Source organism: Bicyclus anynana, chromosome 16 (assembly GCF_947172395.1).
Source record: "Bicyclus anynana chromosome 16, ilBicAnyn1.1, whole genome shotgun sequence".
Lineage (NCBI taxonomy): Eukaryota > Metazoa > Arthropoda > Insecta > Lepidoptera > Nymphalidae > Bicyclus > Bicyclus anynana.
Window position 1 is genome coordinate 1,749,974 of NC_069098.1, and position 72,089 is coordinate 1,822,062.

General features: G+C 35.2%; 1 protein-coding gene across 2 annotated transcripts; it reads left to right on the forward strand.

Annotated features, from left to right (window-relative positions):
• The first annotated feature begins 28,535 nt into the window (after positions 1–28,535).
• On the forward strand, positions 28,536–51,401 carry LOC112054352 (uncharacterized). Of its 2 annotated transcripts, none has more exons than XM_024094122.2 (3): positions 28,536–29,219; positions 44,162–44,334; positions 47,640–51,401. In XM_024094122.2, the coding sequence occupies exons 2-3, from the start codon at positions 44,183–44,185 to the stop codon at positions 50,380–50,382; spliced, it is 2,895 nt and encodes a 964-aa protein (XP_023949890.2). In that variant the 5' UTR covers positions 28,536–29,219; positions 44,162–44,182; the 3' UTR covers positions 50,383–51,401. The 2 variants fall into 2 exon arrangements, with proteins under 2 accessions (XP_023949890.2, XP_023949888.2); XM_024094120.2 differs by lacking the exon at positions 28,536–29,219 and adding an exon at positions 30,943–31,081.
• Positions 51,402–72,089: the final 20,688 nt, after the last annotated feature.

Consider the following 72,089-nt stretch of genomic DNA (forward strand, 5'->3'; position numbering starts at 1 on the left):
AAAAAGTGATACTTCAAGTGAGTTTTAAATGAAAGTGTCTGCCTCTCAATTGGCTGTTTAACGTGTTTAAAATTATGTTTTATTGGGATTATTGTCAAGTTGTGTGGATGCAAATTAGTTTTTTTTTAAATTATGTATTAAAAAATATTTTTAATCATTTTATGTTATTGCCGTACGGATTTATCTGGTGTTTGCGGTAGCGATATAAATTTATATATTTTTTTACATAATATAACAAACTAACGGCAAAGTAATTTGTCCTCTAATGCGGATGTGACTCATCTAAACTACCTTTGACACTATGTTTAATAAAATTACAAAGTATATGACTGAGTGTAGACCAAAAATCAAAACTATTACTTATAATGCTTATCACAGATAATAGATATTTTTAAAATCCCATATTTTCTTTTATGGACACTGGGCATTATATTTCTGACCGTCAATTTCAATATTATTTTTGGTTCAAAAAATTGGCAGAAAGTTTATGTTATTACATAAAATAACTTACAAGCAATAATTCTGAATACACGCCACAGCTCTTTATATTTTTTCGTAATGCACAGGAAAGTCATAGGTGATTGTCATAGGTGATAGTAGCGTTAATTGAACTATGTAGGCGATATATGATGGATATAGGTATGTTTATAAATGCTACATATGTATTTATATGTTTTGTGATTGCTATAGTCATTGGCTCAGTGAAATCTATTATCTTGCTAGCTGCGGTTTCACCAAAATGTATGCCAGCTATTTCAATTCGACTCGACTACAAATAGCTTGCCACTTTGCATCACTAGTTCAGATATTTTCAATTAGGTAGGACGCATCGCGCATCGCCTCAGCTCAGTCATGCGAGGGCTTGTTAGATATTAAACTTACGTCTTACTTTCAAGGGAACTAGATACTTTACAAATTTGCGTTAGTCCCGTCCTTTTACGGAATATTTTCCTCATTTTACATTAGTTTTATTTATTACTAGCAGACGTCAGTAACTCGGTCCGCGAAAATTATTTTTTTCACAAATCCTGCGGGAAAAGTGTATTTATCTAGCTCTGTTATGTTCTGCTCTAATAACTGATTGCTCTATTGTAATATTCATCAAAATCGGTTCAGTGGTCTAGCCGTGAAAAGATAACTGCCAGACAGAACTTTTGGCCAGTGGGAGGCTTCCGCCGTGGCTTGTTACCACTCTACCGGCAAAGACGTACCGCCAAGCGATTTAGCGTACCGGTACGATGTTGTGTAGAAACCGAAAGGAGTATGGATTTTCATCCTCCTTCTAACAAGTTAGCCCGCTTCCATCTTAGATTGCATCATCACTTACCATCAGGTGAGATTATAGTCAAGGGCTAACTTGTAAAGAATAAAAAAAAACAGAAAGAGCGGATCTATGGTATTGGTATCGATGCTTCTATCTTATACGCCCGCGACTTTGTTTGCATTAAAATTGTGTTGAGTTTTAACTCCATACTAGGGCATCAAGAATCAAGAATTTTCGTAAATAAAGTTGAGCGTCTCATCAAGATGGAGCTACTCTAATTGAATAGTATGTAACAATGAAATCGTGGGCTACTAGTCACAATAAAAAATAAAACGAACACAAATACAAAATTAAAGAAACATGCATATTCTTAGAAAGTAGCATTCTCAGCATTTACTTATCTTGCATCGGATTTCAATTTAAATTACTATTGGCATATAACAGCGTTTTTAAACTGTTTTTCAAATACATATTAAATAGGTACTCCATTATTTTATGAGCGCGGAGATAGCAAAAGATTTTTGCAATGGAAAGTAGCGGAATAATCAAATCAATTTATATTTTTTGCCCGAATGAACTACAAGGGAACTCACGTTAACTGAGATGCGAGTACAGTCGCCGACAGATGTGGTTAAATGCAACCTTAAGAAAATATAATATAAGAATATAATTACCCGAGTTTTCGGGAAAAGGTGTTTAAGGTTTTTAATTGAATAGATAAATATTTAGGAAGACACTGACACTTATGACACAGGCTTACCTAGTTTAAAGGCTAAGCAACCTTTGTAAGATCAAATATTAGGTATAATCAATATAAATATTATAATCTACTAGCAAAAAATATAAACAAAATAAATGTTTCTTATTTCTCTACACACACTGTAGACTGTAGAGAATCAGTCCAACGTTAGCTACATGAATTATTGTTATTTTGTTGAACAATATAAAGTTATTTTGACTGATTTAGAAGCGAGATGTGGTATGTACTGTTTCAGCGCTAAGCGCATAGTATATTATTACGCACTCTGAAACTTTTAATTATTTAATTTTTACATTTAAACAATTTCAAACTGTGTAGAAAGATTGCTTTATCAAATTGTTTTAGTTTTATAAACTCGTAACTTTATTACTATTGTATACAACATAATTATACATTAACCATAGAGACTAAGGTTCTCATATTTCTTAAGAGAGTGAAATAAATGATTGACTATTATTACATTTTGATAATAATTATTTATATAAGACATTATTAAGATTTATAGTAGGTTGAATATTTCTGATGTTGAAACTTATTTTAGTAACTTAGTATAGTAGTAGTAAATAGACAGTTTAGTATATCTAATAAATAAATAAGTTCCTAAAAATCTGTAACGATTAACCTTACTCATCTATTCTGGGTTTCTATTTTAAGAATTGATTTAAATTTTGATATTACAAATTGTTCTCGAGTCATTGACTAATAGGTATCATAAATACATACAAATTGCTAAAATAATACCTGTGTATAAGAAATACAGTTTTGTCATCAACTGTACCGTGGGGGGAGGCCAGACGTCAGGTATCGATTATTCGAGAGCGAATACAGACTCATTCGAGACGCGGCAATGCGTTTCCTTCCTTCAAAATTATACATCTTAACTTCTCCACGTTAAAGTCCAATTTGGCATATCAGATTCATAAATCACTCACGCTTCCCTATCTTATTCACTCCAATGGAAATTACACTTTAACAGTAATGATATAAAGTTGAAATTTAATTGTACAGTCCGCGTATGTCACAGTGAATCGATGAATAGTTGTGTAGTTTTCAAAGGCTTTCAGTAAATGCAGTTTCCAAAGTTGTATTATGATGGTTTGTGCAAATATGCAGGGGCTTTATGTTAAAAGGTTCCGCATATAGATATGATGTTACAAAGGCCTTACAATTAAGTAGGAGGGGTAATTAATATGAAGACAATAACACAGAGTATATTTTATCTGAGAGACAGCCCAGAGGATATGACTTCTGCCTTTGATTCGAAGGGTGTAGGTTCGAATCCGGTCGGGGCATTGAACCTCCAACTTTTCAGATAAGTAAATATTACATACCTTAGAATTTTCTTAATTCTCTACGTGTGTGAGGTCTGCCAAACCGCATTTTGACTGCGTGGTGGACTAAGGCCTAACCCCTACCATTCTGAGAGGAGACTTGTGCTCAACAGTGAGTCAAATATGGGTTGTTATTTATGATGATGATGATATTATAACTGTGATTTACAAAGAAAATCACTACTGTAACTGTACTAAAGTACAAAGAAAGTACGTACACTGCTTTATCGAGTGATCTAAAAATTACTTTTAGGTGATCTTGAAAAGTGTGCCTAGTGGGAGTTTTCAATATTTCATATGTGTATTCATACGGTTACTATCGCGTTAACGTAAACGTGTATTTATACGGAATTGAAACAGTTGTGCAGTAGTGCCACTAGATGACGCTGATTCAATTCCTTAGAAATTCGCGTTTACGTTAACGCGATAGTAACAGCATCAAACTGCCACTAGGGCCTCGAAGGCCCTAAGGTGGTTTATTTACCTACTAGCTAAAAAGTATCCATTTCGAAAAAAAAACATACATACAGCCGAATGTAGAACCTCCTCCTTTTTGACTTCCAAAAAGGAGGAGGTTCTACATTAGGCTGTATGGTATGGTTAAAAACTGACGACTCGGTTCACCCGTAATGTAAGTGAATGGGAAGGTCACAAAGTTGCTCAAAAAACTCTTTGTCTTGGCAGTCTTGAGCCGCGTCGGTCAACATGCAGTGGCGTGCATAAGTCTGTTGATCAGGATATGCACGGGTAAAATAATTTAACCATACTGGGAAAATGTATTGGACAAGCATTACAAAAAACATTTGTTAGGGTATGCAGTGATTTAATGCATGTATGAAGTGCACGCCACTGACGATATGGTTTTATTTTGAAGTTCTTAATAACATTACGAAAGAATTATACTCTGCGACTTCTGCAAGCCGAAGTCATAAACATTGTATCGAAAATTTGTAAACACTTTTCTCAACACTGAAGAAAGTAAAAAAAACATTACTTATAACCATTTATTCTTCCTCTCATTTATTCTACCAAATGTCAAACGATTGAGTAAATCCCCATTTAGCACCATATTTTAATCACTATTTTTATTGAAAAAGAATACAATAAGTTAATAAGTAATGTTAAGCTAACTTATCCTAATAGCTATACAAATGAAACCACTGGCATGTCTCTCAATAAGTTCAAAGTTTTTATTAAACGTAAGCTTATAGAAAAGTCGTATTATAGTGTCAATGACATCAATGTCAAAATTTCATGAAAATGAAATGTATTACATGACAGGCTACTTATATACCTATTGTTAAATGGTGATAAACTAAAAAAGGATAAACCTGGCTGAGTTTGTTGTGGGCTCTTCTCGGACCAAGGCGCTTGGAACCCTCGTAACTTTAATTTTAAGTTTTCGAATAATTATTATCACCATTATCTTAAGTTTAATATTATTACCTGACGTTTCGAAAGAGTTTGTAAACTAAGCCTATTTGAAATAAATGAATTTTGACTTTGACTTTGACTTGAATCATGCCCACGTGGAATGGTGGCAAGAATACTGGCTGCATTTCCGCGCTGGACAGCCAGGCTGATCCTTTGCGCAAAAATTGAGCCAGCCCTTCTGTCACCAGTCGAGGCAACTATCCCTACATTATTAAATTATGCTTCTCATTAGTTCTACTTCATTTATATAACTTCCCAACTCGGGGTTAAGAATTTAAAAAAATAAAAAAGTTTTGTTTTACATAACTCGACCCAGGACTCGAATCCCGGATCTTGTGATCCCAAACCACACGCTAATCACTGGACAGATGAGCTTCTTTCCTACTTGTAGATTAACAAAATGAATACAACATTATATGCTTGTAAATAGATCAAAGGCGTAATCCAGCTGAAGGTAAGCCTTCATTACTTCTACGTTGCGTTATCACAACAGTTCAAAGGGCTTTTCTGAGGCGTTTTGATATCTTCATGTAGTGTACACTCTGCAGCATAAATCTCAGCAGTATAATTGTTTTACACAGCCTTATACAGAGTGTCCCATAAATTGTTGGACATACTTTGCAGGGTGAAAGCTGACATCAAGGCCTACTAAAATAACGCAATATATGTTAGCCGATGTCTTACGGTTTTTAAGTTATATTAATTTATTTACAAAATACAAAAATCCCTACACTCAGTGTAATTTACTCGGACTATGTGCTGAAAAATTACTTAAACGTTGATTTTTCACTTGATAATGATTTTTGAATAGTTATATCAACTAATGAAAATTATTTTTTTATTGAATTTTAAAGACGGAAGTTAGCTATCTAGGGTTAAAAGCCTCCTTGAAATGAATCAATTAGACGTGTAGGTCCCATTTCTGTGGCAACATATTGTACTATTTCAGACTATAATCTATCCAATCTATATCAGACTATAATCGATCCAATTCTACTGCAGCTTCATATCAAGATGTAAAGAAGCCTATAATAATATGTTAAACCAAATTTTCATATATCTGTATATGTTTTAGTTGAACAAGCAAGAAGATTGCCTACCTGAACTTAAGCAAAGCTTAAAAAGCTTTGAACCATATCTTACTGTATTTGACCCATTGGTCAAATACAGTAAGATATGGTTGGTTGTTTGACTCATCTACACAAATATAAAAAAAAATATTTGCCATACCTATATATTATGATGGCCAATAATGGCGGTTACTTTTCTAAATGAGCTCACATACCAATTATAGCTCATTTACCCTCAATAATGTGTAAAAATAAGAATCCTCTGTTTTTTTTTCTTTTTCTTAATAACGACTAAACCATGCCATGCCTTTGCTAGAAGCAAAGGCATGGCTATAAATCATGTATATAGCAGGTATTAACGGGGATTGAACCTAGAATCACTCAGATCTGAGTACCACCCTTCAATCGTGGTGCTTTTGAGGCTTAAAATATTAAAAAGCCCCCAGGCCCCATTAACTGTCAATCAACACTAACTGATATCTGATGAAAACGTCATCAAATAATTGGTCTTATCACTCCACGGGTAGATGCGTTGTTGCTGATATTCTGGCTTTTAGTATTCAATACCCTTAGTACGAGATCGCTTACGTTTCGCAAGCGATTACGGTTTATTTAATGTCCGACAGAGTTTAGCGACAGAGTTTAGCGAGTGGTACATATAAAACCTCTAGCTGACGCCGCGCGGTTTCACTAGCGTGGTTCCCGTTCCCGTAGGAATACAGGGATAATATATGCCTATAGCTTTCCTCGATCAATGGGCTATCTAACACTGAAATAATTTTTAAAATCGGACCAGTAGTTCCTGAGATTAACGCTTTCAATCAAACAAACAAACAAAGTCTTCAGCTTTATTATATTAGTATAGATAGTAAATTCTCATTATAGTCTGTTTACGAAAGATGTGATGTTGCACTTAAGAGTGCGCAGCGTGTCGGTACGACATGGATAAAACTCGAAGCACAAACGAGACGCCGAATTATGATTTTCACGTGAGTGAAAAGCACGGAGCGATTGACGCGCGACGCAAATTTTATGACGTGAGCGACAAAACCATTTTTTCCTAATTGCAAGTAAATTAAACAACATAACGAAAAACAAAATGGCCATGTTCAAGATATATACCTAATTTTCTATACAAAACAAAAATTTAAGAAAATAAGTTTGCTTTTCCTGAGATTGAAAGCAAAATGTGAGCAAAACATGTATTTATCAAAAAAATAAACTATCGAGAAAAGTTTTACAAATTGTGTATTTTGTATAGTCATAACGAAGCTAACACTTTGAAATATCATTTACCCAAATATCAGGCTCCTAACTTTTCCAGAACCATTTGTAACCACCAAATTACATATTGCACACTCTTAAAAGAAACTGAGAATAACATCCTGCGTTTTCATAAACTGTATACCAGCATATTGTGTAAGTACGTAAGTGCTCAAAATATTACTTAAATATAAATTAATAGTAGTTATAGGGTTTTGCGCTTCTTTCAGTTAAGCAGTAGCAGTTTTCACACAGTAGTTCAAAGTTTTAGAAATTCATACTTAACACATCACACAGTACTCAGCCAAGCTCAACTACATAACAGAAATAGCTGTGTCTCTGCCGTAAAATTATACATAAGGTGTACTTGCAATAGGTACTTATGTAATTCTGTGAAAATGTTTTTACATTACATTAATAATTTGAACATTATTATAAAAGAGATTGTTACTGTGTGTGACACATGGTCTTGAGCAGCCTGTATCAAATAAGTCTAACAAAACTGCTTTGTCTGATACTTTGTCGCCTTTCCAGTACTTAAAACACCTAACGTATCTTGGTATCTACGTGCGTTCTTGGAAATATTTACAGTTACCTAGCGATATGGTGTCCAACAACCGCTAACGAGCTCGTACCTCGTACTAGGGCGCGGTACAATGAAGAGTTGACAGCCAATTCCGCTAATTGAGCGCTCGCTGAAATTCGCGCTATCAACTTTTTCCATCAAAACTGGCTTTTAACAAAATTAATATTGATCAACAAATTCATCAAAAGTTAAACTGTATGTAGCTACTACTTCAATTTTACTGTAACATGGAACGTGAATTGTGGGTGGAAATGTGGGTACAATATGTATCACTAGCTGACGCCGCGCGGTTTCACCCGCGTGGTTCCTGTTCCCGTAGGAGTGTGGGGATAATATATAGCCTAATAAATAGGCTATCTAACATTCAAAGAATTTTTCAAATCAGACCAGTAGTTCCTGAGATTAGCGCGTTCAAACGAACAAACAAACTCTTCAGCTTTATAATATTAGTATAGATTATATCTCAACAACTCATGTTGTTCTAAGTCGCATTATTTATTTTTTGTACACGGTCTTTCTTTTAGTAGTGGATACAAATCTGGAGAGAAAAAAATATTTTTAAGGAGAAGTCAACATAAATGTTTTCTTAACATCGGAGTAGCTACCTAAAATATTTTTGTTAAAATAAACTACAAAACGATTTCAGATTGTTTTGATAAGTTGTACACATTTGATGCCTATAAAATGTTTAGGAGACAAAACTGCCCTTAAATGGTTTAATTGTCATTTGTTCTCTAGGATTTGGCAAACGCTCTCCTCGCGTCTCGATCTTATGGGATTTAATTTTTTATCAAATTCAAAGCTGTAATATTAATCCAAGCAATGTTTCTTATTTTGTGTTGTAAGTGTTGGAAAATCTGTTACTTACGTATAGTTTCTGAGATTACCGTGATCAAATCAGTGTCTAAAAATGCATTAACGATTTCGAATAATTTCGCATACAGAAAACGTAGCTTGACACACGACCCTTAGGTTGCTGTTCCACCAGAGATGTGCTATGGAAGCGTCTTATAACGACCAGTCATATTCATTAGTGCACAATTGAACATACTCATAGCTTAGCACTGGTGTAAATGGATTCAACTAAGCCCCGTCAAACAAAAGAAACCGAACCTCCTGATGCAGAGGTAAAATGTTTGCTCGAGATCTCAGAAAAGATCTTTTTAGTTAAGAAAACATTCAAGTTAGGGTGCTTTTCCTCCAGAGATATATTACAGCCATCTAGTTACAGCTATGATGCGTAGATATGAAATCTGCGCTACGAAAATACGTGACCTTTTCCACCAATACTAAGCTATGTACCTAGCGAGAAAGATGCGCTGTGAAGATGCATCGCCGCAAAGTAGCTGCGCGAGAAAGATGCGCAACACGAGCTACGAGTATGCGATGTATCGCTAGTAAGAAACATAGCTACCCACTCGCAACGGCCCATAGCAGGCATCCATAGCAGGCATCCTACATAGCCTACTCGTAGCTCGTGCTGCGCATCTTTCTCGCGCAGCTACTTTGCGGCAGCGCATCTTCCTCGCTACATAGCTTAGTATTGGTGGAAACGGTCACATATTTTCGTAGCGTAGATTTCACATCTTCGCAGCATAGTTGCATATCACAGATCTGGTGGAAAAGCACCCTAACTTGAATGTTTTCTTAACTAAAGAGATCTTTTCTGAGATCTCGAACAAACATTTTACCTCTGCATCATGAGGTTCGGTTTCTTTTTGTATGCATGGATTTATGATCAAATGTACACGGTGTGGGCAAAGAAGTGGGAGAGGAGATCTCGACATGATAGGACACGCACCGTAAGCGAATGTCCTCAAGGGGAACTATCAATAGATATTTAGGTCGAGTGTTTAACTTGATCAATGAGGGACTCTTTGTTTTGAGTGCCTACTTGCCAACTTAGTGCTCTTTTGGTTCGTTTTTCCTGCCACCTATGATTTAAGCACCATTGAGGAAGTGAACAAATAAACAAACTCCTCTTGATTAATTCATAATTTCTTATTATTCACGCATTAGTCGAGCATCTTCTAGTATATTAAAATCTTCTTAGCTATAGAAATATAAGTTTGAAAAAATTCATTTGTTTTCTTATTTAGATTATATTTGTTTCGTCTGGTTTTATACCTATAGGTATTTCACCTCAGGTAGGTAGGTACCTTCGTGATATTCAAAACATAAATGGACTGTTCTTAAGCTTGAGCTTGGCTTGGCTACCTGTAGGTACTTTGACTATTCGTTAGCGGAAAATCAATGAAGCATGAATGAAGCGCGATTAAGTATATTATATTAATTTATTATACCTGTACTACTAAATAGAAAATTTACATTTTCCAATAATTTCTGTGACTTCATAGTTTCATACCCGTAACCCGATTGCATTCGACGATCGACGTACCTACCTATAACGAGAATGTACATTTGCGCTGTTTGATAAAAATTAATAGCGCCATCTATATTTCATTTGCTGAACTGTGTTGTGATTGAAGTAATGTTTACCGAGGCAAAATGCTTCAACTCAATGCGTAAACTAGATGGCGCTTACACATCATATATTTGTGTGTTCTACAGTCATTATTATTTTTCAATGTCTTTTATTTTAGTTCCATAAACACACCGTAATTTTCAAATGTTTTAATATTTATACATTTATTTTTTTTAATTACAACGCTAATTATTATTTTATATACAATCAAAATTTTGTAAAATGATGTCTCGTAATTTAGTTCGCACAATTTTAACTAGATGTCTATAATAAATTATCTTGTATTTGAATATTTATTGTGAATAATTTAATTTTATTCAAATTATTTAACAATTACTAACTAGTTGAAGTTTAAATTGAAGGTTTCTTGAAACGAACCGTGATTTAGTTAATCTAGTATTTAAAAAAATTGTGTTTGAATTCCTGGGAGAGTTGTTCATTGCAAACGAATAATTACATTCGTGCTACATAGTCTAGATGGCGCTTTTATATATTTTTTTAACACAATTAGCGCGCTAAACTCGCGGTCGCGACGCTTTTTTTAAATTTTAACAATGTTGATTAAATACAAAATAAAAAAACACTGTTAAAATTTATAAAAGATAATTCAACCCGCCCGCTGCGGGACATTTGAATGCCCAAGCAACCGATGGTCACGGTTCCAGAGTGAGGAACCTCCTCACAATACGCGCCGTCTCAAGAATAACTGCTTTCTGTATCCGAACCTTGATCCAACAGTTTAGCGAAAGTTTCTTGAGATGTTGGTCGAAGCTTTTTGCTATAATGCTAGAAACTGTTATTATAATAAACATATTAACTACTAATTTATGTAAAAATACGATCCTATCATCCTATCAATGCCGACCAGAGACATTTCGATTGTTCCTAACAAATACCTAAACAATCCCTAAGGTCGAAAGTTTACCGAAGATAACCATCAAATAAGTACCAGGTAGGTAATTGCGTTTGCACGAAAACGAAAATGTCCATAATGATCAAATCTAGAAAGTTGAGCGGAAAACATTCTTGGTCGTGTCGACTGTCGAACTCTCATGTCGATTTGTGGAATAAATAGACAACGAATTGTATAAGATCTATGGTAGGTACCTACCAATGGAGGAACGTGACGGTCTGTCAATTCACTATCAGGTGGTAAATCAATATGGCCTGTAATAGCCAGCCATTTTAGGAAGACTGAATGTTTGTAAGCCTTTGTGCTCCTACCGTTAGTGCCATAGCCATTTATGGAGTTTGAATCGTGGTGGTTTTGGATGGTAGCAGGTTTCGAGGGCCCAGACCATCAACCGTCAAAGCAAAAAGCTTTTTTTTTTTTTTTTAGATTGTATTTGTGTAAATGCTGCGACAGTCACTGGTGGACCAAATAAATAAATAAATAAATATTTTCCTCGGAATAATATGAGAAATCATAGTCCCCGGTCACTAGCGACAAATCTTGAAAAATACTGTTAAAATTAACACAGGGGCGCAGTGACGCAGCGTGCCTTGGAGGGGCCATGTACCTATCAAAATTAGTTGGGAAGCCCAAATGAAGGGTATAGATTTCTCACAAAAAAAAACAAAAATGTGACTTAACCTATTTTATAGAATGTTAACAACTTATGTGCGCACGCTTAGCGCGAGGAGAATACAGGCTTTTCCTTACTTTTGTCATTTCCGAAGTGAAAACCAGGGGCATAGCTATCGCCGTATCAGTCGTATCAACTACAAGGCCCCCATAAGTGTAAAAGCAAATATTACTGAAATTTAAACCACAAACTCACTTAATTTGGTACTTCCCACAAACGCTTGATCAGATCATGCGTCATCTGATCAGGCGTTTGTGGTTAACCGGTCACCACAGGACCAACACGGCAGCGTCACCCACGAACAGCTAGCTACCATCACCATTAACAGACTATTTTAAAGGCCTTCTTATATGAAGAGGTGTATATTTCAACCCGCCAAGATGAGGAAAGCCTTTCCAGCTTCCGTTTACGCCTTCCACCTTCAATATGGGTATCTTGAAATAAAAAGTGAATAGGCATTTTCTGACAATCATGTTCCACCATAGGTTTTATTGCATGAGTGACTGCAGCTAAACGCTTGCTTAAACCTATTACATATAAAAAAAACCTCGAATTAGAATACCGTGGCGAGTTTAAGCCCCAACTTTGTTGTAGTCAATATAGACCACTTTCGTTACTCAGATAACGTACGGCGATTAGAAGAGGTATTATTTGCATAGCGCGAGCAATAAAATTAGCACACAATTAATAATTTTCGCACGACCCAGCCAATACTTTCTCACCAGCAGGCAGACTCCGACAATGGTACTAGTTTAGTGTTAGGGTTCATTCACATAGAATGCTTTTAAGGCCGAAGGCATATGAACTTTTCAAAGACAACACCTTTATCTTTATTACCTAGCGAACTGGACGCCTATGTCGCTCAAATCACGGCATCCAATGAAATGGCTATACCGATAATGATAATAAATAAATAATTAATAAATAATAAAAAAGCCCGATTGCATATATGTAATATAAAAACTGAAAAGAAAAAAAAAGTTGTAACCAGAAGTATAAAAAAAAAAACAAATTGCAAACAGTCGGGACCAAGGGATAGAATGATATTCGTCGTCATCAACCTATATTCGTCTCACTGCTGAGCTCGAGTCTCCTCTCAGAATGAGAGGGGTAAGGCCTATAGTCCTCCACGCAGGCCTAATGCGGATTGGCAAACTTCACACACGCAGAGAATTAAGATAATTCTCTGGTATGCAGGTTTCCTCACGATGTTTTCCTTCACCGATTGAGACACGTGATATTAAAATTCTTAAAATGCACACAACTGAAAAGTTGGAGATGCATGCCCCAGACCGGATTCGAACCCACACCCTCCGGAATCGGAGGTAGAGGTCATATCCACTGAGCTATCACGGCTTTTAGAATTTTCAAATCCAAAAATAATTCCAAATTCGACAAGCCTACTTACATAAGTGGGAATCAAACCTATTATCTGCAATGTCAGAGTTATGACCACTCTACCTTATTGGAATATAACTCTTTAATAAAACAAAAGATGTCTTTTTTAATACCGGTAGTTAGTCTTCGAAATGCGTAACCACCATAAAATTGTACCACCAAAACAAGTAATGATTCGAAACGGCCACTTTTACCATCAACCATAACCAACGTCTGTATTACAAGGGAATAGAGTTCAATTTCATATAACATTTGATGCAACTTTTAAGTATTTACTTACTACGTAATTGGGCATACCTTATTGTAAGTGAATAAAGTTCAATTTCGTTTAAATTTCAATGTGCAATGCAAATGATGTTCAGTTGAAAGAAAAATACAACCTTATTTGTAATGCAATAAAGTTTTTATTTGTATACAGTTAAAATTTGATGTAACTTTACTTACTGTTGTGTTTACTGATACTGTGCTGCTGTAAGCGTCAGGAAGAGGACGTTTGGTGACAGTTGGTTTTTTTTAATATTTTTGAAAAATTGTGCAAGTGATCGGTGGTTAGAAAGAGTGAATAGTGCGTTTTCGATTTTAAAACTTTTTGTAAGTATATATTTTTAACAGTTTTATACAAGATCAAAATTTGATTTTTCAAAAGAAAAATATTTATACATAATAGGTATTTTATTTATTTGTGATTTAGCCTTATATTGTAAGTCCACGACATTAATATGAATATTACGTTCAAAATCGATACAGCCAAAATAATTATTCTTTGTTTTTGATGATAATTAACTTGATCATAAAAACAAATCACTTAGGCTTGTTACAAAATATCAACCTGAAACTTTCAAAAGCTATTGCAATATTTCCACCCGACCAGGCCCTGAACCCAGGACGTGATCCGAAGCTACATAAAGCTAACCACTGGACCAACGAGAAAATATTTTAATAGCAGTTGTGAAAAATCACCAGGGAAAACAACATAATCCCAATTCACAATCGCAGGCTCGGAGATTTTTTCTTTACGATGAACCTGCCCCCTAGCCAAGTGGCGTGTCGATTCTCTTTCTACGATCGCTAACGCTTCGAAAACTAGATATGTATATGAATGACAGACCTTGATCACGTGACCTGTCGATAGCAAATGTCATTCCCATACATCTTTCTAGTTTTCGAAGCGTTAGCGATCGTAGAAAGAGAATCGACGTGCCACTAGGTTCGTCTTTTCCTTATGGTTTTTAACATCAGACTTGAGCCCAGCTGTGGATTTAATTAAACATATGAGTATCATTATCATCATCATTATCAGCCGATGGACGTCCACTGCGGGACATAGGCCTCATGGTCTTATATAGATTTCCAAACACCACGGCTTCGAGCCAGCAGGGTCCCACTGCAACCTGCTTTATGTTTTCGGTCCACCTAGGCTCAATCAGTTCTTCTAACAATACCCCGTCTATTGTCAGTTTAGCTTTGCGACTCGTTGAGCTATGTCGGTAACTTTTGATCTTCTTCGGATCTCCTCATTACAAATTTGATCATCATTATCAACCCATATTCGTCTCACTGCTGAGCTCGAGTCTCCTCTCAGAATGAGATAGGTTAGGCCAAATAGCCCACGCTCTCCCAATGCGGATTGGCAGACTTCACACATGCAGATAATTAAAAAAATTCTCTGGTGCAGGTTTCCTCACGATGTTTTCCTTCAACGTTTAAGACACGTGATATTTAATTTCTTAAAATGCACACAACTGAAAAGTTGGAGGTGCATGCCCCGGGCCGGATTCGAACCTACGCCCGGAATCGGAGCCAGAAGTCATATCCACTGAGCTATCACGACTTATCTAATTTGATCGTCCCCAATAAATTAAATTAAAAACGAGATCTCCTAATTTCTGATTCGATCACCCACAGTAAATTATACAAAACGACAGTTATACATATGTTTTCTCTGGATATACTATTTACAGAATAAATGCAGGAGGAAAATAAATTAAAGCCCAGTTCCGACCCAGCGCCATAGATTCTAATCATAATGACTGCAATCGAGATCGTGCACATGACAATACGACCCGGTTTACATTGACGCTAAGAACAACGTCGATGCTACCACCCACATTGTTTTAAATATTGTAAACACTTCTTTTTAATCCTCATTGAGTCTTTTTAATCCTCTAGATACATTGCTAACCATTTCTCCTTCGTGACTAGTATTAGTAGGTACTGAAATTCCTCACTTCAATCTGGGTATCAAATCTAAAAGGATACACAGTCCAAAAACATTAGTCACAGTAACATGTCGGCAGTGGTATGCGCTGTGGATTTAAAAGACGGAGGTCCTAGGTTCGATCTCCGGTTGGGCTGATTGAGGTTTCCTTAATTGGTCCAGGTCTGTCTGGTGTGAAGCTTCGGCCATGGTTAGTTACCACCCTACTGACAAAGACGTTCTTCCAGCGATTAAACGTTCCGGTATGATGTCGTGTAGAAAAAGGGGTGTGGATTTCATCCTACTCCTAACAAGTTAGCCCGCTCCAAATCCACCGCGCATACCAATGCTCCACGGTTGTAATAGGTACCTATCACTAGCGCGACGAGTTTAATTCAACGAGCCGATAATGTTTTTGGACCGTGTATCCTTTTAGTTTTGATACCCAGATTGAAGTGGGGATTTAAGTACCTTTTTTTATCCTCTACAAGTTAGCCCTTGACTACAATCTCACCTGATGGTAAGTGATGATGCAGTCTAAGATGGAATCGGGCTAACTTGTTAGGAAGAGATTAAATCCACACCCCTTTCGGTTTCTACACGACGTCGTACCGGAACGCTAAATCGCTTGGCGGTACGTCTTTGTCGGTAGGGTAGTAACTAGCCACGGCCAAAGCCAGCTAGACCTGGACCAATTAAGAAAACCTCAATCGAAGAACAGAGAAAATAGAAGAACACCCTAATATGCGCGAGTGATATTATAAAGGTTCCGTATTTGTACCTACGTTCGTTAGGAACCCTAAAATTATCAAAAAAAATATTGTATTGTTTTTTTCGTTTAGAAAGCTACACAATATCTATCAGAGACAGATACAGAAGTACCAATTATTTTTTTATCAAGTTACAGCTTCTGATAATAAAACGAATGTAACTAGCCGTAATTTAACGCCAATATGATCGATTAAGTTTATATTTAGGGTTCCGCATTCATATTGGGCACCTACATAAAATGGAAGAACCAATGGTTCTTAGGACATATTTTTAAGCTGACTTTAGGGTTCATAACACTATTATAACACATAATATTTTTAACAACTTTTTTTAAACATTTTTTTAACAATTTCACATAACATATTTTTAACATTAAATACAATACACAGGATAACGAACTAATGAAGAAATCCACATTTCCACTTTTTTCCACATTTATTTTATTTTATTGTAAAGTAACTAATTACTAATAACTATTAATTTGAACACTTACAATTACATCTTGAGATTTCAAAAGCACTCTCATCCAATTAGAAAAATCCTAACATAACGAGTATTCGTTAATCCAAATATTCGTTTTGAAGTCGAAACAAGTAGAAGTTGCAATTAACCTATCGATAATAATTAGTATACGGAACTCTCTTGACATAATCTAAACTCACATTTGACCGGATATATTTCATTAATTAGCAAAGAATTTCAGAGAAAATGGGAAGTGGCAGAGAGTTGCAACAAATGGACGACAAAGTGACAGGGGTTTCACTTACTGTGCCTTTTTTGGTTCAAATCTCGTTTTATTTCCGTATTTCTGCTGATGGGATCAAAGATAAAGAGTAACATACCTAAAATAAAAATTAACTTGATTTTAAACCGACTTCAAAAAAAGAAGAGGTTATCAAATCGTCGTACCTAATCTTTTTTTTTTTATGTATGTTCACCGATTACTCGAAGACGCCTGAATTTTTTTTTTCATTTTTGAGGGTATGCTTACCATGTGGTCCCATAGTAAACATGTCAGGATCTTGTGACGGGTTCCTGGAGAAATCGAGGTGAACTTTCGAATATTATAGGGACAACTAGTGCCTTTTTTTATTAAGTATTTTAGAGAACCAGAATTCATTGAAGGTCTGGTGTCAATTTGATGATTCAGTTTGATCACAGCACTACCTTGGTACCGTCTTCAAACTGAGCAAACGAGAAGGTAGCACATACGATGTTATTTTTCGCTTTTTAGTTTAGTACAAACATTTTTATAATTTTGAAGTTGGTTGTATTTTTTATAAATATTTTTAGTCGACTATCTCAGATAAGCAGGTTTCCTCACGATGTTTTTCCTTTACCGTTTGAGACACGTGATATGTAATTTCCTAAAATGCACATAACTGCAAAGTTGGAGGTGTATGCCCCACACCGGGTTCAAACCTATCCCTCCGGAATTGGAAGCAGAGGTCATATCCACTGGGCTATCACCGCTCAAAATATTAGTAAGGTTTAATCAATTATAGTTGTATTTAAAGTTTACATTCGGCACATACTCGTAACTTTTCATTGATAAATACATCGAGTAAACACGGCGTAGTAAAGAAAGTAAACTTATAATATCGCCATTATAATGCACTGGCTGAGAACAGATGACAGACAAGAAATGCTTAAGTGGCTCCAGTACGCTGCGCCGCATGCAAATTGCGGTGGACTTTCGTTTGGTTTTACTTTTTACTGCTATCATGGTGACATCGGTTAGTTTAAATTGTTTATACAGACATAATTATAATAGTTTTTTGGAAGAAAGAAGGAAGAAAATTAATTTGAAAATTACACATCATAGGGAAAATCTAAATTGAAGTATCACTGTACCGTTTACTTAATAATAGTGACAAGTACAGACGAAACAAAACTTTAGTTACTAATTTAATATAATTAATTATATTTATACTAGGGTGCCAAAGGCACCTTGGTCTGAGTAGAGCCCTTAAACAAACACAGCCAGGGTTTCTTTTCTTTATATTACCTCCTTTGCTGCAATGTGAGATTTCGTAGTATTTTAACCCAACATTATTAATTGACTTCAATAAAGGAGATTAAATAATATTTTCTCCAAATGTTTGAACCTAACTATGAGTCCCTACCTATACCTATTACGAGTATGTTAGTCCGCGGTAGTCTCAAAAACTACCGATAAGTCTTTCGTTATTCAACTCAATGAAAATTTTCTTTTCTTCGGTTTATTAGAAGCCAGATACAGATAATATCTTAAGTTAAACAAATTTCCATTTAAAACATGTAATATTGACTAATTCAATTCTTTTCACTCCACCTAAGCGAAAAACTAGTTCTAGATGTAACTTTCACAGTCCAACGGATGAGGAATCGAATCGTAGAACTTTCCGATTTTGACTCAACCATTGAGCATGAGGCTTATAATAACTTGTAAGTGAAGCACCAATCTCGTATTTCCGCTATTGGTGGGTAAAGTTATTTAAGCAAGTAAGTAACGAATGAGCGACATAAATTAATATAACAATAATAGACTCTCTATGCTGTGATAGAGCCGTGATAGCCCAGTGGATATGACCACTGCCTCCGATTCCGGAGGGTGTGGGTTCGAATCCGGTCCGGGCCATGCACCTCCAACTTTTCAGTTGTGTGCATTTTAAGAAATTAAATATCACGTGTCTCAAACGGTGAAGGAAAACATCGTGAGGAAACCTGCATACCTGAGAATTATCTTAATTATCTGCGTGTGTGAAGTCTGCCAATCCGCATTGGGCCAGCGTGGTGGACTATTGGCCTTACCCCTCTCATTCTGAGAGGAGACTCGAGCTCAGCAGTGAGCCGAATATGGGTTGATGACGACGACGACGACGATAGACTCTCTATGAATAACCTTGTTACCCCATGAACTTTTATTGTGTTGTTATTAGTCAAATCCACAACATAAGCTATGCGATATCGAAGCTATCTTCCATAGTCAGGCTTGAGTACATCTGTAAAATAATAATTGTCTATAGGTTTATATTACAAGAGTGAATTGGTAAGATAATAAGAATTGAATATTATAAGGATTAAAAGATTTTTTTTACTTTAAAAACATTTTTTTATTACCCACACAGTCATGATCGTCCCATAAGTTTATTAAAGCAATTATAAATAACTTGTTTAATGTAGCTATATTAACTTACAATATAAATAATAATTTTCCTGACATACATTTAAATACATTACTTTCTTTTAGCATAATTTCTTTTTACAAAATTGTAAGCATTATATTTAAAAAAACGTTCCAAAATTATCATTTAATTTCGCTGTTATGCATATATAATCGCTTGATGCAAAGTGAAATTCGTCTGGATATAGTTTGATTTATTTTTCATTAAAATATTTAAATAGCAGATATCATAAAAATGTTTGCAATAATTCTCACTAATATTATAAAGAAAGTTTTTCTGTAAATGTGTATGTTTGTTAGTCCTTTACGCCGTAACATCTACATAGGGATAGATTATACCTTGGATTAAGATTGAGGTTGGATTTTACCTAAAGAAATCTTTGATTCGCCCGAGATTTGTGTGAAACAATATTACACGCTGTCGAAGTCGCCGGTGTTCTACTACGTAACTTTTAACTACTAGTAACTTTCAATTTAGATTCAAACCAAACCCAATCAGAAAACAAAATCAGATACAAATCATTAATACAAGACAGTCAAGAGCTAACACTTACGTCTCACATACTTCCTTCGGCTCTACAATCTTTTGTAGGTCTTCGCATCTTCTAACACTTTTTTCCATTAATTTCTTCACGTTTTTTTTCCCACACAGCTAATTTTTCAATTTTTTGCAATTCTTCTTCAACACAATCTAGCCATCTATTTTAGGTCTTCCTTTTAACCGTTTTACCTGGTCAGAGGTCTCCATTTTGTCATCACTCTATGCTATCAAGTATTTGGCATCCTTTCTACCCTGCCCTAGCCACTGAAGACGTTGGGCTTTACAATGTCAAATATTAATATAACAGTAATAAATATAACAGTACCAGTGACGTGCACTTTATAGACGCAAAGAAGCACTGCCTACCCTAATTACTCAATACAAACCTATGTTGGACCACAGGATACATAATTGCACAAGGAATTTTCCAATATTTCCTTATACTACATACCCTAGTTAAAAACCTTAGGCTCGCCACTGGCATTGTATTGCTAAAATGACTACAATACTTTCTAGCAATAGCTTAGCATGATCAATGGAAGATTTGCGTTGGATGTCGCATTATGCTGCTGCATTCGTACCTACTTGGCTTTCCTAAGGCTCGCAAATGGGTCACTTTCTAAGGGTACGGAATAATAAGTACATTTCAAATTTTAATTCAATGACTTTGTACGAGATAAGGCCGATTTTATTACCTACTGCTTTTTAGCGGCTTTATTTTTAATTAATTACACACGGCAGTAGCTTACGTAGTAATTTCGACAGCAGTCTATTACATTTTTAATAAGAAAATTGAACTGCAATACTGCAACTAAACTAAAACAAAATTACTGAATATTAATTTTAACACAAAATTACTGAACCGATTTTCGTAAAAATTTTACGGGACCAAAAAATAAATGACGTATTTATGAGGTAAAAAACATAAAAAAATACAACACACAGCGTCGAGTTATGAACCTCCTCCTTTTTTTGAAGTCGGTTAAAAATAGGATGATGATGATTTAGCGTTTATATTTAATTGGATAAACCTTGAACCTACGGCCTTTTGAACATGAGTCCAAAGTTTTTAACCACTAAGCCACTTATGTCAAAAGCCGATGCCCGTTGTGATTGCCTTTCATTCATCATGTCCTGTTACCTACCACAATCCATAAAACGTTTATTAAGTAACCTTTCACTTTCCCTTCGAACAAACTGTGAGAAAAGGTAAAACCTTTTTATAAGTATGGGAACTTATCTGACCTTTGCTGCAATTCCTTCCTTTATCTACCCTAATGTTATTAAAATAGGTTTGTATTTTTGTATGTAACAAAAAAACTCGAAAACTACTAGACCGATTTGAAAAATTGTTTCACCAATAGAAAGCTACATTATCAGTGAGAAACGTAGGCTATATTTTATCCCCGTATTCCCACAAGTATAGGAACTACGAGTGTGAAACCGCGAGGTTCTGTTAATTTTTATTTAGAATTTAAGCTATCGTGAGAGTTATTCATATTAATTTATTATGAAACATGGCTAAAAAACTTCAAAATCATACGGGGTCCTTAGTCATGAGCTAGTTCTTGCAAAGCGGCACAATCCAAACTCAATCAGTACTTTTAGTTCCTGGATATGAGATATGTCTGGAAGGTAAATTTGCTTTCTCTTTAGTACTTCTTCTATGTTTTTTTAATATTTAGGTACCTAGGTGTCAGGGTCCTTATCCTTCCTTATCCTTATCATAGGCCTCTTGCATGGACCTCCAAGCACAACGATCTCGAGCCGCCAGCATCCAGCGGCTCCCTGCAACCCGCTTGATATCCTCGGTCCACCTAGTGAGGGGTCGCCCAACACTGCGCTTTCCGGTGCGGGGTCGCCATTCCAGCACCTTGGGGCCCCAACGTCCATCGGCTCTTCGAACTATGTGGCCCGCCCATTGCCCCTTCAGCTTCGCGACTCGCTGAGCTATGTCAGGTGTCAGGGTAGGCATTAGAAAACTTTGTATTATTAGTAAATACATTCATTTTTTTAGTATTATTTGATTTCGTATAACGCCTATATGCCTTTTTCCTACACTCTGAAACAAATCAAACATTTCTTTAAAGCTATAATGTAAATTTACGAGTATAACACATAATATTATTGTGGGAAAATGTATAGTTAATGCTATAATCTGAGGTCACTGTCAGAGATCGGAAGATCGACAAATAATAATGTGATACTTCAACACAATAGTCTAATAATAGTATATACTTTACTGCATAGTAATTCTAATTCATTTATTATAATAATATTATATTAACGCAAAATTACCATTCACTTAAGTTTAACGATTATTTAACAAGTATATAAATTCTTAAGTACCTACCAGTGGCGAAGAATGGAGTTCAGATGAAAAGGATTTTCATACAGAGTGATACAAATTCGTGTTTTCCATATATCTAGATACAGTACAACAATAAATATGCATGGATTTTTCAAGCTAACCCGGCGGGAATCGGCTTCCATGAACTCTTTGCCGCTGGTATTATTGCTTAGCGTTCAATTTATTTGCTTCCCTGTGGGAGTTATGAAATTTAAATTGTAATTGTTTTCGTATTTTCGAGTTTTATTTATAAGAAAATCATCAATTTTCACGAGCAATACAATAGACGATAATATGAATGAAATATATGGATGGATGAAATCGAAATTTTTTCAATGTTTTTTTGAAAACTTCTGTTGGTCAATAACTTAGGAGAACTAAACAATATACAATATACTTAACTAAACAATATACCTACATAGTTCAGAATCTTCATTCGAAAATCAGATTTTTATTAATAGTACTAGTAAAACTACAAGATTTTTTTAAAAGCATATCTGCCATATATTTTATAATATGACCAATATTCCAATTGACCAATTTGCCATATATCTATACTAATATTATAAAGCTAAAGAGTTTGTTTGTTTCATTGATTGAACGCGCTAATCTCAGGAACTACTGGTCCGATTTGAAAAATTGTTTCAGTGTTAGGTAGCCCATTTATCAAGGAAGGCTATAGGCTATATACTATCCCCGTATTTCTACGGGAACGGGAATCATTCCTGATGAAACCGCGCGGCGTCACCGCGGGGGAGGTAGGAGGGGTGATGAGTCCGACCGCTCTTACCGTTTAGCTATTGAGGCTATAGCTTCGTTTGATAACTACGATACCTCAGACAGACAGACATACAGTAAATTACAAGTTTTATGTCAAGAGATAAAGACAATTGTCAGATATGATGATGATGTTTTGTGGTTAGGTTAGCGATAATGACTGCATTGCGCAATTAACCGTCTGGTCGTGACTGAGGACTTGAGCAGTGATAGTTCAGGCTTTCGTGACGATTGCGACCGGAATTAGCCAGAAGTCGTGCGTAAAACGCCCTGAATGTAAACATACGATTGACATTTAATACTTCCTGATGAAAGTCAAGAAAACCATTTATAAACCTCTTAATAATGTCATTACAGTTGAAAGCGAAAGATGTACCAACAAATTAATGAGCATGGCAAACCTTCCAATCACGAGGTTTTCGGTTAATAATTCTACTAAGTACTTAGTTTTAGGATAATGATACTGTTTGTTTGGTAGTCAGTGTGCCTAGTGAAAGTTTTAAATATTTTCATACTGTAACTATCGCGTTAACGTAAACGCGAATGTATATGGAATCGAACCCAAATCTTTTGTAGGTTTGGGTGTACTCTTCTATAATAAGATCCCCAAGACTGTAATGGACCTGCCAATGCATAGCTTTAAGCAATGTGTTAAAAACATGTACTTAGTCGAGGGTACTACAACATTGATGAGTTCCTTAATGATAAAGTGCTTGGAGCCCGTTGGATCAGCTTCCACCTTCACACAGGAAGTAAAACTTTAAGAAATGCAAACAATAATTGTTATCAATTGTAAATTATAATACTGTATGACTTTTTCAAAAGAGCAACTGTTGAGTTTCTTGCCGGTATCTTCTCAGCAGAACCTGCCTTCCGAACCGGTGGTAGAATTTTTACAAATAGTCAACTGACGTGAAGTGCTTGTAAACTGAGCCTACTTGAAATAAATGATTTTTGATTTTTTTTTTCGAAACAGTAGTGCAGTAATGCCACTAGATGGATCTGTTTCAATTCCTTAGAAATTCGCGTTTACGTTAACGCGATAGTTACAGTATGAAACTGCCACTAGGCCCTCAGGTGAGAAGTTAATACGCACAGGTTATAATGACAAAGTCGCACGTAAGCATTCCAGTTTATAATATTCTATTCTATTCACTCCACGTATAAATTAAGGATTGTTCTTTGAAACGCACCTTCAGTTTATTTTTGTAAAGAATATCTGCCATATGTTTTAAGTATGAGCAATATTCCTATTGCCCTCCAACTAGTCAGAAAAGACTGTATTAGGAGTGGAAACGACAAAAGTCCAACAAAGATCGAACTACCACCGATGTGATGACCGACCTCTTTACCGTTGAGCTATTGAGGTTCTAAATCCTACTAATATTATAAACGCGGAAGTGTGTATGGATGTTTGTTACTCTATACCGCAGCAACTACTAAATCGATTAGGCTAAATTTAAAATGAAGATGGATAATACCTTAGAATAACACGTACGTTACTTAAACCTCGGAAAAATCCATGGTTCCCGCGGGATTTTTGAGAAACTTAATTCCACGAGCACGAAGTCCGCCAATTGTATATATACCTACACAAACTCGTTTGATATGTCATCCAAGGCAAGGGTCAGTCGATTCTCGGCGGCGGTCGACGGCGGTTGCCCACTGCAGTTGACTCACGTTGGCTGCCGCCGAGACGTCGCTGACTGCTGTCGTCGGTAGCAGCTGCCGCTCGTGTAAATTAACACTTAATGCTAAATCCAAAATAATTATCATTTGGATTTGGCATGGCACAACCAGGATTGATACCTTAACGTGTTTTATATGGCCTGGAGTTGTAACAACACCACCAACTTCCCAACTATGGGCTAACAATTTTTTTCGAAATTAAACTTGGTAGAAAAGTTCAGTATTAAAACCTAGCTTAGGACTTGAACCCGTAATCTGAAGCCATATAGACTGACTACTAAACCAACTAGGCAGTTAAATTAGTACAATGTAAAACGAGTGTTTTTTATAGTACACTAGAAGACGCCCAGCGTTTTTCAGGTCCAAGGGAATACGGCGTAAGACCATGACACTCGCAACTAACATGGCTTTCTATTGGTGAAAGAATTTTCAAAATTGGTATTGTAGATCCAGAGATAACTTACAAACTTTACCTCTTAGTACATACACAAACTCGTTATAGAATATTGACAAATTACAGCTCTCACAAAGACAAACTACCTATAGATGTATAGTCCAGAACCGTTTTCTTTATTCAATACTTGTATCTTATCTAATTACATAATACTAGCGGACGCCCGCGACTTCGTTCGCGTAAATTTCGATGTCAACTTTACTACTACCCCTACCCCTACCCTACCACTACCTCAGCCCTACTCTACCCAACCCCTACATCTACCCTACCCCTACCCTACCCTACCCTGCCCCTACCCCCACCCTACCCCTACCCTACCCCTACCTTACCTACACCCTACCCCATCCTACCCCTACCCTCCCCGTTCCCTATCCCTTTCCTACCCCTATCCCACCCGTACCCCTATCTCACGCCTATCCTACCCCTACCCTACCACTTCCCTATCCTACCCGTACCTCTACCCTACCACTACCCTACCTCTACCCCTACCCTACTACTACCCTAAACCCGGCCCTAAACCTACCCTACCCCTACACTACCCCTACGCTTCCCTACCCGTACCCTACCCTACCCTGTAACTTCTCTATCTTACTCCTACCCTTAGCAAAATCGGTCCAGTCCAGAAATAGAGACTTCTATGCTAATAATATAAAGAGGTAAAGTTCGTGTGGTTGTAGGAGGTAATCTCTGGATCTACTGGACCGATTTGGAAAATTGTTTTACCAATGAAAGCGCCGGGCGTCATATAGCGGAATTTCTGCGTTTTTTAGAAATTTTGTATTATCTCCGAAACTATTTAAGTAATTAACATACTGTAAAGGGCAAATCTTATCTCCATAATATCCTTGTGATTATTAAATAATTTATTTTAATAAGGATTAAAGTTTAGTTGTATAAATAATGACGTAAACCTAAGTATATAAAATTGATAATTTTTAAAACACAAAAGGTACTATATCTGCTAATATATAGAAGATAGATATATGGTGTCGCGGACTTTTTTGTAGAACTTTTAAAGATACATAAAGTCTTCATACATAAATTTCAATTTTACACAATAGTTAAGGCAGCGCTTGCGAATAAGTCTGTTTAAGAGGATTTTCAGTCCGACCTGTATGACAAAAACTGTGATAACTCGGCTAATATATATGATACCAATATAAAATATAGCCTATAGCACTCCCCGATAATGTAGCATTCTACTGGTGAAAGAATTTTTAAAATCGGACCAGTAGTTCCGAAGATTACCCCATTTGAAAAATGTGACAAACTTACAAACTTACAAACTTTACCTCTTTATAATATTAGTATAGATTACGGAGCACAATAGATATTATCCAATGGAAGTATCTTCACAGATCATCGTCAGTAATTGGCATGTGCTTCTAACAGATGAGATAATAATAAATCTATGTCTATCGTAATACAACGACCAATTTGAACAGACACTTCAATATAATCACCGTGGGACATCGTATTTTATAATAACACCCGTTTTGATTTGCACATTTTCTTATACAGGGTGGGTAGTATATGTCAACAGCCTAGACTGTCAATAGATTAGTTTATAAATACAAGCCTCGGACAAGAGGGGGGCAGTTGCACTTGGGTGCTACAGGAGTGCGTGTTACTAAGTAGATTCAGTGTCCAACCCATAGGAAGTACTTAATTAACCGAGAGATCAACTGATCATCAGAGAGTATGCAAACATTACATTGTGCTTTGCATGCGTGGGTTCGGATCCCATCCTCGTCGGCAATGCAATGTTTGCGTACTCTCTGATGATCAGTGGATCTCTCGGTTAATTACTTCCTCTGTGTTAAACACTGAATCTACTTAGTAACACGCACTACTATAGCACCCCTGCCCCCCTCTTGTCCAAGGCTTGTATTTATAGACTTATCTATTGACAGCCTAGGCTGTTGACATATTTTTTTTTATTCTTTACAAGTTAGCCCTTGACTACAATCTCACCTGATGGTAAGTGATGATGCAATCTAAGATGGAAGCGGGCTAACTTGTTAGGAGGAGGATGAAAATCCACACCCCTGACGGTTTCTACACGGCATCGTACCGGAACCGACGTATCGCTTGTCGGTACGTCTTTGCCGGTAGGGTGGTAACTAGCCACGGCGGAAGCCTCCCACCAGCCAGACCTAGACCAATTAAGAAAATCTCAATCGGCCCAGCCGGGGATCGAACACAGGACCTCCGTCTTGTAAATCCACCGCGCATACCACTGCGCCACGGAGGCCGTCAAAATTACCACAGGATGTATTTTTCACTCCCTGCTCCCTGCAATACTTATTATTTCGAATTTCCATCATAATATTTCGGTTAGTAAAACTACAGGCCCAGGCCTCCTGCCTGATAGGAATCCTCATCTTGATAAAACAAAATAATAGTAGATGTCCCTCAATTTTTCAAGTGTAGTTTCGGTTTCCGTAAAACCGGGAATAAAACATAGCCCATTATTGGGAGAAAATGTAGCTTGAATCAGTCGAATAGTTTTTTTAGTTAAATCGTAACAAACAAACGACAAAATCAAGATATTTTTTCAATATTATTTTAGCGCAATAGACATTTGTGCCGCATACAATTTATTTTAAGTTAAATAAAACACCCTGTATATCACTGTAGTAATAAGATGAAAGTAAAACTGACTGATCACGTATAATTCTTTTATTGCAGGCCACATGGCGAGGTCGTTAAGAAAAGCGTAAAACTCAGAGCGAATTGTGGAAGAAATCGCAGAGTTTCTAACAGTTTTTACCGGCTTTCATTGTATCTTATTGGACAAGCTTCATTAAGATTGACAAGATAAAAGGAAAGATGGAACAGGTGAACGAGCAATCTTATAAGATAACGGATACATAATTGCTGAGCAATTTGTAACAAATGAGAATACTGTATCACTAATACTACTTTGAGGTTTGAAAGCACGTCATTTTTGCATAGTACCTACCTGGATGTTTATAATTGAACGCGTGCTGGACTTTGCTAAACACATACTGGACCAAGCCTTTAAGTGTCAAGACAGGGTGTTGTAAGTCCAACACCCTGTTTACCGCTGGAGTATTTTTCTTTGACATTTGCTGCTACACTTTTGACATCAGGATAATAACAAGTAACTTTGAAGTGTAAACCTACAACGCATATCTGAGCTTTGCTTCGGTAACATTGTAACTTCAACTTTGCTACTTGTTGGATGTCTAACAACTAGTAAATTCTTTTCCTTTGGAACCTTAGGGTATCTGAAAATATATCTTGATTTGTATTTATGACTTTAATAGTGAAAAAAGAAAAGATAAAATCACATGCAAGTTTTATATATATGCGTGGTGAACAACATTCAAATGGCTATAATTAGTATTCATTGAAAAGTGTGTATTGAAAGTATTTGTTATAAGAAAAAATCATCGTACTTGCCAATCAACACACTGACCAACAAAACAAAAACATACACAAACGTACAAAGCTCTTTGATAACCGTGAACGAGGAATTGAAAGTTTGGTTAAGTAATACAAAGATGTGATGTTTATTGATATGTGAATGAATCGAGTTTATTAGATACTTTGTGTAATAGATAAAGTGGAAAAAAATAACAAAGAACATCAAAGCAATCACGACAAAGTTATCGAAACATTTGGAGAATTGTGCGCAGATGTCTTATGGATTACTGTATTAAGTAATAAAATTGCGTGACTTGAGATAGTGATAAAGGCAAAGATAAATCTGTAATAGACCTTTGTATGAATGAATTTAACGGCACAACAAACGATAAATTTGGCAAAATAACAGCTGACAACTTATGTAACGATATTAAGGATTACATTGGCTTAACAAAAGCGTCTATGACATTACAGAAATGTTTTATGTTGTTTATGGATACGTTTGAAAAGGTTAAATAGACAATTTACGTGTTATATAACAATACGTATACGTAAGAGGAAGTTGATGAAAAAGCTCTTGAAGATAAAGTCGTTTTAAGATAAAATGGAATCTAAAATCCAATATCTGGTAATGAAGATGGAAATGAAGACTGTACGTGATGGGTGATTGATTGAAGGGAGCTTCGACGGAATTATGTTTCTAGGTAAGTCATTATAATCTCTATAAACGTGTGGGTTTTTCATTTTAGTGTGATGACTAGTAAGTAGTACAGTAGTAGTGTATGTCAACATCATCATTATCATCCATTTTTTATAGAATGTAGACCCACCACGCTGTTCCAATGCAGGTTGACTTTAGTTGATAATATATTTTCTTAAGTTTAATTTTGACTGATTGAAATAATTAAAAATTAATTTAAATATTCCTGCAATAAAATATCAAATAACAAAATACATTGAATATAAAATGTGAAGCAAATGTATGTTTACAAATTAACAAAGTAGTCATGTACACTTTTAAAAATAATAATAATTATTATTATTATTGCATGCATTCATGTATTTATTACATAAAAATGAAATCAAAAGAATTTATTCACAGAGCCATCTATGCGTACGACTATACACTAACTTTATTTTAGTGGCATCTAGCGTTGTTATCCGTAACTACGATGAAGCATTGCCTTCAACAGTAACTTCCAAGTTTACTAGTTAAGTGTTAGTGACAGTTTTATACAGATGGCGCTTTTAAAAGATGAAAAAATAAATTTTTTGAACATTATAGAAACGATAACGATTTTAGTGCAAATATATTATATTCGAAACTATACAATCGTCAATTCAGAAAATTTAAAACCTAAATTGACCCGAGGTGGAAATAGGACTCAGGGCCTTTCTATTGAAAACGTCAGGCATCTCCATTTGCGTCAATGAGTAGTCAGAACTTCGCTATGATTATTATTTTTTTTTAATTTATTTTGCTACAACCAGACTTATTAACCTGTTCTTAAATAAATCAATACTAATATTGTAAAGCTGAAGAGTTTGTTTGTTTTGTTGAACGCCTTAATCTCAGATTCGTTCAGTGTTAGATAGCCCATTTATCGAGGAAGGCTATAGGCAATATATTTTATCCTCGTGTGCCTGCGGGAACAGGAACCACGCGGGTGAAACCGCGCGGCGTCTAGTAGTTTGATTAATAAGTCAGGATTTAGAAATTTAAGTAAATAAAGAGGGATTCTTTTGTCAAAAGCGGGACATCGTAATAAAATTTATATAATAAAAAGTTTTTGAATATTTATCTTTTTATTTGAGTTCGAATTACATTTACGTGACAATAGATAGTAAAAATATCCATAGAAAAGGTCATCATCATCATCATTATCAACCCATATCCGGCTCACTGCTGAGCTCGAGTCTCCTCTCAGAATGAGAGGGGTTAGGCCAATAGTCCACCACGCTGGCCCAATTCGGATTGGCAGACTTCACACACGCAGAGAATTGAGTAAAATTCTCTGGTGTGCAGGTTTCCTCATGACGTTTTTCTTCACCGTTCGAGACACGTGATATTTAATTTCTTAGAAAATGTATTTTAATAAAAATGTGATATTTTAAAACAGATTTACCCTATCGGTAAATAGTTAAGTTTAATTCGTCTTCTAAATAAAAATAAATAAATAAACCCATCGGGTAGGCGGCCAATCAACTCTCTCATCTGTGCCGTCGAGTCTGTCGAGTTATTCCTTATAAAAGCGGGACTGAGCCGGTCCCGCGTGCAACATTTAATCAACAAATAATTATCGGGACGTCCCGCCAAAATCGGGGCGTCTGGCAACGCTGGTATAGAATCTAGTGATTCAAAGTCTCATAGACTAATCGCTGCAACAACTGGTCATACACTCTGTCCATTGATCGTGTGTAATAAAATCGTGACCACGTCGTGACGTATAGTGTAAATAAACAAAGAAACCGTCGGAAGTAGACCGATATACCGTTGTCTGTACGACCCATCAGTAGCTTCTTGTGTCTTGCGTGCAGCGAGTGTGCGACCAGGCCGGTTGTAACGGTGAGTGATACTGAATATTATAAGGGGAAATACTTTTTGTTTGTTTATAGCGAAAAACTCCAAAACCATTAAACCGATTTTAAAAATTCTTACACCAATAGATAGCTACGTTATCAGAGAGTAATATGAGCTATATTTTATTTCCGTATTCCTGTGGGAACAGGAATTATCTGAGTGAAACCGTGGGACGTCTTCTAGTCTAAGCTATTTGTTTGTGTGTTTAGCGTATAGGCTGATATCACTGCATTGTTTTTTTTTTCACCAATGGATAGCTAGGTTATTAACAAGTAACATCACTTAGTTTTATCTCTGTACTCCCGAAGGAATGGATACTACGCGGGTGAAACCGTTGCGGTTCCATTGGAACTAAATTCGTCTCCGTTAGTAAATTACTTACACTAATATATCATTTTTGACAACATAATTCAATTTCTCATTTCAATAGAATAGTAATGAGTTCGATTCCCAGCTCCGCTTTTATACAATCCAAAATGGCTGATTTGGATACAGATGCTGATGATGCACTTTATCCGGGGATGACATCTATGCTATTTGCTTTCTGTACCAATGGTAGATTATTCACTAAAATTTGGGGAAATATTTCTTCAGAATGTGGTTGCTGTGATCGACATCTCAAAAAGGATTAGTCAGATAATTTGGATCAATTTTGTTGTCAAGTTGCACTGACAATTTTTTTTCTGTTTATTGTTTGGTTCATTCGGTTGTGAATTAAAAATTAAAGACAGCAAGGAGTATCAAGGCATCTAAACATAAAACTTCTTATAAAATTCAACTGCAAATGGCTTGGAACTGTTTATGGTCAATGATTATCTAGTGGGCGGTGTTACGACTAACTACTAACCCATATGCGGCTCACTGTTGAGCACATGTCTCCTCTCAGAATGAAAGGGATTAGGCTAATAGTCCTGGTGGACTATCACTGGTCCACTGCGGACTGACAGGCTTCACACACGTAAAGAATTAAGAAAATTCTCGCTGGTATGCAGGTTTCCTCACGATGTTTTTCCTTCACCGTTTGAGACACGTGATATTTAATTTCTTAAACTGTTAACATGCCGATCAACTTTCAACTATATTAGCTTTGTGATTCTATCGTCATTTTTGACAACGGGCTCGTCATGCCAGAAACAGGACCATAAACACTAGTCTTAATTTTAATCATCTAGCTTGCATTTTCCTTTTTATCAACGACTAACCCGTAGTTTCACGTGCGGATTTCCCGTTCCCGTGTAAATACGGAAGGAGAATGCCTATGATATTCACAAATGACGTGGCTTTCTATTGGTAAAAGAATTTAAAAAATAATTAAAAAAATTAGATCCGGAGATTGCCCCCACCACACCACAAACTTTACCTCTTTATAATAATAGAAAAATATTATAATGTACCTGTTGTATAATTTTGATTGTTGATTTTCCTTTCTAACATCCACAACTAAATAGAATAAACAAAAACACTAAACATTTTTTAAAGTGCATCAATAAATTATGCAGTTAATAAGAAACTGATTAAAGTAGATTTGAGGAAAATTTATAAGAAAGTTCTAGATTCAACTGAATACATTAGCCTACTTGCGAAACAGACAAACATCACAACGCCTCAGTATGTTTTAATAACTTTCGTATTTTGATACATTATAATTTTAATAAAGTAACCGGAACAGCAAATGCACGTATATAGAATGATCTGTCATAGCCAGACAGACCTCGTTTTATGTAGGCTGAAAGTTCGTCAGCCTTTGCTTCTACCATTGGTATAGGTGGTGGTAGCCAATTAAGGAGTTTGGACCGTAGTAGCTTTGGATAGTATGTGGTCTCAAGGATTCAGATGTTCATTTGTCCAAGTTTAATGGTAATTTTTAATATATTTTTTGTTGGATATGATCAGAGTTCATTACTCTAGTGGTCTGACCCTTAGCTTCGTGGTAACCATTCGCTAGAGACCCTTAAAGATTGAAGGTGTTTTTAAAGGGTTAGCGCGAAGCTGAATTTGAGCATGCGGGGTGAAATTACAAGACGGAGGTCTTGGGGTCGATCTCCCAGCTGGGCCTATTAAGATTTTCATAATCAAGGTCTGGCTTTTGAGAGACTTCAGCCGTTACTGGTAGCTAGTTAATTTAGCGTTCCGATACGATGTCGTGTAATAATAGAAAAGGGGGTAGATTTTCATCCTACTCCTAACAAATTAGCCAGGTTCCATTATTCCATTATTCTTAGATTGCATCAACACTTACCATCAGATGAGATTGTAGTCAAGGGTTAACTTCTAAAGAATAAAAAAATTACTGCCGACTGGGGACATGATTTCTTATATTATGTCGAGGAAACTATTTAAAAAGATACGCTTTAAACGGATGGTTAAGGGTCTGGACCCTTGAAACCTGCTGCCTTCCAAAGCCACCACAGTCAAAACTCTATAATTGGCTACCGTACGTGCCTATGTTAGGAGCAAAGGCTGACAAACATTCAGCTTTAAAAAAATGAGGCATGTCTGAATATCGCAGACATTTACTACCAAATAATACAGTGCTCTGAACGACATAGACATGTCAAGTAAAATATGTGCAATATTCAATTAATATCAAGTCGGGTCAGCAATGATTCTTTCTCTGAATTTATTTAATACATCTTTTATAAAACTTAATGTTGATTTTTCATTAATTCAGGTCATTGTTTTTGTAGATATACATTTTAAAGTTAATATATGATTTTTCGATAAAATATTTCCAACTATAAAAAGTAAGTAAAGATTTAATTGTTTGCTAATGTTTGGAAATCTTATTTATATTTGGTGTTAAAATATTTTAAATCAAAGTTTGATAGTTTAAAAAAGTAGGAAAAACTGAGTAAACGACTGATAAATAAATATTAAAAGTGGGGTATTGTGCATTTCTTATGCATTACCATTATTGAAATAAATTGCCTTAATTACCAAGGTCACCTCGTCATCTACGTGTACATTAATATTAACAAATTTTGTTTTCCAGTAAAACAATTTTTTCTTAACTTTTTGTTCGTTGCTGTCCTAAACTTTTAGCTTTCATTATCCTTTAGAGTGAAATTCGCATGATATACCTACTATTATGCTATTTATGAAGGTCGGGGTACCAATGTAAGGTTTGAATGAAATGTGAAAGTGCCCACTGTATTCACTCTTAAGTCTGTGGGCCAGTGTTATGTTTCCCGACATTAAGGTTACTTTCGCTCCAGTCGTACTTAGGGCTCAATTTAGGTGTCCTAGGCGTCAGTTATAAGCCCTAGATTATTAGTGAAAGACTGGCTTATTATACATATACTTACTTTAACAATCTACAAATTATAACAGTACATTTTAATATCCTCCAATATATATGTATGTAGGTATATATGAAGTAGTTTTACTCCCGAGCCTTAGCAAGGAACTAAATTTATAAATTACTGTACTTTTTTATAACCTACTCGTACTAAATCGTTATATAATACTTTTTAAAAGTTACTTCTTAAATTACCTTAATATAAATTTGATCGTTTCCAGGCGGTTATCACAGTTAACACAAGAAAATTAAGTTGTTTCAAAAGTAGCATGTCAAAATGCCAAAACTTTCTTTTACGTCATTCCATTCCATATGAGGGCATGGTTTATAAAGGGTAGCGTTTATGCAAGGTTTTGTCGGTTTTTTTAGGGAATACCAAATTTTATTGCTGTGTTAAATAAAGTTATACTTGTTACATATAAAAAAAGATTTAATTTCGCCATTTTTTGCAAACAGTCCAATCTTTTACGGTGCACAGACCCAAAAAATCCTTAAAAGTTCAAGGGCGAAATTTTCATAAATTTCTCCGCCATGTTTATTGTGATGGCATATAAAAATAGGGTCACTTTTCTGGGTTATACAACAAAGCCAGCTGTTAAGGCAACGTGTGCCAAATAGCTCTTAATTCGAGTAACGGGACCTAATGTGTTGATCACGATTGGCCTTTGAAATGAAACAATCACAATTACTATTGTGATCATGTGAATGAACGAGCAAATGAACGATCGAACTTTGATTGTGCGATTCGAAAATGGGATTGAAATAATAGGCTTTCTATCTATTTATCTTTCTGATAAAAGATTTGGTTGGTATAGATTATTTCTTAATAAAATTATTTCTCGATAAAATGTGTATATGTTCGTTTCTTCGATATTTAAAAACACTAGTTATGGGGTCTTGTGACATATCTAATGTAAATAAATTACTTAAATGTACATTAAAAATATATACAGGGTGCTCGGGTGTATTTCCCATAACTTCAAGGTGTTGACGAAAATACTTGTAGGAGCCGAACTGCACTTAGCAAATATTTTTTTAACTGAAAACTAAAAACTTTTTATGTTTTCACACAAAGTAATTCAAATAATTCCGACTTTTCATGTAACACACGCCTTCCTTGCATTTTAAATTACGACAAACTTGGCTACGTCATAATAATAAGGATGCGTGTAAAGGACATATTTTAAGATCTATTTACAAAAGAAATATTATTTACCCCGAAAATATTAATTTTGGAACACATTTTCCTTGAACATTTTTAATTAATTTTCGGTAATAAATATAACCCCAGACTTATTGGAAATACTCTCGAGCACCCTGTATAATAAGTAATAACGTGGATATTTACTTATTTATTACTACTTTTTTACATAAATGTCAGTCATGACTTTAATCATGACCGATGTACTCGTACTATTCAAATTCAATAACATTTATTTCAAATAGGCTTAGTTTACAAGCACCTTTGAAACGTCAAATTTGTTTTGTAGACTGTTTGTAGACTCTACAATCGGCTCTGAAGTCAGGTTCATTTATTATTGTATTTTTGTAGGCAACATAGCATTCCTTGTTCTTTTTTGTCGAGTCGAAATTTGAAACTAGAGTGAGTTTTAAATTTGCGTCCGTCTTTCTCTAAGTATGATGTAGACAGACACAGAGAGCGATGGAGACGAATTCTAAACTTATAATCGACTCCACAAACTTATACCATAGAATGACAACAACAAAATAACTACAAAAGCATATTTACAGAATTGCGTTACATTTGGAAATACAGATAAATTTATGTATAGTCAGTGTGTATGTATTATTGTTTATGTATTGAGGAATTTATATTACTTAGTCTTATTTTTTGTAAGCCCGAATGTATACCCGAATCTGAGCTTACGTTTGTCTCTTCCACAGTGGTTGTCTGGAAGAGATCGCTCTTTTGCGACAAGACCGCCAATTGTACATTAGTTTCTAAGTGTTATTATAAGTTATTGTTTATTTTTGTTTTTAGTGTACAACAAAGTATATTTCTTCTTCTTCTTCTTCTTCAGAGATAGCTTCCAAACCCACTCTAAATAAGTATTGTTATGAAAGATTTCACTAAGTATATCAATTTAATACTTATTACTCAAGTATCGAATACCATCCATAGTTAGCAATAGTAGGAATCCAACCATTGAGTACACAGTATATTATGAACGTATTAGAAATGTCCGTAATTCCTTAACAGGGACATTAGCTAAATGTTACCTAACGTCTTGGTTCAGAACACAGCTAACTCGTATTTACCATCAGTTCACCATAGACGGTGCAGTGTTACCACATACTCCTTGTTATGCTCTAATGGAGGATAAACGTTGACTATTTTACGTTAATTCAGGGGTTTATTACTAATTGTCCCACCAACTCGCATTGGAGGCATGGTGGGCATAAAATCCATGCTTTTATTATCAATTATTGGTGCAATGAGATTTAAATATAGATTGGCCCTTTATTCTGAAATGGAACATTCTCGTTTATATGCGTTATCAAAAAAAGTTTAAAACAAACAATCTTTTCTTCAAATACAATAAAAAGTGGAATATATTATGTAAACTTATATCATTTAAGAAAAGCTAGACTTATATTGCATGAAAATTTATGTTTTACACGGTTCAAGTTTAATTATTTACACTTTAGTATTAAGATTCATCATAAAATAAGTAGATCGTGTTCATAAAATAAGAAACATACCTAATAATGGCCACCTTCTTTAACATTCCATCATAACACTAGTAGCGGTCTCTACCAGGGTATTTTAAGGCTAGACCGAATTTAATAGAATTTTTATTTATTTATTTTTGATTTTTGTTTATTTGTTTATGGCATGACGTAATACATCTCATTGTTCCTTCGGCAACTTAAGTTTTACTTACCTGTAAGTAAATCTGTTACAAAAGCTTTAAAGTATGCCTGTACAATTTTCCTGGTTAATTTTCTCTTACGTAACGCAATTGCAGTTTATATGTAAGTTATTTAAATAGTTAACATACGACAGTTATTCAAGTGACATTAAGTTAAATGACTATATCCTACTTATATCTACATAGAAAGTACTTTGGACTTAGTTATTCAATCACGTAAAAATCTCTAATCGAAAAAAAATATAATAGAGAAAAAGAAAAAGATAAGCTGAATAAACACAGGATATTTTATGTTTGGTTTAATCTGTTTGTTTGTTTATAAAAGTCTATTGAACTAATTTTGTTAATATTCGTTCTTACAAGAAAGATTGTAAGAAAAAGGAAATTTTCTGAAAAAAAAAAATAACACTATACGGCAAACTACAGAGGCCACTAGAACATAATGATAGGTTAGAATTTGCGGAAAAGCTTTCCAATATTTATGTCATTGTTAGGTCTACAGTATACCTCTTGGGGACCCGCCTCTCCATTGCCTGTCACACGTCATGGCTAGTTAATTTCCATGCCATGTATTATAGACACATGCGTTCCTTTATTTACGGTTAAATGAAGACATTTCAGATCAAGCGAGGGTATAATCAGGTGTTAATAAGTATAATTCTATTTAACGAAAAAAATAAGTTTTGACAAAAAAACAAGTGTAGTTCAATAAACTCTATTTTCATCAATATTGATTTTCATTAATGTAAATTAAATTATGTTCAACATTAAGCCATATAACAGTTATTATATATCATCATTGCAATAAATTATAGTCTTTATGTTAATGCAACGAGTATCCCAAAGACGCCAATTTTAACAGTGTGCAATATGTAATTTGGTGGTAAATGGTTCTGGATCTCAGGTTCTGGAAAAGTTAGGAGCCTGATATTTGGGTAAATGATATTTCAAAGTGTTAGCTTCGTTATGACTTTTGTTTTGAAAAATACATGTTTTGCTCACATTTTTCAATGGTCCGCGCGGGCCGGGGGGCGTGTAGCAAGGATTGAAAAACTTACGACTGATGCACTTCACTTCCCGCATGCACGATTTCACACCCGCGCAGGTTCTCCCTCCGTCGCCCGCATATCATGGGAGTATCATCAACGAACTTGCCAGACTATAGTTTTGTAATAGCTGAATATCTTGCCAGTTCTTCTCAGTAGGTTCTGTTTTTCAAACTGGTAATAGCCGTGATAGCCCAGTGGATATGACCTCTGCCTCCAATTCCGGAGGGTGTGGGTTCGAATCCGATCCGGGGCATGCACCTCCAAATTTTCAGTTGTGTGCATTTTAAGAAATTAAATATCACGAGTCTCAAACGGTGAAGGAAAACATCGTGAGGAAACCTACATACCAGAGAATTTTCTTAATTCTCTGCGTGTGTGAAGTCTGCCAATCCGCATTGGGGCAGCGTGGTGGACTATTGGCCTAACCCTTCTCATTCTGAGAGGGGACTCGAGCTCAGCAGTAAGCCGAATATGAGTTGATAACGAATAGACATAACTGTTCTTAACTTTTAAATTCAAGTTAAAGTTTTTGAATTTGAACTTGAATTTAAAGGTGTATTCACATACAAACAAGGGCTTAGAAACTGCAGTTACCTATCGACAAACGTTAAGTTGACACAGCGAGTGAGTGCACAACCGCGCCCGTACTTGGTGGTAGGAAAACCGGCGCGATAGAAACGAGAACGCATTCCGATACGCGCCTCACCAGTTATACGATTACCATAATAGTCATGGTTTGGTTGTTCCAGCGCAAACTATAAGCGGAAGCGATTTTCATGGATTTCATGGATACATTGAAAAATAAATTTCGTATATTTTAAGTCCTCTTAGTTTCTAACGAATTTTGAAAAGTCAAATACTTATGCCATAAAACGTAAAATTTTATTACATTGAAGTTTTTTTGTAAACTCGCCTCTGTTTTAAAATATATATCTACTTATAGCGTTCCAACTACGGCTGTTTAAAATATAGCCTATGTTACAAATTCAAATACTTTGCAATCATTTTTGAATAGTAAAATTTATGTATTTTGCGTTGGTCGTTAAATTTTAAAGATCATAAATACACATTACTATATTAGTTTTACGAATTGCTTCTTGCAATTCATATTTAAGTAGGCTTAGACTTCGACCATTTTTGATATATTAATCAAATCTACTAGCTGAAGGCATTTTATAATTTTACCAAAAAGCGCCTGCCAGAAAAAAAAAACTCAAAAGTTGTTCTTTATAAATATTTTTCAAAATACTTTATACTCCTCGAAAACCGTTTTGAACTCATGTAACTTAACTTAATTAATGTTTTTAAACATATTTTTCCAACTAATGTAGTGTAAGGACTAATAAATAGAGCCGTGATAGCCCAGTGGTATGACCTCTGCCTCCGATTCTGGAAGGTGTAGGTTCGATTCCGATCCGGGGCATGCACCTACAACTTTTCAGTTGAGTATGTGCATTTTAAGAAATTAAATATCACGTGTCTCAAACGGTGAAGGAAAAACACCGTGAGGAAACCTGCAAACCTGAGAATGTTCTTAATTTTCTACGTGTGTGAAGTCTGCCAATACGCATTGGGCCAGTGGTGGACTATAAATAGCCTAACCCCTCTCAATCTGAGAGGAAACTCGTGCTTAGCAGTGAGCCGAATTTGGGTTGAAATTGATGATGATGACCAAATAAATATTAATAGAAAGAGATCTGAATTATCTTCTGAAATATATTTAAGCTATTTACTAAAGATTTAAATAAAAAGTTTGTAACTTGCGCCTGATATGTCACTGTAACTCACATGTAGGTGATTAAATAGCGAAATGTTACGGTCAAGTACAGTTTAAAATTAACTAAGCCGTTAACCTGAACTTTATGTAACACAATAAGTTAAAGTAGGCACTTCCTCATAACAAACTTAACGACAGATTTGGGTTTCAAACTCATGGTCTTCTAAGTATTTGTTTAAATTAACTGTGCTTTTGGAATCATCATGTTTTTACGTTATAGTAAAAGTAAGGTAATTAGCACAACAGTAAACTGGTCGGTAGGTTGTGTAAAAAAGTGTGACGCTTTTTTATCATGCCTTTATTTACAATTCTAAATTGCGCTATGTTTGTAATAGTAAAAAAAAAGATTCCAACGAATTGATACCTTCCTCCTTTTTTTGAAGTCGGTTAAAAAACGTTATTATTTATTTTGCTAAGCAAGGTGACGTGATGGCATTATATAGAGTGAAAAATTGCAATTTCATCTTAAATATTGATGAAGAATAAAAATAGCGAAATGTCTTTATTTAATTACAAAACGTTAATTAGTAATGGAATGATTTATTCGACGACCTCTCTCGCCATTAGCATAACTTATTGGTTATGCTAATGGTTTTCATCTTAAAGGTCCTGAGTTTGATTCCCAGTTCGGGTCACCTTAGGATTTTAAATTTTTGTTAATATTTGTAACATAGAATCATTTTAACTACTTAATGTAAATACCAAAACTGTGTTTCGAAAGTCTATGCTAGGATATTCTCGTATTAGTTTTATATTGAGTATAAATCTGACTACAAAGTTATGACGCATTTAAAAGTAAAAGTAGGTGAATTGATAAACCCAAAAAGAGATTTTATAATCTTGCAGCATCCTGCTTGTATTACGTGCAGGCCTTTCGCTGAATTTATCGAAATCATGTGATTTGGCTTAACAGGTGATGTTTGTATCCATTTTATCGTTTATTATATAAATAAAAATAATATGATAATAACTAGTACACGCTCGCAGCTCTATTAGTGTTTAATTATATTTTTCAAAACAGGGATATCTTCTATTTTTTACCATTTTGATAAACCGAAATTCATCAAAATCGTTTCAGCTGTTCAGCCGTTACAGGTAACAGTTAGCCAGAGAGACTTTCGCATTTATAATATTAGTACTTGGATTCCTTAATTCAAAACCTGTCTGGTAGAAATTACTTTAGAAATAAGACCGCCGAAGTAAAAATTCGAATGTAATGTAAAATTCGTGTGTACGTACTTTTCGATAGTATTGGAGGTCGTTTGTTATGAAAATAATGATTAAATTTTGAAGAATTAGTCTTATTTTTTTACCTTTTCCTTTTTATTTTTTTGTGTCGTACAATCTCCTGGCACATTATTTTAATCGTTGGATAGACGTTTGAAGTAGGTCATCAAAAAAAAAAACAAAACAATCTGGACAAATACAGTAAATACGCGTCTTAGCTTCTATATTGTATATTGTTTGTACGTTTGGCATACAGACCCAGTCATACAAAAGAGTTCAACGGTACACTTAGGATTATCAGTTTAGAATTTTACTAAGTGTCTAGAATAAACTAAAAATTTTAAATTAAGTGAATTTTCTTTACAATTTTTAAATAATACACTTGTATTTGATATATGATTCAAACTAGTATTAAATACATTCGTTGTTATACATTACGTTCATTTATATAGTCTCAGATTCGGAAGAGATGACTTTACTATGTTGTAATTTCGCTTTTTAGCTTTACCTACATTATGATATTTTTTTGAGAAAACGAGACCGTACATAAAAAACTTAATATATTATACTTATAACCCTATAGGTATCTATTAGTTAACTATATTGTCTGCCTTATTACTAACAAAATTAATAAAATTACTTTTTACTAAACTCAAATAAACCGTAAAGACTTAATTCAAAATATGTTAACGAAGTCAAAATTGTTTAAATGATTGTATAGAAAAATACCTATTGGTTAAAATTTCATTTCGAAAAATTGTATTCAAATAGGTTTCTTCCAAAAAAGGAGCCAAAAACTGTACAAGCCAGTTTTGGTTATGGAGGTCAGTAATGTAAGCATTCCGGTTTCGGTCAGGGCCGCGTGGGGTCAATCAACTTTGAAATCGAGATTGTTAGGTCACAGCGAAAATATACTGTCCCCGGTAAAGTGTATATAATCACGGCGAATGCGAAAGTGTTAGGTTCATTTTATTAAAAATGTTAAAGTATTTTTGAGTATACCTAATAATTTTAACGTTATACAAATTGTCTATAAAGCTTTTTCTCGAAAATTGTTTATGTTTCAGTTTATTTTCGCTATCATTATTAGATTTGTTAGCTAAGCTAAAAAATCTATTAAGTCACACCGACGCTCGAGTAAATAAACTTTTAACATCACCTCTACAACAATCATTGGTAACCTAGCTTTATGACTAGCTACCCGACGCTCCGCGGTTTCACTCGCGTAGTTCCCGCGTCAATGAAAATACCGTGATAAAGTTTAAGCCTATGATACTCAAAATATCACGGCTTAGTGGTAAAAGAATTTTCACAAATTTTACCTCATCATAATAGCAGCTGGAGTTGTTTCATTAAACCACAACAAAAAGAAAGGTATACATGTGACTCAATACCTATCTGGGATACCCCAAAATAGCATTATATGCTAATTGATTTGTCCTCAAACCGCAATGGTGGGTTTCGAAAATATTGATTAAATAAATATTCTTTTATTGCATGTGCTTTGTTTGTTTGATACTTAGCTATTATTTCAATATGACTATACTGAATTTATCAATATATTAATTTTTGCAAAATCTACATTTTGTTATTAGTACAATACTTATTACTGTACAATACTACAATACTTAGTGTAACAGTATCTACATAAAATATCGTAACTACAATATTTTATGTTGATACTAACTAGTTAAATAAATAGATATTAAAATATAAAGTGTTTGGTTATGTAAAAATAAATAATATTACTTACAAACAGTAAAATAAAAAAATTGCGCTACAGCAAGCTACAACTCAATATTTAATTTCATTTACAATTTTTAATTTAAGTACAAACTTTAAAATGAGTAGGCATACGAGTATACATTTTAATGGTAAGAAGTAGATTGAAGAGAAACGGTAGATATCTTTCCAATGGAAATAAGGCAATAAAGCCTTAGATCGTGAAGGTTTCCGTAATGGTCGTTAACGATAGATTAACGGATCAACTTCCCCCTTCTAAACCGGATTTTAACTTTGTTTTCGTACTTTAGTATCAGTACCGTTTGGTTAACGGTATTAAAGACGGGATAGTTTATAGAGAAATGCCATTTTTATCTACTAAAGTTTAAAAATAAATTTTCGTTACAGTAAAACATATGACCCCTCTCATTCTGAGAGGAGACTCGAGCTCAGCAGTGAGCCGAATATGGGTTGATGACGTGAAACATATGACGTCAACTTAAAAACCTAATAGGTTTCACGCCCAAATATGGGAGGGTCCTATCTTCATTCATGTGACTACCATCGTACCTAATTCGCTTAAACTCTTTGCTGCAGTGCAGAGGAAAGGAATATTTATTTAATAAGTCATCTTAAAATCATTATAAGCTAATTTTAATGGCCCATTATAGGGCCAGGCCTCCAATCGAATAGAAGTCGGGATGTAGAACTTAGACCCACTTTGCTGGTCCAATGAGGTTTGGCGGGTGATAACTTAAAATTCTATAACGACTACTACCAGATGCTATTGATAATAATGGGGACCAACGGCTTAAGGTCAACGGTGCTCTCCGAGGTGCGAGGTTGTAGTACCGCCAAATTACCTACTCCGGGATAAGAATTTTTGCTGAACATAATATCTCGGAAGAAATAAAAACAGGTGTTACAAAGCCTGACCCAAACCTAGAACCAATAGACACACGAGCAGTTATCGAAGTTAAAATACACTGCTTATATTCAATAAAAAGAAAGAAGTAAGAACCAATCATCAGAAAGTCCCAATTTCAATAAAATTAATAAAATTTAGTTTTATTAATAGTTATTTTTGTTTTTTTCCAGGTACATATAGGGTGCTCCAACATGGCGCGACGAAAAAGTGACAGTGTGAAGTGGACTTTAGTTTTAGTGTTAGTAGTGTTTAGTTCTGTAGTGTTTTCGCGACCACAGGAATCCGATTTATCTATAAATATAACAAATACAGAAACAAATAAACCCACAGAGACTACAATAAGGTATGGTTATTATAAAAATAGAATTAATAATCCTAGATATAAGTTACCTTCAGAAATATTTACCAACCATAGAGATAAAGTAAAAAGTATAAATTATTTTAGATTTAGTGATAATTCTAGGATAGGTAATCCTATAATTTCTACCTCAAATGTATCGAAACGTACAAATCGTTTAATTCATAGAATTAATAATATAAAACAAAATATACAACAAAGGAAGATAAATGAAATAAATAAAAACGCAGATTTTTTTACTGAACCGGCATTAACCAAACGTAATGCTCGTTTCAACAAAAATACAAACATCAAAAAAGTTTTAACAAAATGGGTAGATAACGTTAAGGATGAGGATTTAAATATTTCTCAGGAAAGCAGTATTTCAAGTGAGACAGATGATATTAATTTAGCAAATCTTTTAGATGCTAATGTAAACCATGAAAGTAGCGCGACTAATATCGACTATCTTAACGAAAACACGAAACACCAACAGTACAGTACAGACTTAAATGATAAAAGGTTAACGTATTCTTATACTAGACCTAGACCGCAGTATACTGAAGAATCTCAGGTTTATTCAGACGGTTTTCATTTGATAGGTAACACATATCCAACAAGACCAATGTATATGTTTACCACACCTACACCAACTCCAATTATTACTAACGTAGGCTATCCGCAACAATGGCCTGAGTATATTCGACCACAAATAAAACCTACAACTCGGAAACCCATAAAATCTACAACAGTTAACTATCCTTATAATTATCATAACACTATAAACAATCATAATCCATCGTACCCCGGTAATAATTTTGATGTAACAACATTCCCCCCTTCAAGCGCTTATACAGATAGAATTGTTATAAGACCACAAGAATACAGTGCTGATCCTGATGAATGTCCGACAATTTTTCTGACTCTCAACAATACTTTTCAAGGACAAGCTAAAGAAGCTTGCCCAGATTTGAATATTGCTGTGAACACAAATGTGATAAACAAAAATGTTGTAGTTGAGTCTGATGAAGATACTGACACAACTTTAACTGATGTATTTGGATTACCGACAGATGACGAATCAGAAAGTGATGAAGCTCCTAATGATTATGCTGAATCACAAGAAAATGAAGATGACGACGAGGATGACAGTGAAGACAATGCATCTGTTGAAGATTTACAGTTTTCAAGTTATAATGCAGCTAATGAGGTCAATGCAGAATCATCTGAACCAGGAAACTTTGCAGCACCTAGTACATCCCTGTCCACTTATTCTAGACCAAATCGTCCTAGCACTAGTAGTGATGATGATGGGTTAAGCTTTTCATCTTTAATTGATTTTTTTAGACCAGCTGTTGGTGCATTTAGTTGGTTAGCTGCAATAAATCCTTTAAGCTTTGGCGCTATTTCCTTTTTCCTAACCCCATTCATATTACTTTTGGCTGGCGCTTCAGGTTTAGCTACTTTGTTTGCTCCTTTCTCTGGAAGAGCTCACGAAACATTTGTTTATACACCAAAATGGCAACAGCATGATGGTATGGTGATGGATGCTAGAACATCGTATCTCGAGTCATTTCCGAATAATAAAAGATGGAATGATTTACCAAGAAACGTGAAAAGTGCGGAAAATCTCAAGACTGGTTCGAAAACCACTACTTGGACAGACAGTGTCAAAGATTTTCTAGAAAGATTTACAACTAATTTAAGAATTAGTAACCGTAGGATTCGACAAAACAATAGATAACATTAAATCCATTGTATGATGGGGGCTCTTATTTTAATTGATAAAATAGCGGATATCTAAACTATATGGTGAAGAATTCACTTTTCAATTATTATATTACGTTTGAACAACGTCTGTTATGTCTGCTAGTATTATTTATACAAACTTAACCATTTTTCATTAATTAAACTCCAAAATGAAGGACTTCCTTTTAAACTTAATTAATACCATAATTTTGGTAATAATCTTAACAAAATGATGTAGTAAGATAAAAAAAAACTATATAAAACGTCGATAGGATAAAAATGTATAAAAATAAACCTTACCATAAAACAATTATTAAACTGATTGTCTACGTACTATATATTTTTCATTAAAGGGTAATAATAACTGCTATGATTTTTTTTTGCAATAAAAGTAGATTAGATTTGACTCCAACGATTTATTTATTCAATAATTTATTTGTAAATTAACTATGAATCAGGGAAATCCGTATCTTCTGAACGAAAACAAGGATTGTTTTAGTTTAATAATTTAATAAAAACACTAATTAACCACGATAACCAAACATTGCTAATCATTTTTTTGTTTCATCAGATATTTGCATCAAATTTCTATTGTTCCCAGCTCTCACGGAATAGTAGCTTCTTTCCCATCACCCATGATGACAGACTACTTAAAATAATTAACACAAATTATGCAAGTTACCATATTTAACAAAATTATAAAATAATACTTAACTTTTATTTAAAAACTAGAAAAATAGAGACAGACAGACCTTTTATTATCCCTTATTTTTAAAATTAAAATTTGGAGAATTTGAAAAGAAATTAAGCATACATGTTCTATTTGTAACCCCTAAGCTCTGTTTGCACGAGAGAGTTTGACGGCCTCCGTGGCGCAGTGGTATGCGCGGTGGATTTACAAGACAGAAGTCCTGGTTCGATCCCCGGCTGGGCTGGGTGGGAGGCTTCAGCCGTGGCTAGTTACCCCCACGACAAAGATGTACCAATAAGCGTTCCGATACGATGTCATGTAGAAACCAAAAGGAGTGTGGATTTTCATCCTTCTCCTAACAAGTTCTCCTGCTTCCATCTTAGATTACATCATCACTTACCATCGGGTGATAGTAGTCAAGGGCTAACTTGTAAAGAATTTAAAAAAGCTCACTTAAACTAATTGTCAATAAAATAATGTAAAGTCTGATGCATTGAACCTCTTATTATAAATTATGACATAGACTCTACTATTCTTTAGCGATGTTCTTTCTTTGAATATTTTAAAATTATTATAAGCAAATAAAATTAGATAAATTTTATTAGAATAATTTTGACATTGTGATATTTTAGTTTAGGGTAAAGCAGGTTATTAAAGATAGGAAACTATTAATTTAAATAATTGGTAATACTATTATTTGTACTTCAATATTTATTTAATACTTACTTAAGTGTATTACTGTTAACAAAAACTTGTTTATGGAGTTTGTAATAAAAAGTTAAGACAATTTCTATCGTTTTATTTATTAATCCTTTTTGCAAGTAGATTAAAAGATAGTTGTATAAAACATTGTTTATTTTTTATTTTACAGGGTCACAAGTGAACCACTTTCGAATGAAGAGAAGAACGACACAGCATCATCGTTATCAAATACTTCAAGGGATGTTAAAGTTAAATCTCAAGTTTTGGGAGAATCAATTAAGAAAGTCGCAACGCAACTTCTCGATAAACCCAATAAGACGATCCAAGCAGCAGTTGTACCCGATACAAGAATACCACCAAAACTTAAAACACAAATAGCACAGAAACAAAAAGTTAAAACAAGAAAAGAAGATGAACAATCCATTGAGAACTCTCATACAGGCATTGCTATTCCTGTAACAATGGAAGAATTAGAACTGGAAAATAAAGAAACAGTACAGGAGTCTTCTACTACAAACGAAGGTATATCAACATGGATTTTGTTAAGTAATCCTGCAAACAAAGAAAATACTTCATCTACAGAGCCAACTAAAACTGAAGAAGTTCATAAGAAACCAAAGCCAGTGTTAAGTAAGAATAAAAATAAAAAACCACAAAATAAGGTACCAGGAGTAAAACGTCCAATAATAGGAAGTACAAATAAATCCGATTTAGTAGCTGGTGGATCTGCAATAAATGAAAATATTTATAATAAAATTAAAGACACAGTATTATCAAATGTACAGAAAAATAAAAATATCACACCACGTTCTACAACATTGAGTACAACGACAGCAATACCTTCGACTGAAACCCTTACAACAAAAGTTTCAGTTCCAACAGTAAAAGTTACGTCAAAACCAGCAAAAAAGGGCAATAAAAATAAACTAAAAGCTTCTACAAGTACTACCACCACTACAACGTATCTTCCAATAATTAGTGAATCGGCCATGTTACCTATTGAACCTAAAGAACAAGAAATCGAATTAGAGGTAAGTACACCAGCAACAACAACTAAAAAACCAAAACGATCGTCGACTAAAAAGAAGACAAAAACCAAGAAACGTAAAACGACGAAACCCAAGACTGAAGCATCAACTGCTGCATCAACCGATGTGAAAACTGCAAACAAAACTAAAGGGACAAAAGTTTCTAAAAAGCCAACAAGTTCTACAGGTCCATTCACAACTCAAATTTATAATTATTTTTCAAGAGAAGTAATGCCGTCAGTTGGAGTTGGCGTTATAGGCTTAGCAGGACTCGTGGGTCTTGCTAGTTACTTTTTGTATCCTTTTGCTACACCTGTAAGACGAACAATCGATGTCGACAAGAAAGACGATATTTACAGACACAATGCTGAAGAATATGGCAGTGAAGGAAATGGTCAACCAGAAGAAGAAATGCTTGGAACTGTACTTGCCGGTATGCCAATACATTCAAAACAAAAATTGAACCCATATGTTGCTCAAACGGCGTATGTCAATAGATATCCCACTAAAAAGGACCAAGACTTAAGATATCGTCACGTCACACCTAGTTATCCTAACCACAGTGTCCATTATCCTCAACAAAAAACTGGAATAGCTCATGGTGCAGTATATCCTGAACCCTATAACAATTACAATCGATATCAATATGAAACAAGACATGCTTACGCAGTAGCGGAAAAAAAGAACGATAAAGCTCAAACATATAGTCCATATTCAGTTGCTGCTGTAGAACCAATTTATACGGCACCTCATGCAGGATCACCAGAAATTTCATCATATGGTAGCGACATGTCCAGTTCCGTTGTGTATGGAGTAAAACCTTCAGAAGAGGCAGATTTTAAGCCCGTCTATCCATATGATACTCAGTTATATGGTGAAACCACAAGTAGTACTATAACATATCCACCAACGTCACTATATTTAGGTTCAAATGATGAGACTGACGAAACAGACAATGTCAACTATGCTGAAGATGGTAATGAAGATACTGATGCAGATAACAAATTTGTAGTTGGGAACGTACCAAAGGAATTAGCAGAATCTGTTACGCCAGCGGTTGTTCCTGAACATGGACCTAGAAATATAGATAGAAAACGAAGAGATACGCGCCGTAAACGGAGTGTGGTTGGATCCATTGAGGAAATATTGAAAGCCACTAGAGAAAACAAGGGAAACGAAATATTTATCAGTAATGAAATTGACGATGGCCTGGAAGTTCCTGCCAAAACGCCATCGCCAATTGAATCAATGGAAGTAAAGCATGTAGTAACAAGTAGTCCGGAAAAGAAAGATGTATTCACAGTGTACGCAGTGTCAGTGGACCCTTCTAAAGAATTCAGTCAAACTGAAGAAATAAATACAATAAAAAATGACGTTATTGAAAGTGTTTCTACGATACCAGTTGACGAGAAAAAAAATACTGAAATGGATTTATCTAATGAAGTTGACGCTACAACCAAAAATTTTAAAGTATACGAAATTTTTACAAGCAAACCTGAAGTTGTTACCGAGAAAAGTACTATGATAGTTGAGAATAGTAATACAAAAGCTGATTTTACTACACAGACTAAAAATATGAATACAGAAACTACTACTGAAATTAGATCTGAGACTACGTCAACTTTGCCCCCTTCTCCACCACCCGTTTCAGTATACACTAGCAGAAGACCATATAGACCTACCTATAACGGCTTAACATATAGGCCAGAGGTCATCACATATCCCCCACAATCATATAGCGGTGGAGGATTCTTCGATTTTATTAAAAGGGTAGTTGATTTTAAATACCGTCTTGGAATGAGCATTCTTCAAAATACATCTGAATCGCTTAATAGATATTTAAGAAGTATGGAGGAATCAGTTAGAAGGGCTGCAAAAGCGTAAATAATTGTTTTTAGGAAACATTTAAAAATTAGTGTGGATGATTTTATAAAGTGCAGTAATTGAGAGTTACGAGTAGGATTTTTAAAAAAAAATGCTATTTTCTATTTAGAAGTTTAGATATGGAGCAACAAAAATCAATTATATTAATTTTTTAGTATTATTTAATTAGAAGTATTTCTGCTGCTAAGTAGTATATGTCTCTACAGGCATAAAATTGTTTAACCATAATAACTGAAACAGATGGGTTCATAACAAAGTGTTGTTAGACGAATGACTATAGAGTGCCCTTGAAGTTGATGTTCTTTTAAATATTTTAATTTAAAATTATGTTTGCTTCTTTTAGCAACTATTAGTATAAATTAAATATTTTCTGCAAAGTAGGCGTAGAAGAACAATCTTCTTTGAATCTTTTGCTAAGAGTACGATTTCAATGCAAGAAATCCTGGGAAGATTGCTAAGATAAATCTTTCTTTTTAGACTTATAGTGCATTTATTACTTTAAATAATATAAATATACATTAATATGTACTCCACAGAAAGAGAAGCTTACATTTACGTATTGTTTTAAAAACAGCTATAAAGCTACAGCAAGGTAAGCTAGTTTTAATGTATTTTAGAAATTTGCGTGAGAGTATACTTTTATATTATTTTATAACTACTGAGTAGTATATTTTCAGAATGTTATCCTCGATTCATATTTTTGAGGGAAGCCTACTGAATATATATTGTGATATTAAAGTATTTTTTTTAAGATTTATAGAAACATTTTCTATCTATTAATATATAAATTTATGTTATTTTTTATTTTTTTTTTGTAAATCATATAGGTTATACGCACAACTAAGCAGATCACATTTTTATGAAGTATTATATTTTAATATCTTCTTTGCACAGTACTTTGCTTTAATATAATATCACTGTAAAACAAAAGCGTTTTATTGCTTGAAAACTTAAACTTACTTTGTTTTCTAAGTAAGGAATATACTTTTTGTGTTGATATCGATAATACATTATTTGATTACAAAAAATTGTTTTATTACTATCATAATACCTATCTAATAACTAGCGGACGCCCGCGACTTCGTCCGCGTGGAATTCAGTTTATGATAAATCCTGTGGGAACCATGGATTTTTCCGGGATGAAAAGTAGCGTGATAATCCAGAGTAAAATCTATTTCCAATCCAAATCTCAGCCAAATCGCTTCAGTAGCCGAAGTTCAAAGGAGGAATACACTTACACAAACTTACCTACACACAAACTTTCGCCTATAAAATATTAGTGTTAATACATTAACATTGTTAAGCTACAAATAGAGGACTTCAACATTTAAATTCTCTAACTTCCAATAGCACACAGCGCCATCTATGGATATCAGTAGGCACTACGTGAACTTTCTCGCGCGACTTAGTTTTGTATCGTTTGTATAGATGGCACTGCCACAAAAATATTTGTTGTACACTAAAATTTAAATAACTTTCAATATAAATTTCAACTTCATTTTCTTGTAAAACTATAAAATATTTTAACGAAATACCTACATTAGTTTGTTTATTTAAGTTATAATATATCTTATTAAAAGGATATAAATATAAATACTGATGTAGCTAAAGGTAGGTATATTGACCCATAAAACAAAGTTACTGTTGGTAATTTTCTAAGATGGAAATTCTTCCAAAAATGATTAAATTGATATTTTTCTACATGTTCTACCTGATTAAACAAGGAACGTTCATCGAATAATGCGACGTATTTTAAGGAAAATTCTTCAGGAAATATTTCTTTGAGGGTGGCTTTTCGCTTGCCTTCGCTTACCTTTAATAGAATAGATCATCAACCTATGTCAATGTCCTGTAAATATTACTGTCAGAATAATATAACATAACTTTGATTATTTTTGAAGTTACACTATCCGTTTTCCGAGCTACAAATTTCTGTGGAAAAAGAGTATCGAAGATACATCTTCTACAGAAGATACTCTTATCTCCTGTAGAAGACAGAGATTTGGAGATAAGACCTTCCAGGCTACTCTCATGTAGATAAGTGGGTTGAGAGCGACAATGATCAATTCTGTAGGTAAATCAGGTAGCCAACCAAGTAATTTTCGTATATATGATTTACTAGCAAATGCCCCGAGGTACCTATGTAGTTCTCATCCCCGTGAGAATACGGGGAAAAAATATAGCCTATATTACTCTCTAATAATGTAACTTTCTATTGGTGGTTGGTTTTTAAGTTTATTCGATAAATCCAGAAATACAAATCTTTCCTTTTTATAACATTCGTATTGATATAAATCTGATGTCGGTATCGTGGCACATATTTTGCATGCGGACGAAGTAGCAGGCATTCGCTAGTAAACAAGTAAAACGCCACGTATAGAAGCTTACTCTAGGAAGATCTCACTACAAGGTGGTAGGTGCTATATTATGATATATTGCGTGTATAGCCGGCATATTCTGCGGCAAACCAGAAGCGATGGGCACACGGTAATGCCCTGCGGCGAGCCAGGCTGAGGTGGGGAATAATCGTGACATACTATGTAACACCACAGAATAAGTTATATATCGTTTACCGCTATTATTCTCCTTCTTATCTTTATAATATAAAAGCTAAAAGGTCATTTATCCCAAACAAAACTGCTTGATGACAACGTTGAATTTTTGCAGACAGGTACTAGACATCAGCTAAGAACGGATTTTGCGAGTGAGCCAGATTAAGAAAGTCTAAGGGCAGACGAAGTCGCGGGCATCCGCTATAATGTATGTTTATATCTAATATCGAATCAGTAACTTCATCTGCTTCGGCATTACATAACTACAATTAATTATCTAATATTATAAACTACTAATAATATTATAAAGCTGAAAAGTTTGTTTGTTTGAACGCGCTAATGTCAGGTACCACTGGTATGATATGAAAAATTCTTTCAGTGTTAGATAGCCCATTTATTAAGGAAGGTTATAGGCTATATATTATCCCCGTATTCCTAGGGAAACGGGAACCACGCGGGTGAAACCGTGCGGCGTCAGCTAGTTATTCACATAAAATTCCAAAAGATAAAATAGACAGTTGCAATCCATAAGTTTTTACTGTTTAAAAAAGAGATGAATTATGCTCTTGGGGTAACACCACCGACTTCCAACTCCTGGTTGCTGTAGAGAATTTAAAAAAAAAATAAAAAATTGAATTCCCAGTTCATAGCCCGACCCAGATACGAAGTCAGGACCTCATTGATCCAAAGCCGCATATAGAACACAGAGGCATTTTTTCATAATATTAATATGGGTTTTATTTACCACTAGCGGACGCCCGCGACTTCATCCACGTGGGATTCAGTTTTTCGTGTCTCTCGCGGGATTTTTTCGGGATAAAAGTAGCCTATGTGTTAATACAGAGTAAAATCTATTTCCATTCCAACAGCAAAACTGATTCGGTACCCGCAGCGCAAAGGCAAAAACCTCATTTTACGCGTAATATATACAACTGATAACAAATTATACTTATTATTTTAGCCTGGTTGTTTATTTATTATTACTATAATTATATATGAATATTTATATATATATATATATATATATATATATATTTATGTTTGTTTGTTCGCCTTTATAGTATAATATTATTATAAAGTATAAAGTGACTACCTTTTGAAGAAGGTTAGAAAGTTTTGCCTAAAATACGGAACTCAAAGCAAACTTTGCCACATCTATACGTAACGTGCGGAGACAATAAAGAAGCTACTTATTTCTAAGTAAAGTAGTTAAGAAAACCGCAAGTGATTAGGGGCTGGGTAACAAAGGCAGTTAGGGGTAATGATAATGGGCGCGTACGGTTACGGCGAGCATGGTCTCGTGATAAGGACGGATCAAGCCCCATAAACGTTGGGATCGGTTCTGTGAAGACATTTCCAATGACTGCCATATTCGTTTCGCCTCGTTCATATATTCTCTGTTAAGAATCCATGCAATAAAGGAGAACAAACCAAGTTTAATAAAACTGAATATGAATACCAACTTTAATTAAATTAAACATTGAGCTGATATGACCTCTGCCTCCGATTAGGGTGTAGGTTCGAATCCGATCCGGGGCATGCACCTACATATCTGAGAATATGCTTAATTCTCTGCTTGAGTGGAATCTACCGATCCGCATTGGGCCTGCGTGGTGGACTATTGTCCTAACCCCCTCATTAGAGGAGACTCGTGCTCAGCCGAATATGGGTTGATAATGATGATGATGAATGGAGGTACACGTCATATCCACTGGGCTACCACGGCTTAATTCTCTGCGAGTGTGTAGTCTGCCAATCCGCATTGGGCCAGCGTGGTAACCCCTCTCATTCTGAAAGGAGACTCAAGCTCAGCAGTGAACCGAATATGAGTTGATAACGATGATAACGACGAAACAACTAATAAGTTTAATTAAATTCAGACTTATCGGAAATTTATTCCAAAAATAAGACTGAATCATTTAATGAGCACGAATTCGCGGGTATTTACTAAAGTATAAGCGAACGATGAATTTCGACCACTAATTAATATTAATATAAAAACTAAAGCCTAGTACACACACAAAATAACCACAGAAGAGTTATGAAAGAGCTGAAAGCATTGTTAACATTGGAAACCCTTTTGTATTTAAATCATTCGGCAACGTTCGAACAATAGGCCTCCATTTAAACAGGGGTTAATTTCGTATACAATTTTGTTTCCGGCTCAGTTTACACGATTGCACCCGGTTGTACAGTGGGGGGTTAATTAAGGGTGTGTGCAGACTGTGCGAGTTCTTGACTAAATAAATAAACTAACTTTTTGGTTTAACAAATAAACAGAAGTTTATTGCTGTTTATAATTTATGACTCAATTGAAATGCGATTTCTTTCAAGTAGGCTTTTTTTATATTCTCTACAAGTTAGTAATTGCCTACAATATCACCTGATAGTAAGTGATGATGCAATCTAAGATGGCAGCGAGCTAACTTTTTAGGAGGATGAAAATCCACACCCCTATCGGTTTCTACACGACATCGTACCGGAAAGCTTCGCTTGGCGGTACGTCTTTGTCGGTAGGGTGGTAACTAGCCGCGGCTGAAGCCTCCCACCAGCCAGACCTGGACCAATTAAGAAAACCTCAATCGGCCCAGCCGGGGATCGAACCCAGGACCTCCGTCTTTTAAATCCACCGCGCACACCACTGCTCTACGGAGGCCGTCAATTAGGAGGCTTAGATTACAAGTACTTTCGAAACTACGAGTATACTTAAGGCTGGTTTTAGAGTCACGCAGACCGGACGCTGACAGCTCAGCGCTAGACCACCGCATTATTCTGAAACGCTCCCTAGGAGTTCATTCATTTGGTCTGTCAGCGTCTTGTCAGCGTGACTCTAAAACCAGCCTAACGGTACTTCATTTCAGAACAACTTCTCACTCTATATCAGGCAGAGGTTTAAACCAGCATCGTGTACTGCAGTCATGGCTCTATGGGACTATGGGATGGCTCTGCTAAATTTCAACTCGCTGCATTAGATTCAGTTCATTGTCGCGATAGAAGTAACATAGGTTATGAACCGTTGACATGGACGAAACTGCAAAGTTTACAACACTGACGCAACGTCGCCTGTCTATCGGTCTTTTATAGGATACTAGTTGACGCTGCGCGGTTTCACCCGCGTGGTTCCCGTTCCCGTAGAAAAATGGGGATAATATATAGCCTATAGCCTTCCTCGATAAATGGGCTATATAACACTGAAAGAATATTTCAAATTGGACCAGTAGTTCCTGAGATTAGCGCGTTCAATCAAACAGCTTTTATATTAGTATAAGAAGTATAGAGTATAGATTAGTATAGATATAGATACTTTGGAGAGTGTGTACAGGAACTTTACAATCTAGTTCCTCCGTCCCCAGTTTACCACAGAACAGTGAGATGCCGTGAAAAATTACATCCTTTTGTTGTCGACGTCCAGTCAATTCGCACGAAATGTTTTGCGTCAACGTTCCTAATAAGAGCTGCTTAGATATTGAATGCTCTTGAATCTGGCATCTGTGTCTCCTGATACTTATTTGAGCACCTTTAAGGCAAAAATATATGTAAATAGGCTACTTCTAGGTAAGCGCTCTTCATCTTAGACCTCACAATTGCTTTCGATCAGGCATGATTTTAGTCAAGCACTAGCCAATATATAAAAACAATTTTAATATATTTTTTCCAATTATTCGTTTCACAGTTTTCTGAATAGTTTTATAACAAAAAGCTTAATACCATAAAAAACTTTCGTTTCAATGTTAGATAGAGAGAAGAGACGATCGGATACACGACCATTTTTTGAGGAGGTTCCACAATCTAGAGCCGCCAGTCTGCCGTCTGGTGGCACCCAGAGGATTGGATTGCTTATTATTTTTTATTTAGATAGATTTGAAACATTTTACCAAGGCGAGGTCTTATATAATTCAGGATGCACAAACGGTAGCGCGGGTTAACGTACAGTTAGCGCCATCTATTGACAGTTTCGTAAACCATTGTAAGTATGCTTCTTTTTATTTATATGCAATGTTAAAATAAAAAAAAAAAAAACATGTAACTAATAAATAGATAACACTTATTTAAAATTAATGTTTTGAAAGGACTTCTTTATATTTTAAGACAACATTGTCTTATATCTGCGTCGACCCGAGGCGCATAGTTAAATGACCCAAGAACATAATTTCGTAAGCCAAAATTTTCAACAATACTTCCAATCTATTTAATTTTGACTGGTACAGGGGATTACAAATGGGGAGTATTACGCAGATATTGTCTTGGAAGCTGTAGCCAATGAAATAGCGTAAGTATTATTATTAGCTAGAATAATAGCAAAGCAACTTTTATTTTTTACAAGGTAGACCTTGATTACAATCTCATCTGATGATAAGTGATGATGCAATCTAAGATGGAAGCGGGCTAACTTGTTAGGAGGAGGATGAAAATTCACACCCCTTTCAGTTTCTACACGACATCGTTCCGGAACGCTAAATCTCTTGGCTGTTGGCGGGTAAGAGCCACGGTACAAGCCTCCCACCAACCAGACCTGGACCAATTAAGAAAATCTCAAACGGCCCAGCCAGGGATCGAACCCAGGACCTACCTTGTAAGTCCCCCGCGCATACCCTACGCCACGGAGGCCGCCAAAAGCGCCTCATTGCTTTAGTATTCATTAGCCTATGTGGTATCAGATCACAAGGTCCTCGGTATGAATCCTGGGTCGGGTGCAGTGACTGACTTTTTTCTTTAAAAAAAAATATTTTTTTAACATAAAGTTGGGAAGTTGATGGATCACATCCACATAGCATGTGAAGGTATGGTAATAGGAGGTAAGTTTACCTGACGATTCGAAAATGCTTGTAAATTAAGCCTAATTGATATAAATGAACTTCGACTTTCACTTTATGCTATAAATCCTTTTAGAGGCCTGGATTGTTAAAATAGGCCAATAATAATGATGTTGAGGATAATTTGGGCCTAAATTTTAGTAGAGATCCAGTATAAAGCCATAATCTTATATCGGTCCCTATATTTGTAGGCTTAAGACCTGGAAATGGGTTTTAGAAGAGCTCCGTATGGTTTACAGTCGATTGAATCGAGTCTATCGGAACAAATATTGACCCTTGGGCTGATAGCTTTAGTTACGAAGGAACAAGCAAAGACAATATAGACGTCTAAATATTATTACTGCCCCTTTGGTCTAGTGGTTAACCTAAGGATTACGAGGTCCAGGGTTCGTGTCCTCAACCGGGCTGTGAAAAAATGAACTTTTCTTTTTCATTCATCATTATCAACCCATATTCGCCTCACTACTGAGCTCGAATTTCTTCTCAAAATGATAGGCCATAGTCCACCACGCTAGTCCAATGCGGAGTGGCAGGCTTCACACACGCAGAGAATTAAGAAAATTCTGAGGTTTCCTCACGATATTTTTCCTTCACTGTTTGGGACACGTGATATTTAATTTTTTCAAATACACTCAACTGAAAAGTTGAAGATGCATACCCCGGACCGGATTCAAACCTACGCCCTCCGAAGTCAGAGGCAGAGATCATATCCACTGGGCTATCACGGCTGTACTGGGCTATCACGGCTGTAGAAGGTTGAAGGCTGAAGAGGGGAAGCAGGCGGTGCTGCACTTCCGTGATGCGGATATTCACTTTGATTCTTTTGTTTTCGAGCTACGGTGAACATAAACATACGCACAGATACAATACAATTGCTTCAGAAAAGTATGAATATAATAATAATCCAGAAGTGTGTAGTTCGTCGTGAACTCCGTACAAAGGAACGCAATTCGATAACAATCGGACCACAATGACTCCGAGTAGTGGAGACAATGAAATCCGCATTGACGGATGCGGATTTATAGACGCAACATTAGATTTTTCTGTAACAAGGAACGAATGGAGTCGACATGTCTCTATATTTTTGTGTTTCTATGTTTAATTTTCATTTCTTGTTTGGTAGTTGATTGGCGATGAACATGGATGATACAAACTTAAATGAAACGTGAACGAAATGAAATTAATAGATTTGATAGTGAGATTTTGTGATTGTAATTAAATAGCTGTTACCTTAATTTAAGCACAATATATCAGCTAAAAACAGATTATGATGAAATAATCCAGAGTATTTCGATTTGTTTGTTTGCTTATTTGTTTTTAGTAACTAAAATATATTTTAAATACATGCATAAAGTTTTCTGTACATTTTTCACAATCCTACTATTACATGAATTAAAATGGCTTTATGAAGTAAGAGTTTTTTTGTATCAGAGCTCATGTAGAAATACTAAAGCCATACAACTAAGTATTGTCACTTTGTTTCAGTCTGAAGGTCATACTTGATAATGAAATAAATTTTACCACCTATAGTTAACTGGTACAGGGTTGTATTTCAATACTCTGTTAGTGATGATTTTTTTCTATATAACGGGTCGTGTTCGGTTATAGAGAGTGCGGACGGCGCTACAATTTCGAATAGGGTGTTACGCAATAAGGAGTTTCATAATAATAAATAAATTAATAGCTCAACAGTAAATGGTCTCTCCACCGAGAGGTCACAGGTTTGATCCCCGGCCGATGAAATATTGGCGTATTCAACTCCTAATACAGCCTTTTCAAACTACGAGTAATTGGAAGGGAAAAAATATTGATATATTTAAAACTAGCGGACGCCCGCGACTTTGTCCGCGTGAAACCATACTACTACCCCTGCCCCTACCCTACCCCTACCCTACCACGCGACGGCGACGGAAGCTTAAAAAATGGAGTAACTTCTCCCGTTTTCTCAACATTTCCCTTCACTGCTCTGCTCCTATTAATCGTAGCGTGATGAAAAGTATACTATAACATGCCCAGGAGTATGAAAAATAGTTGTACCAACTTTTGTTAAAATCCGTCGAGTAGTTTTTGTTTCTATTACAAACATACCACGCGACGGAAGCTTAAAAAATTTAGTAACTTCTCCCGTTTTCCCAACATTTCCCTTCACTACTCTGTTCCTATTTATCATAGCGTGATGAAAAGTATACTATAACCTGCCCAAGATTATGCAGAATTATTGTACCAATTTTCGTTAAAATCCGTCGAGTAGTTTTTGTTTCTATTACAAACATACCACGCGACGGAAGCTTAAAAAATTTAGTAACTTCTCCCGTTTTCTCAACATTTCCCTTCACTACTCTGCTCCTATTTATCATAGCGTGATGAAAAGTATACTATAACCTGCCCAAGATTATGAAGAATTATTGTACCAATTTTCGTTAAAATCCGTCGAGTAGTTTTTGTTTCTATAAAGAACATACAGACAGATAGACAGACAGACAAAAATTTTACTGATTGCATTTTTGGCATCAGTATCGACCACTAATCACCCCCTGATAGTTATTTTGGAAATATATTTCATGTACAGAATTGACCTCCCTACAGATTTATTATAAGTATAGATATATGGCAAAAAAAGAATCGACTCCACAGCTTCATTGTCCAAAGCTACTCACGGAACATTACTCTCGGCGGGCACCATTCGATAATATTCCCATTTTATTTTATTAAAACCCAACCCTCCTTCCGGGCCACTGGAGCCCTTTCAAGCCCTTTTGAGGATTTTGACACGTTATTTGTTGACTTGGCGATATCTATCGTTAAAATTCACGGCCGATGGCATTTATAATGGGGTATTTTTGACTTGTTAAAGCAAATTGTATTAACAAATGGTCCAAGGCTTATGACTCTGCGTTCTGGGGTTTCCAAAATTTCTAACATAAAGACTTGTAGTCTTAATATTCGAAATATCGCCACAATTTACATTAAAACGACTTTTTGTAGGATTTCATAAGCATTTAACCATTCTCTGATTTTTATATTAAAGGCCCCAGCTTTTCAATTCACAATTCTTTCTGACAACGCAACTCTGGACTATCTTCTATCAACCTAAGCCTCATTCGCACGGGGGAATTTTTAACGTCCGTTTAAAAATCTCTCGTGCGAATCTGTGCGAAAAATGCCTAACTAACCTGGGCGTTAAGCTTTATGTGCCTGAAATTACACCGACAACCATGTCCTTCAAAACAAACCAACAGCACTGCTGCTTGGCGGCAAAAATAAGCAGTAGTAAATATTTCTCGCACCTCTATCTCAAAAAAAGCTCTGCTACTATTACTTTTACGCATTTGTTGCAGGTGCATGTCTTTTTTTGTGTTTTTATAAATAGTTTGCGCCAGGTATGCGTCAGCGTTTAGATGATAGTTTTAAGCCACGTCGGACAGATCTGTTTGAGTTGCCCAGTGCACAGTGTCTGAGTAAACAGTCCGAGTCCTTCCTTCAAGTTAAGCTTGAATCTATTTACCTGATGGCACTTAAATGCATTTGTGCCTGGTTAAAGTAAGCTGTCGAATTGCGAGCTGAGCTTTGGTTCACATAAATTATGAAAAACTGATGCAGAAATGTTTTATAAATATTTTATAAATATTTTGTTAAATATTATTATTAATTTTGTAAAAGCGAAGGCCTGTAATAACTAGCTAGACCTTCATCATTATATAACTTAAAAGCTTCAAATGGAAATATAATTTTTGATACAATTCTAAAAAGACACAGACGAATAGAATGTAATAGGCTGTGGCTGTGACACGGCCGAATTGTTATACGTGAATACGTAGTTGGTAGAATACCTATACTTACATAAGTGAAAGAGGCCTAGCCCTGTAGTATCGCTAAAATAGAGTGATAATGACGAGATCAGTGTATATAGCAGCTAGTACGGGAAATACATTGATTTGCTTGGCCTGCGTTGAGATCGTTTATGAAAATTTTAGAGCGTCGCTTCGGAACGACATAATGTACCATGCAATTTGTAGGATAATGTGGCTGTAATTTTCATTTTCTGGTAACTCAGTTAGCTACCAGAATCAAGAATTATCGTAAATAAAAAGTTAATCGTCTCATCGAGATGAAGCTACTCACGAAAAATTTGCTTGTAAGTAATCAGGTGTACAAAATGTTCTAGGGATCCCTGAGCGGCACAAGTATGCCTCTCTGACAGAGAGTTACATTTTTGTACCTTTTGCCGTGGAGAGCCTTGGGCTATGGAGTCGCAGTGTCAAAAAATTTTACCAAATCATTATTAATCATACCGCAGCTAGTTGCCTCGACTGATGACAGAAGAGCTAATTTTTTGCGCAAAGGATCAGCCTGGCTGTCCAGCGCGGAAATGCAGCCAGTATTCTTGCCACCATTCCACGTGGACATGATTTGTATAGTTATGAGGATAAATTAGCTTAAGTTCCTGATTGTATTCTTTCTCAATAAAAAAAAAATATATATCCGTGAATTCCGAACAAGGGCAGATTTTATAATGGTTAGTTCTGACTACAGCTTCCTGAAGCGGTATCTTGGCTTAAATCATGTTAACTCCGATTCTTGATTTAATGCAATTGCAGAGTCGCAAGTGAAGACGAGCAGAAACAATTAGATTATTGGTGACGACCTAACCGGAGCGTTTGGTCTGATAGCTGGGAGTAGGTGTCTGGGGCAATTTGAAAACTTGTTCAATTCTACTTTAGTCATAATATCTGCCTTAAAGTGTTTTTCAGATAGAGTACGGTGACAGTTCGTTTCACTCTTGAAAGTTTGCCGCCAGTCTCTTCTCAGAATGAGAGAGGTTAGGCTTATAGTCCGTTACACTGGCCCAATGCAGATTGGTAGACTTCACACACGTAGAGAATTAAGAATATACTCCAGATAAGCAGGTATCCTCAGGTGTCTTTGCTTCACCATTTGAGACACGTGATTTCTTAAAATGTACATAATTAAAAAGTTGGAGGTGCATGCCACGGACGCCCTTTCGAATCAATGGCAGAGGTCAGTCATATCCACTCGGTTATCATGGCTTTTATGCTGCTGTTACACATGCTCATTTCAAGCACGAAAGCATGCTACTATTGAGTGGTTGCTACTTATTAGCATGTGTATCGCAACATCTATACTAATATTATAAAGCTGAAAAGTTTGTTTGTTTGTTTGATTGAACGCGCTAATCACAGGAACTACTGGTCCGATTGGAAAAATTCTTTCTGTGTTACAAAGCTCATTTATTGAGAAAGGCTATAGGCTATATATTATTCCCGTATTCTTACAGGTACGGGAACCAAACGGGTAAAACCGCGTGGCGTCAGTTAGTTGCTATTAATGAGCATGCTTATTTCGAGCTTGCTCAAGAATCAACAGTCGTGCGATTTGTGAGCGTGCTACTTGCTACGCGGGTGGAAGGGGGCGTGCTTTTAGCACGTCGGAACATGTTTGCTTATTGAGTACCTATGCTAGTCAATCAGCATTGCTATTCTGTATTCTCTTCACCTTCATGTCTCCCTGTCTAACACGATACTATAGTCAGAGAGCGATAGATACAAATTAGCATGTGTCATTGGAATGTTTGCTTTGAGCATGCTTATTCAGGAGCATAATTAAAAATAGCATGCTTATTGCTAACAAATGTAAACTGATGATAAACATAATCGTATGGTACATACTTTTAAATAGCACGTTTTTAGCGTGCTATTTTAGACCTTAAATTTCGAAAAATAATTATACAATTTATTCACCGAGTACAATATAAGTATCGTTTATTTTTACGAATTATTTATTCCAATTATATATAAAAATAGTATTAACATAATACAAAACCGACATTAGATTTATCCGCGTAATTGATTCGCAACCGCAAAGCATTTGTAGAACGCTGCACAAATAATCGCAACGATGACGTTGTTGAATGGCGGCAGTAAAGCGAATTAGTGTGCGGCCCATAAAACCCTGTGAGCACGTGCTTAAACAATTATTAGCTATCAGTGGGATGAGTTATGGAGTTGTTATATCGTGACTTACTGCGTTATACATTCAGTGGAACCAGTAGGTGGATAGTCCAGAGTTTGAGCCTCTGCAGAAAAATAAATAAATGTATTTTTGATGTGACAACGTCTTATATATATGGAGCTGGCTGCACACTCGAACAAAGATGATGTCATGCGTCGTTCCATCGCTCTAGGGTTGCCAACTCTTTTAACAAGGAAAAAGTATATTCTGGTCTATGAAGATTATTAAACAGTATTTTAGAAAAACGAACATTTTCTTTTGAAAAATTCAACCAACCATTCCATCAATATTTTTTTATGACGTTGTCACGTTCAATATCGTCATATCGTCAGTGAACCGACTTTACATAATATTTATAATAAACGATTTTTTTTGTTCGAGAAATATCAATAGGTAATCATTGTCATCAGCCGATGGATTTCCACTGCTGAATATATTATATTTTGATTTGATACTGGTTTCTGTAATGACTAAATGTAGTCACTACAAAAACCAGCATCAAATCAAATTGAATAATCAAATTAAAGTCATTCAATTTGATTTGACGACAAGTAAATTTTGATCGCTCACAAACGTATTATCTATTTGTCCCTATACTTGTACCTATTTTCAACTACAAATATTTTCATCAAGATAATTAGGTGGGTGGGATCATATATTATATTGAATAATGAATGATATATTATAATGATATTATATTGAATGATAATAGAAATGTCATAATAATTCTACCCAATAACACCAATTTGATGCTACATCAAATAGTGACAAGTATTTGAAACAAAAGTTTTGTTTCAACTTTCTCATTGCATCTTTATACTTTGTTGTTGTTGACATCACTTGAAGTTTACAGATGTTTTAAAGTCTAATAATGAGGATTTTCCTACGAAGCTCTGTCTTTGTAATAAATTCAAATGGTTAAGTAGCGTTTTTAATGAAGGCTCTATAGTAGTTTTAAATCTTGCGACACTTCCAACAATTATATTTAATCCAAATTCTGCAAAACCTTCATTCATCATCATTAACAATACAAACATCATACAAATACTTAAAAATTGTAGGTTAAACTTAAACCTATTCATGAGAAAGGTTTCTACTACTAAAATCATCTACTGGTAAAAACCACCATCCCTCCAATAATTTCAAGTTTATCGCGAACAGATAGATAAGGCGGAGGTCTTTGTTTCATAATATATATAAATAATTTATTGCAGCTGATAAACAAATTGAAATTTCAACTAAAATATTGAATAGTAATAAAATATAATAGTATGAGTAGTTCATGAATTAATTTTCTTTGAAGCGTAAAGCAAGGCTAATGGACCGGCAAACAATTTAACTAGCGCTAACTAAAATTCCCATTTGATATTGATTTACCTACAGAGTTTCCGAACCAATTCAACCGTAGTACCGAGAACGCAGCACGGAAACGACACTTTTCATGTAACTTATTATAATATCCAATATTACTCGTACCTCGTATTAAGCTTAACTTGAACATTTCATAATAATATGGAAATAAAAGAAAGCTTTTTTAACCTCTCTACCACAATAGTTGACACTTTTTTAAATGATTTTAAATAGTTCATTATCGTTCTATTAGACTGATTTTTTTTCATATTTTTTTGAGACGTGATTAGTTTTTAAACATGTTTTTGACAACACGAGCCTAAACGCCTGTCGGCTATGACAGTCAACTGTTTCATGACGTCACTATATACCCATACAAATGGAGCGTTTGACCAACATATTAGTTAACAATTAGTTCGACTTTTAGTTATTTAGTACATCAAGTGTGTCAGTGACGTCACAAAATGGACGACAGCGTTTTTGACATTTGGAAAATTCGAAAAAATACGTGATATTTAAATTAAGTTTTGTTAGAAATCCTTAACTTTTATTATTTGATATCGATATATTATTTCGGACCCTTATTCCGTGTACAACACGAAATTAACATTGTTTATATTAAATTTGATATGAGTCAACTACCCTATTACTATACAATCTAGTGGTAGGTAATAAAGGGAATAATTATTATACTTAAATATTACACACATCACTATCTAGTCCCAAAGTAAGGCTATATCGCGCCTAACTCATCGTTGATCTCATGATTCAACAACATGACAATTATAAAATCTCGTACCAATAGAATGAGTAGTGTAGCAAGTAGTGCTTCCACTTTTGATGGGACACTATTGAAAGCACCACTCCGGAAAATAGATTGTATGTAAACTTTATTATCGGCAAACTGATGGGACGCTATAAAGACCTCATCAAAGTGTGGTATTATAGAATCAATAAATAAACTCCTTTACAATATTTAATTAAGAAAATATTTTTTGTAAATGTAATCTCCAGAAAGAGAAATAAATAAAGATTTAATAAGTCATTATTAGAAGGTATCACTTATCTAGCATCAACGAAATTATTCTCAGAAGGCTTCACGCATAAATATCGGTAAGGTTTTTGACGTATTTAAAGTATGACATTTCATCCAAAATTTGTGAGTTCCTATAAATAGACGAATCATATCAACGCCTATACATAATTCCACATTTTCAATTCAATGGCCAGTTAATGTTGACTGTAAGCTCTTTTGATATTAAGTGACTATTTTGAGAACCAGTCTTAAAGTGTGATCACTTTAACGCAAATATTGTGCTTAGCGTTCTCTTTACCGGTAGAAAAGAAAAAAATAACTGTTTTCCAAAGATAGAGAACTAAGTTCTAAAAGCCAGCGTAATTGCGGATTATTGGCTATGGCTATATGTCTCCAATATAAGCCTCAGACATTGCTTCTATACTTATTAAAACATCTTAGTGTAAAATTCACGGCCGGTTTACCCCAAATGTTTATGAATTTTCAGCATTCTTCGCGGTATGAGAGGAGACTACTTTGTCGCGACAAATTCTACGCCCACGCATTGGATATTTGTACAGGGATGTTATTAAATAACATGGGAAGTTTTGGTATTAGAATACGATGGTCAGACTTACTACAATGAAGGTTTTTTTTATTATTCTTTACATGTCAGCCCTTGACTGCAATCTCAGCTGATGGTAAGTGATGATGCAATCTAAGATGGAAGCGGGAAAACTTGTTAGGCGTACGATGAAAATCCACACCTATTTCGTTTTCTACACGACATCGTACCGGAACACAAAATCACTTAGTGAGTACTGACTACTTCATATTATGCCGAGGAAATTATTTAAAAAAATGCGCTTTGGACGGTTGAGGGTTTGAAACCTTGAAATCTGTTCCTAAAGCCACCACAATCAAGACTCCATAATTGGCTACCGAACTTAACTATAGTAGGTGCATAGACTGACAATGAGGTGCTTAAAATGAGGTACGTCTGGCTATCACAGGCTCTTGTTTCTTTTTTTTTTGCCGACTTTCAAAGGAGGAGGTTTGACGTTCGGCAGTATGTATGTCGAGCGATAAATCCGTCATTTGTAGACCAGACCAATTTTCAAATGTTTTTGCAAACAAAAAAAATTGGGTGGTCTCATTTTATTTTGTTAATATAATGTTAACATAAATCGCTGAAATGCTCGAGTAACTTTTCTATATTTGAAAAATAATTTTGTTATGCAAGACTTCGATAAACATCCCCTTCAAATTTCCGAAATCCTACCTTAGTGGTAAAAGGATCCCGTATCTATTTGAGAAATTATGTTACATGTTATTAAATATCATTTAGTAACACTTTTTTTGGGTACCTATCTTCTTCTTGTTTCCACCCGCATCGCCACTTAACTCCACGGAAGACCAGCTCTGCGCTGGTGGATCCATCAATCACTAGCGTAGCATTTGCTGAGTGGTGACCATTTTGGACAATTCTGAATTTTTTTAATTTTTACCACACACTTTTTTTTTGTTATCTTCTGGGTATTGTGTGTGTATGTCCACTAATTTTCTTTCTTTCTTAATATTATGATAACTACATTGGAATAACTGACTAGAGTTTTATCAAAATTGGGTGGAAGGTTAGTTTACGAGCTTTGTATAGACATTTATATTCTGATTAAAAAAGTTCGTGTTTTAGTATTGTGTAAAATAACTAAAACCAATTAATAAGACAATTATTTTGAAATTACAAACAGACACTTGTAATTTATTTATTTATACATTTAATACAGTCAAAAATAATTAAAACTTTTCCAACCAAGGACCATCAAGAAACCATCATGATTTTTTTTAATTATTCAATTTTTTTACCAATGCCATTGTTTTAACTATAGGAACGAGGTCGATTTTATTCGCGCGGCGCGTTCCCAGAACAAAACGTGCGCAAATTAAAAACCTTCCAGATTGCCGTATTCCAATGAATCCATTTTGTATTTGAGTCTATTATTCCGTAGCGTTTGTGGGCCATCAAATTAAAATCTTGAATAAATTATCGCGCTCCGCAGAGCGGAATGGGGGCAATGAGGCAGTCACTTCGATGGAATAACGAGTGATGAGCTATTTTAACACTAAATTTATTCAAATCTGGCTCTGTACAGTCGAGTGGGGGTAGTTCAGGCGTTTGACTCGCTGGATACTGGTTTTTGTAAGCTTTTTAAGCCTCTACACAAAAAAAAGTTGGTGTTAAAGTTTTAACGGATATCTGTGTGCCTGTGTAAACTCGAGTGTATATATGTGTATTTCTTTATGAGTATCTGTCAGTCTGTGTATTTGTGTGTCTAATTATTTGTGTGTATGTGTTGTTTAGATCTGCGTGTTTTTTATAGTGTCGTTGTTCTCAAACGATGGCCTCCGTGGCGCAGTGGTATGCGCGGTAGATTAACAAGACGGAGGTCCTGAGTTCTCGTACCGCCAAGCGATTTAGCGTTCCGGTACGATGTCGTGTAGAAACCGAAAGGGGGTGTGGATTTTCATCCTTCTCCTAACAATTCAGCCCGCTTCCATCTTAGATTGCATAGAATAGTGGAAGATTGATTTGTTTTTGTATTTCTTCGCGAAAAACTGACATAATCACCATGATCCAACTGAAAATTCTCTACGTACATCATCATTCATCATTATCAACCCATATTTGGCTCACTGCTGAGCTCGAGTCTCCTCTCAGAATGAGAGAGGTAAGGCCATAGTCCATCACGCTGGCCTAATGCGGATTGGCAGACTTCACACACGCAGAGAATTAAGAAAATGTTTTCCTACACCGTCTGAGACACGTGCTATTTCACACAAGTGAAACGTTGGAGGTGCATGCCCCGAAGCGGATTCGAATCCACACCCTCCGGAATCGGAGGCAGAGCTCACATCCACTGGGCAATCACGGCTCCTCTAATAATGTTCAAGTGCGAACTTTGTAAAGTCAACATCACTCAAAAAACACTATATTTTTCTTACCCTATTCATTAAAAAGTTTTACATATCCCTGATTAAATTAACTTATTAGCACAATTATTTCAACTTACATTTGTACAAAATTTCAATGAAGTAATTGTTTCATTTTAAAATTTTCACATGAATTACGAAGTTAGCATTGCCTTCGTGAACGTTACAATTTACTTAACAAACCAACTCTTACAAATTAGATTTAAATAATCATACTCGTCACAAAGGCAATTTAAATTAGGGCATGAAGGTCCTTTGGGGCAAACACTTGACGTCTCTACGGTCATCTCCCAAAAGGGCAATTTAGCCGCTACTTAGGGACATGTCAGTCAAGATAAGGGTTTGACCGACGGCGCGTATTACGGACGAATTTGTACGAGTGCTTCCCGATTGGAAAACGATAAGGAACTTTTTCTAAAAATATTGTTTGGAATTTTATGACGTATACAAACCTTAAAAACCTGACTTCTAGTCTCTTGGTGTATATACTTTACTAGCGGATGCCCGCGACTTCGCGTGGAATTCAGTTTTTACAAACCCCGCGAGAACCATGGATTTTCGTAATCAGTTTCAGTAGTCGTAGCGTAAAGGAGGTACAAACATACATACTTACACACACACTTAGACACGAACTTTTGCCTTTATAATATTAGTGTGATAACGTAGCTTTCTTAGCATTAGGAGTTCTGGAATGTTGAATTTTAAAAATTATTAAAATACTTGTTGCCAGTTACCACCCTCATCACCATCATTCTCAGCCTAATATAGGGCCCAATATAGAGCCAGGTCTCCATTAAGGAGAAAGCTTAGACCCACGACGCTAACCTAGAGTAGGTGTCAAAACACCCCTCAGATCTAATAATATAGGTACACTTAGTTTTTGCGTAATAATATTGTAACTTTTAATGTAATGTTGTATTCTGTGTAATTTGTAATTGTTAAATTTTCTGAAGACTGTTTATATTAGTTCGTCAATAATTATTATTGGTTTTTGTGTTTTTTTTTATAATAATAAATATTTTTTCATTTTCATTTAGTATACAGAGTATTCAGGTACAATGTCTTAAAGCAGCTAGTTAGGGGTATACTTTTAGTAGGTATTACGTACTCCTTTCTTCCTATCTTTATGTTTACTTTTACGAAGTAGTGCGTCATAAAAGTAATAATAATGAGTGTCGGTCTATCAAGCCCAAGCTGTACGAATATATTCTTATCTTTATATGTCCCATACAGGCTGCAAGTAGCGTGGGAAGTAACGAGGAAAGTGAGCAGGAACGAACTCAGGGGGGGGGGGGACATTCGTTAAAGAAATTAACGTTATCGCCCTGTACTGCGCCAACAAAATAGACTGGTAATGAAAATAGCATTCCATTCTATTACTTAGCATGCCATTAATTACTTAGTTGCCTCAAGTTTTGTTCTAGAATGTTGCTATTATTAATTGGTGTTTTGTATAAGAATTACATTTTTTAGGGAATATATCTTTTACCCTCGAAAGATCCCGTTTGTCTTCGTTCTTATCACTAAAACTACGTGACTTCGTATAAGATGAAACACTGTAACAATTACATTTAAACACACTTTTATCTATGTGTGATAAGAACTATTTTTCCTAGGCAAGACTGTAAATAATATCTTTGTTGTAAAACTAACATAGTAAGGAGTTGGATGCAATCTTATTGCTGTTTTATTAAGGTTGAAATTAGAATGATTTGGAAGTAAGTGGATCTTTGTAAGTCTAGTTGGCCGACCGTTGACAGATGGTGACATTGTGAAGCTCTTTCTTGCCTTGTTTCCTCCGTCCTTAACTAGATTTAGTTAAATGAAAGCTGTGACTCTGTTTATTGTGAGTGAAAGAGATGTAGGACGTATATGTATGCGTGTAAGGTGAGATAGTATGTTCCACCTGAAAGCTCAGATAAGTACACCTCTAATCTTCATAATATGTTTTACTGAAGAGTGTTCTACAAAATAGAAAGCAACAGTTTTATCAGCTGCTTACGTCATTTTTATGAGTAATTTCAAAAAATTATCTATCTTAAAAAATTCATTTCACTCTTTTTACTCGAAAATAGGCTTATTTAAGGTTCTATTTCGTAGGTTCGAATCCGGTCTGCGGCATACCTCTAACTTTTCAGTTGTGTGTATTTTAAGAAATTAAATATCACGTGTCTCAATCGGTGAATCAAAACATCGTGAGGAAACCTGCATACCAGAGAATTTTCTTAATTCTCCGCGTGTGTGAAGTCTGCCAAGCCGCATTGGGCCAGCGTGGTGGACTACTGGCCTAACCCCTCTCATTCTGAGAGGACACTCGAGCTCAGCAGCGAGCCGAATATTCGTTGATAACGAACGAAGGTTCTGTTTAAGTAATTTCATACGACTATACGTCAAGCTGTTTTCGTGCACCTACTTTATTATTGACTAGCGATTGCTCGTGACTTCGTTTACGTGATAAATAGTTTTTCACGAATCTCTCGAGAACTATGGATTTTTCCAAGATAAAATTAGACTACAATAATCTCATATATCTGCAAATGTTAGTCATATTAAAATGCGTTCAGCCATTTTAAAGAATAGCCCAGACAAACAGAGAGACAGACAAAAAATAATATATACTTGATTATGTTTTAGTAAACAGCTATAATCACTTGGAAAAACACAGTTTTTTAGAAATCACAGACGTACACTCCAGTTTTATTTTATGTATTGATGATTTATTTATTTACTTATTTATAAACTAGTAAATATTTTAATCTGTTGTATTTTTCGGATTTTTTTTATTGTAATGAGCAGCACATGAGGCTTGACACTTAAGGTATAAGTGATGTGATACCTAAGTTTTTTTTTTCTTTACAAGTTAGCCCTTGACTACAATCTCACCTAATGGTAAGTGATGATGCAGTTCAAGATGGAAGCGGGCTAACTTGTTAGAAGGAGGATGAAAATCCACAC

Excerpts from the sequence above, each read along its gene's own strand:
- LOC112054352 (XM_024094122.2), top strand. The coding sequence starts at position 44,183 with ATGGCGCGACGAAAAAGTGACAGTGTGAAGTGGACTTTAGTTTTAGTG. Across the intron at positions 44,335-47,639 it reads CCCACAGAGACTACAATAAG|GGTCACAAGTGAACCACTTT; the intron begins GTATGGTTATTA and ends TTTATTTTACAG.